Source organism: Toxorhynchites rutilus, chromosome 2, assembly GCF_029784135.1.
Source record: "Toxorhynchites rutilus septentrionalis strain SRP chromosome 2, ASM2978413v1, whole genome shotgun sequence".
Classification (NCBI taxonomy): domain Eukaryota; kingdom Metazoa; phylum Arthropoda; class Insecta; order Diptera; family Culicidae; genus Toxorhynchites; species Toxorhynchites rutilus.
Genome location: NC_073745.1, coordinates 85265086 through 85337174, shown reverse-complemented (window position 1 = coordinate 85337174; position 72089 = coordinate 85265086). Strand labels below are relative to the sequence as shown.

At 39.2% G+C, this 72089-nt stretch overlaps 2 protein-coding genes across 2 annotated transcripts; both read right to left on the bottom strand.

The window, feature by feature from the left end:
* Nucleotides 1-65962: 65962 nt before the first annotated feature.
* Nucleotides 65963-66589, bottom strand: LOC129765895 (uncharacterized). Its single transcript, XM_055766333.1, has one exon. The coding sequence runs from the start codon at nucleotides 66587-66589 to the stop codon at nucleotides 65963-65965; it is 627 nt and encodes a 208-aa protein (XP_055622308.1).
* A 652-nt stretch (nucleotides 66590-67241) lies between these two features.
* Nucleotides 67242-68333, bottom strand: LOC129765894 (uncharacterized). Its single transcript, XM_055766332.1, has one exon. It carries the CDS (start codon nucleotides 68331-68333, stop codon nucleotides 67242-67244), a length of 1092 nt encoding a protein of 363 aa, XP_055622307.1.
* Nucleotides 68334-72089: the final 3756 nt, after the last annotated feature.

Sequence of the window (72089 nt, the reverse complement as noted above, 5' to 3'; positions counted from 1 at the left end):
TCTTCGCCGCTTGGGGAGAGCATGTGTGGGAGTGGATTTCAATCTCGCTTTTCTTTTCGGACTTATGCAATAACTCGTGCTGAGGCTGCCGGTCTGCTACTTCTGTACTACTGCTGGGACCCTAGAGCGCGCGCGCAGGTTTCTCGAAGGCAAAGGGATGAATTATTGTTGCTGCTGTTCGTCGTTTGCGGGCGCGGAGATTGCGCTAACAATGCGCTACTTAAATGGATGCAGAACGAGATGCAAATGAGCTCACAAGATGGACTGGATTGCGGTTAGTGGCGAGCGCAGTTACTAAGTCTGTTTTTGGTGAAATAAATGTTTGCGTGGAAAATTATTTCGAGCAAACTCTATTCCGTTTGTCGGAAGCTTTACGAGCCATTCGCAGTTATTACGCATTGTTGTGTTGTACGAGTGGAAACATTGCATAATTCGTATTTTGGAACCATTTAGCTACGATGGGATTACGCGAGGAAACGCATCGGATAGGATCGGAAAAGCCTACGGTCATGTATTCTTTTCCACAATTGTATAATCTCGGTTTACTTCGCACGCACGTTATGTATCAAGAAGACATTTCTCTCTATATGACATTGTTTTCAACCAGCAATCTGGGTCACACATGTGAGCCAACATCTGTATCAATATCCGTTACAAAACCTCCGGACCGTCAATTCGCGAGTCACCGATTACCAATCATCACCCTATTGTCAACTTTTGTCAGCATAAGGCTTACAATCGAAAGCATAAAATGTATACTTGACGCACCCCCAGAGTAAGAAAGAGAAAGACTCAAAATGAGCCGCACGGCCAGACCAGGTAAAAGTAGTTACCTTCCAATCAACTTTACACACTGCCGGCTATTACATCCTAATTTTGGAAAATAAAAGTGAAGAAAAACAGAAAAATTGGGTACACGGAGACGGGTCGTCTGCGCGAGCGCGGAAAGATTACGCGATCCACTTTCGCTTTCGTCGAGACTTGGCCTTTCTTTTCTTTCCCTCTTTCCACTATCGCATCGCAACACTCCATCTGTGGGGAAGGCTGGGGAAACTGAAGAGGCTTTCGGGGGCTATTTCCATGTGCCGTGACTTTCGTTCCAATTTTCTTTCTTTCCATTCAGAGAGCCATCCCCGCGCGCACCCGGGCCTCCATCTGTTACATCATAATGAAATGGTTTTGCCAAACGGAGCGTAAATCTCGTTGTTATGTTTTGGTGCTCCCCGCGAGAGCGAGAGGAAAACGAAAGTTTGAACATCTGCTCGGGGTCCATGGGAAGATCGGCCCGCGGACTGGCCTTTCTAGGTGAGACGGTGAGCTTGTCGGGAGGCGGGGAAAATCAGGTCAGACGAAATAAAACGAGAAGTAATAATAAAATGAATAAGTTAGTCGGTGGCGCAGTTGGTAATAAGAGTTGTTGCCCAAGTTTGGGTGATTTATTTTCGAAGGCTTTTCTTTTTTCGGAACGCTCGTCGGCCGCCTTCTCGTGGACTGCTCATAAAAGAGGAAATAAATAGGTGAGCTATAATCGGCGTATAACTGAGTGCGGTATTAATCATATTGTTGCGATGGTTTGGACGGCGGAAAACGATGCGATAATTTAGATTATGCAATTGTAGCTTTTGGTAGGTATATTCGGATGGATTGTACAATTTCCGATACGACGGAATGCTGTTTTAGAGTTATCTGTTCCTCTGCGATTTAACGTTTCTATTGAGAGTTGAAGCTTGTGCTGAGGTCTATGGGACACAGTGATGCTTTCCATAGTAAATCAAAGGTAGAAATTATCCTTGAATTGAACGAACCAACAAAACTTAATGACATTTCGTCGATCACCCGAATGAACATTGTATTTGACAAATTTCGCTATAATAAAAAGAAGGCAATGTCGAGGACATAAGAGACAAAGGATTACATCAAGGGTTGTAAAATTTTAACATAATGTTTTATTTTCATTTGTTCGAAATTTTCAAATGATAATGTGGTTTGTGCGTGATGTATGAATTAGTTGACTCGAAAAATTAGCTCTTGATGAAAATTTTGATGGTTATGGACCTTTGGTGTTGTCATTGGCGTTGGTGATGCTGAATCATAACTTTGATGCTGCCAATTGTGTTGCTGGACGATGGCTTTTGCGCTCTTTTCCTTTTGGCTTACTCTTATTCTAGGTTTGTTTTATTGGGGTTTTGTACTCAAACGTTAATACGCCGGAGATTTTTGTGATGGTGTTGTCTTCAATTAAGTAGCTCGAAACTTCTTCTGTTCATTCCCATCTAGCCTTGAAAAAACCGAATTGGGAAAATTTTACCAAAATTCTCGGTCTTGAGAAAGGCCATATTGAAATCCCTCAGCGGCGATTCGTTGAATGAATGGTGTTCTGATGATGATGATGATGATGATGATGATTTGACTTTAGCCATGAGAAAGACCTTTTAGAAGATCAGTCAATGAATAGTCATGGAATTGAACACACGTTCGTTTCTCTAATAAGCGGACGTGCAACTGTTGAGACTAAGGAGACCTCCTTATGTTTTGGCGTATGCACATATTACGCTACCAAAATTATGTATGTGGTAGGGAATGCATAGCGTGGAGATCAGCCTATTCCCTATCACATATTCCATAAATAGGAACATTACAGTACCTTAAAATGTGGCTAATTGAACAAGATGAATAAACATCGTGGAAAAGATGCGAAATCCAAAAAATCGTCATTTTTTACCAAATCTTCTATAGTAAAGTAAGAATACAACTTTCTCCATTATAACAAGTGTGTTACTTCAACCGATTGGTGCAATCATCTCAGCGATCTGTCAAGAGATGGTCGAGTTACAAGCGCTCCGAAAAACAAGAAGTAAATACAAAGTAAATATGAAATGTAAGCAAAAGATCAGCTTTCGGGGTAAGCGGTCATAACAAATCTCTTTTTTCCAGCAAAAAACTAGTCGACATTTGCCAGGTGTTCTCGGGCGAAGCTGCCTCTATCCCGTCAAGCAACCCGTCATCGATGACGTTGACGCGGCTATATCTAGGCACCCATGGATAAAAAGCTATCTGGAGGTATCTACTGTCGGATACAGTCCTCATGTGAGTCTCCGAACATAGTGGCATAGCCGGCAATGAAGTGGCTGACCGTTTTGTCAGAATCAGTCACCTTGGACAACATTTAACGCGTAAAATACTGCTAGGCGACATCAAATTATGGTTCGCCAAACCTTCAAAACTTTTTGGGTGGAAAATTGGTCCGTTGACGCGACACTATTCCTCCGGAGAATCAAAGGATCCATAACCAGATTCGAAGACGTCAAAGCGATGAGATAGCAATGAATCCTATCCAGGTTAAGAACCGGCCACTGCAACATGTCTCACAACTTCAATAGGGGACCCTTTCATCCCCATTGTGACTTGTGCGAGGTTCGCAATTCAGTCGAACACATCGTCTGTATTTGCCCGAAGTACGAGAACTTCCGGAACTTACACGGGATCAGCGGGAGCATTCGTGATGTGCTTGGCGATAACCCTTCACGAACTGATGCACTGCTCCGTTTTTTAAAAGATGCCGATCTGTATATTGAAATCTAAACAAAAAACTTTCGATCAACTCGAAGATCCTTGTTCCTTCTCCCTCGCGAAAAGAGGAAGAAGAACAGTCGGCATCTTCGAACGGCGCGGATTACTCATCAGTGGCCTGGGGCCATGGTAAGCGGACATCCTCGTCAAACGGCCAGGGAGAAAGAAAAACAAAAGTTCCAAGGTACCGAAACTCTCATGATGAAATCTGTTTTTTGTTTATTGTATTATTGTTAATTGTTGTCCGTATGTACATGTAATATGAATTAATATTTATTATAATCGCATATCGCGGCATGGTTTCGGCCGTTTTAGCTGAGATGAACAAGTCCAGGAGGCTGAAAGTCACAAAAATAAAGAATTGAAAAAAACAGCTTCATCATTAACATGTACTGTTGATTGCTTGTTGTCTAGAGTGTCACTGAGCTAACTTCTTCTTCTTCAATGGCACTAACGTTCCTAGAGGAACTTCGCCGTCTCAACGTAGTATTACTTGCGTCATTTTTATTAGTACTTAGTTGAGATTTCTATGCCAAATAACACGCCTTGAATGCATTCTGAGTGGCAAACTCTAGAATACGCGTGATCACAGTGCAAGTCGGAGGAAATTTCTTTGACGAAAAATTCCCCCGACCAGAACGGGAATCGAACCCGAACACCCGGCATGTTAGTTATGACGCTAACCACTCGGCCAAGGGAGCACAAGCTAACTGAGCTAACTTACTTAACGCTTTTCGCCAACGCTACAAAAAACATCATTCTCAAGGAAATAATCCACAAATTATACTCTGAAGCATCTTTTGTAGTACACAGCGCACAGAACACAGCGCTTACCGCTGAAAAACTCTTGGTTTCTTCACTCTTGGCTTGAAATGCGCTGTACTTTTTTAACCCCACTTTCAACCAGTAAACAATGCACGGATTCGCTAAAATCGAATAATCGATCGAAAAAAGTTATCAATAAGCTCGATACACTCCCAAATTAACGCGAGTTCTCCCCTAGCAAAAAAAAAAACTATGAAAATCAAATTGCATTCTATTACTTTCGATATTAGGGTAACACGGGGTGAGCTGGACATACGGGGTGATTTGGACCCCCCCCCCCCTTTAGCTCAAAAATGTTGGATGTTTTATAATGTAATTTTCTTTTATAATTGAACCGTATGTAACTAACGTAAAAAAACTTCGGTTAAATTCGACAGGTGGAAGGAAACGGTAGCATGAACACAACAAGCATTTTGATTGTCAAAAAACGTGAGTTTTCCGATCTTGGTTTTCAGGTTTTTTCCCGCTGATTAAACAAACTGTTCGTGTATTGTGCAGTAAAATTCTGTTCGTCTACAGAAGATAAACAATTTGATGCATCGAAACTGTAAGTTTCATAACAATAAATGAAATTAATTGCATTTTAATTTTTGCATGTTGTGTGGGGTGACATTGACACGTTTTTGTGGGGTGAATTTGTCCTACAGGTTTGAGGCTTTTCTTTGATCTAATTGATTCCAGATGTCACGGATGTCCAGAAAAGAGAATGGCCAGACAACGTTGGAAGACGGAGGAGCTTGAAAGAGCAACTCAGGCCATCAAGAACGGATTTTCTTTGACCAACAACGAATGTGTTAGAAAATGCTCGAGCAACAGTGAAAAGATTCATGCAGAATTGGAGATGGTGTCAATCCAATTTTTCTGGTCTGGAATCTAGCCAAGACACCTGGTATCGATCCCAGAACACTGTTACTGATTGTAACATTATCCCAAAATACTTTACATAAACATACGTATGTTTTTTCGATGAAACAGACACTGGTCTAAATCACCCCACAGACGGTCCAAATCACCCCGCATCAAATTTTAATGTCCAAAAATCATCTCTTTTATTTTATGATATATTTGGTAATTTGAAGCTTAATATAATGATTACACATTATTGATTGAGAGAAAACAAATGTAGCTCAGTATACAATGTGACATTTTTTATTTAGACCGTATTGGTTTAGAAATATTAGGCGGTTTGCTTAGGTGGTCCAAATTCCCCCCTTTTCCCCTATACTCAAATGCATCGAAAATGTGATGATGATGTATGAGTACAATTTGTATGCATCTCTTTATCGCATGAACCAAAACAAAATCATATTTCTTTAATTTTACTATTTCAAAACCCGTTTTGAACAGCATTTTATTTTATTCAAACGGCCGCCATTTTGTTAAAAACATGTTTTTGACTTGTCCGAGGCCATGCAATAACGGCTTTTCAAGACTTTTTTTCAAACTTATTGATAATAATTTAGGCGCCCTGAAAAGAGCCGTTTAGTTTGATTGTTGAGTATTATTTATTCGATTCCACCAGTAGTACAATCGAACGATGAGTGCACTGAGATGGTGATTATCATATCGCGATAAAAGGAACTGGGGTGGAATGAAATATGCTGAGAGTATCTCTCTATGACGAGATGGCTTCTGCATTCTGTATGGGTAAAATAATGAAAAGTATGTGTGGAGAATGAATGAAAAGTTTTTCCATTGCTATTTCCGCATGCAAAGTTGAATGCGTCAATGTGAATTTCATTTGAACTAATGATATAAGATAAGAGATAATAGACAACTCAAATCGGAAATCCGTTCTCGGATGATGTGCGAACAAACCATCATTTGTGGCGTTTGATTTTAATACAGGGCGGACACGATCAGAAACAGTCTCCAATTTTTTTTCATCGTAAATAATATAATTCAAAAAGATTATTTTTTGTAATTGTTTTATACACCTACACATATTTTTTTCATTTTTTGAATATAAAAGAAGAATTGTAAGTAGAAGTAAAAGAAAAACATTTCTCATATAAGAATCACTAGGCCTTTTATTGTAAAATTAGTTGGTAGTAATAGTGTATAAAAAGAATGTATGTAAAGTATTAGGGCATCTATGTTCAGCCTGGCGACTTTGTAAATAAATAAATAAATATATATAAAACTAGCTGACCCGGCAAACTTCGTCCCGCCCAAAATTTGTTTTTGTTATCAATACCTTCAAACATTCACGTTTTCTTACTAAGCGCAAGTTCATGAGTCCAATCGCAGAACAGTTCATTGATTGATATTCTAATCGACCCCGTTGAATTTACCTTTTACTAAAAAATTGCTAGTACTTCTACCAAAACTCATCATAATAATATCAGATTATTTTCAGACACAATTCTCGGATTCTTGTAGTCAGTTGCTTCGTGTCCTTGGCCCTCCAATTGTTTTTATACACTAGGGCACTGAGTGAGCCAAAGAAATCCTCTATTGGACGGCACTGGGGCAAGTTTGTTGGGTTACGATCTTTCGGCACGAACGGTATCTTTCTCTCCTCAAGATACGCCAGCGTCTTCTTGTGTAATGGGAAGACGCCTTGTCCGGCCAGAAGACGTACTTCCCATCCGCGTGATGCTCGTTCAGGAACGGCAGCAGGATTTTATCGAGGCACTCTTCTCGATAGATTTGTTGGTTGATTGCCAGACCGCTCGGCTTAAACCAAGGCTTTGAAATGCCCCGGTCGGAAATGGCGATGTAAAACATAACCTTTTTTTCAAACTTGTGCTTGAACTTGTATTTCACTTCAGGCGGTGTGGATGACTTGTCGCTGGAGTAGTAATTATCATTTCCTGGAATATGCGTTTTGGACAGCGGAAAATAGCTTTCGTCGTCCAGAACGAAAGACGTCCCGCGGTATTTTTTGGTCATCCACCGACACTGTGATTTAACCGTCTCAATCTGCTCCTCCGTGTACTCCGGCGACATCGTCTTCTTCCTGCAGACGATTCCTTCCATCTTGAGGGTCCGATGGAAAAATACGTGGGAGCAGCCATATTTCCGACCGGCGTCACGCAGGCTAGTTGCGTTATTGTTGTCAAACAGCTTCTTTAACGATGTCTTCCTCTGCTTCGTCATTATCGTCACCGTACGACCACTTCCGACCTTCCGCTCTACGTTCAGGGAACCCAGGATACGATATACCGTACTGACAGGTACATTTTCTTCCTTAAAATGTGCCACTGTGAACTTTTTTCCTTGCTGGAAATGCGTTCGCGGAGCACATGTTGTTTCGACGCCATCTTTGCTTTGAATAAATTCAAACTAGCAAAACCAAACACGCCTACTGTTTCTAGGGAGCCCAAAGAGCAATTTTCTTGGAGAAAGGAAATTTTTCACTCTTTGTTTGAGTTACTGAAAGGTATTGAAAAAATCTCGTTTTTGATTTAACACCCGTTAGTTCTCGAGTAATACAAAAATTTGTGTTTCATCTGTATGGCAGCCCCCCTAAGAGCTGGGGGGAGGAGTATCTTACCACCATAGAAACATTTATTGCACTCTAAAACCTCTCGATACCTAAATTGGTTCCATTTGCTTGATTAAATCTCGAGTAATGTAGAAATTTGTGTTTCATTTGTATGTCAACCCCCCTTAGAGAGGGGGTAGAGTGTCTAAGCACCATAGAAACATTTATTGCACCCTAAAACCTCTAGATGCCTAATTTGATTGCATTTGTTTGATTAATTCTCGAGTAATGTAGAAATTTGTGTTTCATTCGTCTGGCAGCCCCCCTCCTTGGAGAGGGGGGAGGGGTCTCAAACTATCAAACTATAACGAAAACCTTGCCTGGTCCCAAAAACCCCTACATGCCAATTTTCATGTCGATCGGTTCAGTAGTTTCCGAGTCCATAAGAATCAGACAGACAGACAGACAGACAGAAATCCATTTATATATATATATATATATATATATATATATATATATATATATATATATATATATATATATATATATATATATATATATATATATATATATATATATATATATATATATATATATATATATATATATATATATATATATATATATATATATATATATATATATATATATATATATATGTATAAATAGTGCACCCGTGGCCGAGTGGTTAGCGTCATAACTAACATGCCGGGTGTTCGGGTTCGATTCCCGTTCTGGTCGGGAGAATTTTTCGTCAAAGAAATTTCCTCCGACTTGCACTGTGATCACGCGTATTTCTAGAGCTTGCCACTCAGAATGCATTCAAGGCGTGTTATTTGGCATAGAAATCTTAACTAAGTACTAATAAAAATGACGCAAGTAATACTACGTTGAGACGGCGAAGTTCCTCTAGGAACGTTAGTGCCATTGAAGAAGAAGAAGAAGATATGTATAATTATATAGATTCGAGTCTAAATTTGTATACAATCGAATCATGTATAATCGAGTCCAACCTATATAGCCAACTGCAAGATGAATATCAATATCATTAATATTAGGCTGTCAAAAAAGTCCTGCGGTATTTTTTTTGAATTTTCATTTGTTCATAAAATTAGTTACAATCATCTGTTTTAAGTCAAATATTTTTTTGTTCAAATATTTGCCGTTTTGTTCGCTTCCTTATTGGCAAAAAACTCGGATAGCCAATTTTCACAGGCCTCTTTTGTGGCTAACTTCTGACTACCTAGCTCGTTCGCCATGGACAAAAACAGGTAGTAGTCACTTGGTGCAAGGTCCGGACTATACGGTGGATGCAAAAGAACCTCCCATCCGAGCTCCCGGAGCTTCTGGCGCGTCACCAAAGAAGTGTGTGGCCTGGCGTTGTCCTGATGGAAGACAATGCGGCCTCTGTTTATCAAAGATGGCCTCTTCTTCATGAGTACTACCTTCAAGCGGTCCAGTTGTTGGCAGTACAGGTCCGAATTGAGCGTTTGGCCATAGGGAAGCAGCTCATAATAGATTATTCCTTAACAATCCCATCAAACACACAGCAGAACCTTCCTGGCCGTTAATGAGGGCTTGGCCACCGTCTGAGCCGCTTTAGCGGGCTTCGACTATTACCGTTTGTGCTTCACGTTGTCGTAAGTGACCCACTTTTCATCGCCAGTCACCATCCGCTTCAGAAACGGGTCGATTTTGTTGCGATTCAGCAACGATTCACATGCGTCGATACGGTCAAAGATGTTTTTATGCGTCAACGTGTGTGGCACCCATACATCGAGCTTCTTTGTGAATCCAAGCTTCTTCAAATGGTTAATAACGGTTTGATGACTTATCCCCAGCTCTTGGCCGATGCTACGGCTGCTACTATGCCGGTCTTTCTCGGCTAATTCAGCGATTTTGTCGCAATTTTCGACGACAGGCCTTCCGGAGCGTGGCGCATCTTCGACGACCTCTACACCAGAACGAAAACGTTGAAACCATCGTTGTGCGGTGGAAATGGAAACTGTATCGAGTCCATAAACTGCACAAATTTTATTGGCAGCTTGAGATGCATTTTTGCCTTTGTCATAGTAGTCTGCCTAATATAAAATTATACAGAAGAGAGGTTAAGCCAGAACCTGGAGAGAAGCCCATGTAGCACTTCAGTTTTCAATTCGATCAAAATATACCAGAGAATATTAACAATATATGTGCTTGACTTCATGTTAAAGGAACGTTGATATATCCAACGATAATTTTCGGAAAAATCTATACAAGTATGAATGTTTCGCTCTGGCTGCGACATTGAGGGGTGTCCTGGTTATGGCTTGTCGAACTAGATCACCTTTTTTTTTTATCCAAAATATATATTTTATTAAGGCTCATATGGCGTCAGCCTAACGGGGCCGGGAGTTCAATATTTTGACAATGTTTGCTTAGACTATGTTAGTAATATGTAACCGATTACTCGCGGTTGACTCGAGGTTAGTATTACAAGTGTTCTCATAATTGGTATGTCGCAGTCTTCGATGCTCTGTACGTGTGCCCGACACGGGATACTTCGTATTGGGATGCAGCTGACCATTAATCAGCAACGCCCCCCTAGTCTGTACCTCATATCTAGCGTGGTGCGTCTTTCTCGACTCGAGGAATCCAGGATAGAATGGTCACTAGCCGGCGCAATCATCAGCTCGTGTAGAGTTCTCATGAGCGGTACAACCTTTGGCTCTTGTTGAATAATCAGTGGACTGCACAACCTTCGGCCCGTGCATCTGTAAAGAGTGTGTGTATGTATTGCCGCGACTAAGTAAAAGTTTATCGATCGGATAAGAGGGATATGAAACGGGGACAAAACGAAGGAAACATCATTAAACGTTGACATCGGCGTTTCTGAGGAACAGGTATAGATGAAGCAGAAGATCAGGATCTCGGCTACCTAAGATATCCCGGACGGGGATATCCGATTGTCTGCCTTGTGCTCTCAGTGCTCTAGAGAGCTGAGAGCGAGCAGCATGGAACCGGATACACGACCAGACAACATGCTCGATGTCGTGGTAGCCATCGCCACAATCACAAAGATTGTTTGCTGCGAGCCCAATGCGATAGAGATGCGCGTTTAGGTTATAGTGATTGGACATAAGCCGAGATATCACGCGAATGAAATCACGACCTACATTCAATCCCTTGAACCATGTACTCGTCGAGACCTTAGGGATAATCGTGTGTAACCAACGACCGAACTCATCTCCACTCCACATGCGCTGCCAACTTACGAGCGTGTACTGACGAGGAATGTGGAAAAATTCATTATAAGCAATTTGCCTTTCTAAAAGTGTGCCTTCTAAAGCGCCCAACTTAGCTAGCGAGTCCGCTTTCTCATTCCCCGGAATCGAACAATGAGAGGGAACCCATGCTAATGTAATCTTGAATAATTTTTCGACCAAAACACTCAATAGTTGTCTTATTCTTGTTAGGAAATAAGATGAGCGTTTATCAACTTTCATTGAGCGGATTGCCTCTATTGAGCTGAGACTGTCTGAAAAAATAAAATAGTGGTCGATGGGCAATGTTTCAATGATCCCTAATGCGTAATATATCGCACCCAGTTCAGCGACATACACGGAACAAGGATCTTTGAGTTTGAAAGAGGCACTGGAATTTTCATTGAAGGTGCCGAAGCCAGTGGACCCGTTTATGAATGAACCGTCAGTAAAGAACATTTTATCAGATCTAACTTTCCCATATTCTGCCGAAAATATCGGCGGAATAGAATCGGAGCGTAGGTGATCTGGGATTCCATGGATTTTTTGTCGCATGGACAGATCAAAAATGACAGAGGAATTGCAGAAGTAAGGGAAGCAAACTTGGTTGGAGATGCCTGGTGAAGGGTACACGTCGTGGGTAAGGTACTCATGGTATAAAGACATAAAACTTGACTGAGGAGTCAGTTGGAGTAGATTTTCGAAGTTATCAATCACCAATGGATTCATGATCTTGCAACGGATGAGAAATCTGTAGGATAATTCTGTGAACCGAGGAGTAAGCGAGGGTACTCCTGCCAAAACTTCGAGACTCATCGTATGTGTCGAATGCAAACACCCCATGGCTATACGCAAGCAACGATATTGTACTCTCTCCAGCTTGAGGATATGAATCCTGGCAGCTGATCGGAAGCAAAAACTGCCATATTCTAACACTGATAATATCGTTGTTTTGTACAACTGAATGAGGTCTCCTGGATGGGCACCCCACCATGTTCCGGTAATTGTTTGGAGAAAATTGATTCTTTGCTGGCATTTCTGTTTCAAATACGCAATGTGTCTCCCCCAGGTACACTTATAATCAAAATATATCCACCGATCACCTTTTTATCGACAGTCATATTTCGCCGCAGAAAACTTATATGTTTGTGGAAAGGAAACCATGATATTGAATCGGTGGTGAATGGCATTTGCAGACAACTCGTATAGTATTTATTTTCCTCATTTTTTGATCTTTTACATTGCATGCAAATTTTCGAAAACAGTTTTTTTGGGTAGACCTAGCTAGTTTTTAAGTTCTGATAACGTGGGTTGTCATTGACATCAAAGCAGTACCATTCTATCGATTGTACCACTATTTACATTGTATATGAGATAGAAGTGATCACTATAACCTGCCACATTAATTCCAAATCAAAGTAGTGCTAAAGCACATATTGCAAAACAAAACTTATTTTGCGTTTGGGGAGAAGTATCCATTTGTAAACGGTTCCTAGAATCCCTCCTAACTTTCATAAATTAAAAATTGACCTTCAAGCAACTTGAAATCGACTGACCTGCAAGCTTCACCCCCTAAGCAGCTCGGAAATGATTCCTAAGCAAAAATAATCGATCACTCTTTCTTATCGTCACAAAAGTTCATCCCATCAGTTGGCCCAATCTAAGGCTGGCCACGCACAAAGCTATTGACCAAATACGGCGACTGCCCTGCGGCTTAAGTTGTCATTGCCGTCGCACCGCAAAGGCAGCTTTTATTTTTGCCAACTTCGACGCGACTGTTTTCCTCATTCGACTCATAAACAAAGCATACAAACGCGGCGGGCCCGGAGTGACATTGGTCTTGACCCTAGCGACTGGCTAAATATGTGTGAATGTATATCTATATGAATACGCTTCTCAACTCTCCCAGGTGGTACGAATATCCGCGTGAATTCGCGCGGTTATTGAGCTTTTCGGCGCAGTCACCGACCATCGCATCGAACGCATATGAGCAGACAAACAAAACAACAACGCGAAACGCAAACGTTTCAAACTTTCATGAAAATTTGAAGGATTTTGACGCCTTTGAAGGCAGGAACCGCAAAGCGGCTTTCGGCACGGCTGCTTAGTCGACAGTTTATGGCGATTAATTAAAATAAAAAGTTCCCATTCGCGGTTTTACTAGTGCGCTAATTATTTGTTTGTGCACTGATTCAGAAAACTGCAATTAGTGCGACCGGCCTATAATAGGTTTGCTCTTGGTTGAAGGTTATATGTCCCAGTTCCCTGCAATGGAGCAGTAAACAACAAGGCACACAAGCACAGGTGACAAGATAATAAAACATAAAAATTGTTAAGCTGATTGTTGATGGCTTGCAACAACTACGACGACAGCAATAGCGATGAACTTGAATGATTACTTCTGGATTTAGAAAGGAATGTTATTGACAATACCGTACCGATCCGATTACCGGGTCGGCTCGGTGGGTACAGTTTCCTTCGATCTAACCAATCACCGCTGGAAGATGCCATCATGAACATGACACCCCACGGCTGACAGATGATTTCTTTATGCGCCGAGAATCGGTGCCATTCCGAAGAAGCCTCTTTATTGGCATGTGCCGACGCTGTCAAGCGTCTAGTTTTTCAGTTACAAGAGAGTTACAATCTCAACCGTTGGCCTATGTAAGCTGATTTTTTACGACCTAAGCAATTAATTAAATAATTAATTAGGCTTGATTCTGCCACATGAGGCTTTTCCCCTTGAGTGGTGTTTCTTTGTCGAATAATTTCAGCTCCACGAGTGCACATGTAGATATGGATTTCCTGAACGCAGTGTGATACGATATGTTAGTTAATTATGAAGCAACAGTTAACCTGCAAACGAATGTTTGTTTGAAGGTATGAACGAAATGTCCTTACCTTGACTTTCCTAGAGATAATGAACAAGGAATTTCCGAATGACATCATGCGGTGCGTTTCATGAAATTCCGTAGAATGGAAAGAATGGAATGGAACCGACTCAAAATGACGTAGTAGAACAATTTCATATTTTCTGAGCAAGAATCTTTCCGATTCTTAGGCGCGAATGATCAATAGCACTCTGGCTAATATCGCAGATCGTTTTTAGGTATTGATACACAAATAATATTTCTACTCGCCGATCAGAATACAATCCATACTTGTTGTTTCAACACACTCATCTCATTTTTCCACGAAAATAGGAGTATTCTTTTATATCAGACACCGAGAGCGAAGTTTCAATTTGTTAATTTAGTTCTACTAAGAATCAACCATCTGAATCGTTAAGAGGGCAGGTAAGACAGCTTTTAACATCTGTTTTCATGCATTAATAATACCAATTTTCACCCAACGCTACAAGTACTTCAAGTGGCTGACAGAAACCTGGGCACATTGAAGTGAAAACTGAAGAGGCAGATACATATCGCAGCAAGATCTCAAGAACCAAAGTACACAAGCACACATATTTTGGAGCAGCCAGCTCGGTTTTTGACCTCCGCGACAACGGCTGAATATTCTCTGAATATTCGATCTCTAAACAAAGCCGAAATAAATTACAGCACCATAGAGAAAGAACTATTGGCTATGGTGTGGGCTGTCAAACATTTCAGACCATACTTATATGGAAGGAAGTTTTCAGTCTACAGTGACCATAGACCGTTAGTCTATTTATTTTCATTATCAGACCCCTCCAGTAGGCTGACACAAAATTCAGATTAGCTTTGGAAGAATATAACTTTGACGTAATTTACAGGAAAGGAAGCGAAAATGTGATAGCGGACGCGTTGTCACGCATTTCGATTCAAGACCTGAAAACCATATATGAGAAAACAGTTCTGGTAGTAACCAGAGCGTCAAAACTTAAACAAGAAATAGCTAATGACGCTAGGCCTGATTAACCGACGTCTAAGCAAGATGAATACCTAAAATTGACAATAAAAGAAAACATAAAAAATATGCAAATCTCCAATGAAGAAATTGAAATTCCGTCTAAAAGGACACAACTTGACCTACGGGCAATGCTGTCAAAATAGCGGAATATTCAAATAAAAATAATAAAAAAAAATATCACCATTAAGAATGATAGAAAATCGAATGACGTCAATAAATTTATTAAAAAGTACGAAGAAATACAAGAATATGGTCGACCAACAACAACAATGAAAACAAAATCGTACAAAACATTACCAATTTTAATCAAACTAGGAGAGCATATAAAAGAAATAAAAGACAAACAATTATTAATCTTAAACGACTACCACATATTACCAACTGCTGGACATGCAGGAATTAGAAGAACATTTGCGACCATTCGCAAGAAATATTTTTGGAAAAATATGAAATCTGATGTAGAAAATTTCATCAAAAAATGCAAGCAATGTCAAGTATTTAAGATTGGAAGATGTGCAAAACCGCCTATGCAAGTCACTACGACTGCTAGTTATGCGTTTGAAAAAGTTTATGTGGATTTAGTAGGTCCTAGTGGTTACGAATATATCCTAACCACTCAATGCGAACTAACAAAATACATAACTGCAACGCTAATTGCGAATAAATCGACCGAAATAGTAGCCAAAGCATTCGTGGAACATGTTATTTTAAAATATGGTGTCCCAAAACGAATTGCCTCAGACAGAGGAAAGGAATTCATGTCAAGTTTATTTGAATCCGTAGCAAAACAATTAAATATTCAAAAGTTAAATTCAACAGCATATCATCATGTAACAATAGGTTCTTTAGAAAATACCCACAAAAGTTTGGGAAATTTTCTACGAATATATTGTAACGAAAAATTATTCTCTTGGGTACACTGGATACCTTTTTACACTTTTGCGTACAATAATACAGTACACACCAATACCAAATATACACCTTTTTATTTAGTATTCGGCAAAAATAGCAACATGCCATCAAATTTGACAAACGATGAAGCAACACCTGTCTATGATATTGACGACTATAGTAAGCAACTCACAATGAAATTACAGATTTGTCATAAAGAAATAAGACAAAATCTTTTAACAGACAAGACGAAACGAATTACAAAGAGTAATCTAAAGACCACCAGAAAACTTTACGATAAGGATGATTTAATCCTAATAAAGAATGAAATTGGTAAAAAATTAGACAACCATACACGGTCATCGAGGACCTTGACCCAAATATAAAAATAAAAATAAACGGAAAAGAAGATATAGTTCACAAAAATAGAATTAAAACCTATAACAAGTGAGAATAGAAGTAAATGTAAAATAAAACTTATATATATCTATCTATATATATATATAAATGGAGTGATGTCTGTCTGTCTGTCTAATTCTTATAGACTCGGAAACTACTGAACCGATCGACATGAAAATTGGTATGTAGGGGTTTTTGGGGCCGGGGAAGGTTTTCGTGATATTTTGAGACCCCTCCCCCCTCTCTAAGGGGGGCTGCCATACAAATGAAACACAAATTTCTGCATTACTCGGAAATTAACCAAGCAAACGAAACCAAAGTTGGCATGTGAAAGTTTTAGGGTGCAATAAATGTTTCTATGATGGTTAGACAGTCCTTCCCCCACTCAAAGGGGGGGCTGCCATACAAATGAAACACAAATTTCTGCATTACTCGAGAATTAATCAAGCAAATGAAACCAAATTTGGCATGTGGAGGTTTTAGGATGCAATAAATGTTTCTATGGTGTTAAGATACTCCTTCCCCCTCTCTTAGAGGGGGCTGCCGTACAAATGAAACACAAATTTTTGCATTACCCGAGAATTAATCAAGCAAATTAAACCAAATTAGGCATATGGAAAGTTTAGGGTGCAATGAATGTTTCTATGGTGGTTAGATACCCCTCCCCCCTCTCTTAGGGGTGGCTGCCATACAAATAAAACACAAATTTCTGCATTACTCGAGAATTAATCAAGTAAATGGGCGGGACGAAGTTTGCCGGGTTAGCTAGTATATATATATATATATATATATATATATATATATATATATATATATATATATATATATATATATATATATATATATTGAATAGGACAATAGGACGAGTGGTGGATAAATATGAATTACACTGAAAATTTTGTAGACTGTAACTTTGTAGAATGTAACAAAAAACATATATTTCATCAAATTATACAACCAATTATAATCATTTTAATCTAATATCAAATTATTATAAATATAAAAAAAATTAATATATACTACCATTTTGTAAACTAAAAAACATACACTGCGAGCATAGAATAAGCACATGAATGTAAAATATGAGTTTGAATAAAAGAGTCTAATCGCGACCGTGCTGGAAGCAAGACGTGCGTTCTCAACTTAGAACAACGGTATCACATCATAACCCCCCCAAGTCCCCCTGGGACTTGTCAATAGCTTCGATGTTTCCAAATTTGATGGAACCGAACTCATATTGCGGAAGCAGCCCTGCAGTCCTACGTGCATAATACCTTGCGTTTCACAACTATAGAACCACCCATTTTTTCTGAGTTTCCAGAGATATGTAAGAAGTCGGTTGAATTGAAGTATATAGTGTAGAATACAATAAGTATCTTCATTCATAAGACTGGCCATTTCAACTTTATTGTTATGTTCAAGCGCGAAACATCCAAAAAACTAAAATTCCAGTGTTTCATAACTATAGAACCAGATGGGAAAACTCTCGCTCCTTTACAAAATTAACGTCAATTTAACATGAATTACGATAAGTTTCTGATTCGTTGGTCATCTTTAGTTCTCAATCAGTTCAAATAACCCATTTGGGTTGGTTTCGACCAAGCTACACCATGTTGTGATGTGTATCTCGTTCTACGTAGAGAATTCTGCCCGTTTAAGCTCTTCAAACCACTCATACTGCTTGTATGCTGCATCTTCTATTCGTACGATCACTCCTCATGAGTGAACAAATAGGTAGTTCACTTTACCCTCTTGGGCGCTATTTTATTTATACGATTCATTATTATTCTTTCGATTTTCTCACTCCTGCTTGTTTTGATATTAATCAATCTAATTCTTCATCTTATTACTAATCTAGAGGATCTTCATCAGATGAAACGCTCACGCAACAAATTTAATAACTTCTACAAAAGCGAACCGATTTTTGGCAGACTTGCAATAGAGCAAGGTGACAGACTTGTGAACCGATTTTTATTTTTAATTTTTTTTTTTTTTGGGACATTTTCGATGAGACCACCCTTTTTTTCGATAACGCGTTTTAAACGGTGAACAAAATTCTTCATACACAACTATAACATTAAGACTTCGATGCTGTTGAAAATCCGAGTAATTTTTTTCTTTTAGTTCCTCCAAATTCTGTGGCTTACTAACATAGCAACGGTCCTTCACGTACCCCCAGGGGAAGTAATCGACGACGAGAAATGTTGAAATTCTTACCATAAGAGGACAAAGTTTCATTGAGGCTTCGATTGCAAGAGTAATACGACTTTATTAAAAATGCACGTTCTTGTAAATTGGACATCTTGACACTAAAAACCATCCGATCAGACTGAACGAGTAGTCGAATATTATCGTTCCGAAGTGTGGAATGCAGTGTTACCATCGACGGAGCGAAAATTTTTTTTATAAGGGGCTATTCGATTTTTTTTTGCGTGAGCGTTTAATCAGAAAAGCCCTGTAGAATTTTACGATGCACCGAAACTTGCACATTGAGAATGGATTATTACTCCCAAGCGTCATTCAGTGTGTTCTTTGCACAATTTCGATGATTCAGGCCAATCACGGAAAGCAACTACGAAGTGTACTGTCTAACCAAGCTCAAGAGTATAACTTATCTACGAGGTCTGTTCAAAAAGTATCGCGGCTTTCGACTTTCGAACATGAACCAAACCATGTGTAAGAAAAGCAGTTGTCGAAAATTAACTGAACATTCTAAATAGCCGTACTTGTCAGCATAAGTGAGAGAAATGAGTACCAACGAAATGCCACAAAAAAAACTAGAATCGAATATACGTAACCCGCGTAAATTCGAAAGTCGCGATATTTTTTGAACAGACCACGTATTTACAACTTCATTAATAATCTATCTTTTTTCTCTATTTCCAGATTGCAGCATCCGAATGAAATTTTCGTCACAGGATGACCTTTAAACATTGTAGAAATACGCTAATTTAATAAATTTCAAACATACATTTATCTAAAAATTCCATTACTTTCTGTCTAGAATCTTTTTGAATCATTTCAATACACTATCCTTTAAATATAATTTACTTGATCATTTTACCTACAATCAATCACTTTAATAAGAATCAAATCGAGCTATGAGCTTTTACCCTAATGGTCAATCGCCTCCTAAGTGTCTGACACCACACTGAATAGAATATTCATCACCACTTCAATGCTCTCCACATAGAAGAGATGCCCCATCATACACGTGTTGCTGTACCTGAAAGCCAATATTTGGTTCATATGCTCTCACGGAGTGTTTGCGTCCATCATGCGTTCATCCGGATACTTCATACGCAGGCTGACGAGACGGTGTTCCGCCTTGCTTCCATCACTCGATGAACTCTCCGCAGAGAGTTTGTTCCACCACAATCCTCTTCACACTTCAGTACCTTTCGCACGAAGGTGTAGAGCAGAGGTGGCCAGACTTTTGGGCATTGCGGGCGACTAATTGTCCAAATGTTAGGCTGCGGTCTACCAACGTTGACTGAATCAAAAAGTCATTAGAAAATGTATTTAGTACTAGAAGATAGAATAAAGTTTCAACCCTCCTGTACTCACGCGTAAAATCATAACTCGTAGAATTCGTGCGTGTCTTTTTTGTAATTTTGCTACTGTGTATTTTTAGGCGTTATTGGTATTTATTTGAAGTACAAAAGATATAAAATATTTCCAGTTTCAATAATTATTTAACTCAGCCTCCTCAAAACAAAATTATTGATTCTCGGACTGTGAGACCGTATGCTCGAGTATAGGAGGGTTAATTAAAGGAAAATCATAATCAATAATCAATGAATATTCAATGATAAATTATTTTATAAAATAAAAATAATTATTGGTTACTGAATAATTGACAAGTTATACTTTATTTTCTGTAAAGTCTAATCAATTAATGTCGTGTTTTTTTCAAGAAAATTGTCATTTATGACATACAATCTGCATTTGCAACATGCATTTATTTTTCATAATAATACACCCAAGATGATTATTATATTCCTCAATTACCAAGAGGTTTAAGAAATACAGATGAAACTGATATCCTGTAACTATCCGGCCAATATTCGCTATCTGGCCGGATACCGGATATTAGAAAAAAAAACAATGATTTTTCATTAACACAATCTTTTTTTTAAATATATTTTTTTTAAATTGGGTTAATATTAACTCATAAAATTAATTCATCAACGCTCTTACATTTATCATAATGTTTTTACAATGATCGATTACGCTTTGCTTTGTACGTTCAGAGAACAGTCTTTCACTGTAAACACTACTGCAAGGGACTGAAAGATAAACTGTAGCGAGCCTTGCGAATTAACCGTACCGTAAACCGAGGACAAATTGATCACTATTTTCAGAAAAATGTGTATATTTTCAAATTACTTTGTTAGATTTATACCCAATTATTTTTAAAATTAGTACAGGTGCTAAAACCCCAAAATGATATGGAAAGTTTTGTTAAAAAAAATCCTTAAGCGTTAATTTGAAATTTTTTAGCGGATAATTTCAAAATGTAGCATCGAGGTGAAGTTGATCAAATTATGCGTCTATGCGTCGTTCGATATGTCTCATGATGGGATTTGGTTCTGGTAATTCGTAGTACTTTGTCGTAAAATAGGTTTTTCACACTTGTTTGAAAACTTGATACTCTATTAGGAAGTATTCATTCTATACGGAAAATTCAATCATAGTTCCTCATTTTTATGTAAAAATGCGTTTATTACTTCCTGAAATATAAATCTTTATTTGCTTCATGCTCACATGCAGTTTCTTCAAGTTTCGTATTTGCAAATAAAAATGCGGCCTCGAAGCTTGCCGGATATCCGGTATCCGGTCAAACGACTATCCGTTTCATCACTAATAAGAACTATCTATCAGAATTATTGGCCCTCATTATGTGAATTGAATCGAACGGTCAATTCGATCCCTATAACTATCACACCAAGCAAATTTTCGTATTTTATAAATCGATAGAATCTAATCGAATCGAGTTCTCCAAAAGCATATTCGAAATGTTGTCGAAATTTTTTCCAAAGGAAAAAATTAGGAATGTAACAAGCAAAATTATGCCGACAGCTTTCACCCGATTGTATCTATAACACCAAAATAGAGCTTACGAGCAAAATTCTGTTCAACTAGACTCTGTAATAGGGCCCAATATGTAATTTAAGAAATTATTAGTTTCTCATGTTGTTCTATTCATGACTATATTTCTTAAAAGAAATTCGCAAAATTAATTTACATTACTCATCTAATTTCTCGAATAAAAATAACAATACTTCATTAAACCTTATGCCGGATGTGTCCAGCATTTTCAATCGGTCATTTAGCAAATGATATGCCTGGAGAATAAATTATAGAAATTGTTCCTAGTGACTATTTTTCGTTTGATTACAAGTTATGGTCGAACAACTGAAGATATATCTATTCTTACAATTAATTCTGGAGGTGACACTATCATAGACCAGCTAGCGGGCACCTAAGAATATCTACGCGGGCGACCGGTAGACCGCGGTCTACCGTTTGGTCATCCCTGGTGTAGAGTGATCATACGTGGGACGTGTCGGAACAACAGTTGAAATGCCACCCTTTTCACAATCCAGCATCTCCCATACGGAGGGTATGGCCTACCTAAAGTGTGACACCACCTTCTTCAAACTTCATTACATTTCTGACACAGGGGATATAACCCATACAAGGCCCCTTAAGTGCCTCTTATCCGAACGGTATGGCACATATAATGACTACCCAACCTCTCCATGCTTCAGTGCTTCTTACACTAGGGTTATACTCCTGCTTAATCAAATATCTACTGAAATTGATACAAGCAGTGGAACTTCGTGTTATCGATTAATCATTCCAGTTCAGTCCATTATAGTGTAAAATATGGAATCGCCAACGCCATCCCGTCACGGACTGGGACATTTTGTTCAATCGGGAAATTTTTACTCACCAGAATCGGTACCAGTGCCCTTCGAGGACCACCCTCCGATGGGGGGTGTTCAGAGTAGGGGGTGTCAACATTTTTGACGTAGTATTACGTCTATCGGGAACATATTGGGGTACAAATTAAAAATCGAAAATCAAGCACTTCGTGAAAATTGTCCAATTTCAAACGCTTATTGCTCAGTCATTTTATGATGGATTGATTAAATTTTTGCGTCAATCGATTTCGGCACTCCATAACATTTTTTTCTATTGAATAAAAGAATATATGTCATGAAACTAACCATCGAACAATTGAAAAATCTTAACCCTTATCCAAACGGAAATAAAGCAGAGTTCATCTTAAATCTGGACGCATTAAAACGGGTCTATCTCGGAGCTATGTGAACAAAACAAAAATGTTATGGACTCAAAATGTAGTTCTTTTATTGCACTTTAAAGGAAAAATAAAAAAAAATCATTCCGATGTGGTTTTGATTAAATCTCTACCACTCATCATAGTTTAGACACCCTGTTCGCTGACCTCAGTGTCCATATTGTTCCACCATCTCTTCATCTCTGTTACATCCCGAGTCGTCCTACCATTCTTCTACATCTTCTGCTTGACAATTGCCAAATATTTTTCGATAGGGCGAAATTGAGGGTAGTTGGGTGGGTTGATGTCCTTTTCGACAAAATCCACCCCGTTGTCTCGATACCACTGTAGTACCTCTTTGCTGTAGTGGCAGCTTGCCAAATCTGGCCAACACTTTACTGGTCCTTTGTGAGATCTAATGTACGGAAGAATACGTTTTCTCAGGAACTCCTCCTTGTACATTTTTGAGTCCATGGTCTTGTTTGTCACAAAAACCGGGGTTTTTCGTCCGCAGCTGCAAATACCTTGCCAGATCAAACACTTTCTTGCAAATTTATCGGCAAAAACGAATGTGAACTTGCCGGGGACATCACCCCGACCAGTGGCTTTATAAATTTGGCCTGGAAGCTACCCAAAATCCATCTTCACGTACGTTTCGTCATCCATGAGGATGCATCCGTCGTACTTCGTTAGAACCTTGTTGTATAACTTCCGGGTACGTCCTTTGGCTACTACATTCTGCTTCAATATTCGGTTTGGTTGCTTACTGGCCCGATAAGATCGTATTCCTTCGCGCAGACGAATCCTTCTGACGGTGCACCGGTCGGCATTGAATTTCTTGGCGATGTCATAGTCCGACTGCCCTGGGCTTGCCTTGATCGTTCTCAACACCTTCAAATGCAGTTTCCGATCCTTAGTTCCACTATGACGCTTGGTATGAACCTGCCGATCGATAGTATGCATCTCACGGAAACGTTTGAGAACGCTGCACACGGTCGATTTGACCGATTTCTTCAACGATTTCGCGATTTTTGAACCTGACCACGTCGGGTTTTTGACGTGAGTGTTCAAAATTAATTTTCGTTTCGCGAATTCCATCACGTGTAACTTTTTTGAAACAAAACGAATCGTAATGAAATTTTTCAGCACTGATAGAGGAAACATTCCAAAACAAAGTGCAGTCAAAACATTCTAGATCCGACCACTAGGAGCGCTGTGGTATAATATACAGTGCGACCAGATTTAAGATGAACTATGCTTTACCCTCTTCTGATTGGACGAAATTGACGACACATGCGGCGGTTCCCTAACAGTTGATGTCTCTGTTGATGCCAAGCTGCCTGGGGGAAATCAGCATTGCAAATACATGAAAGTATTTGGAGTGTGTTCCCGCTCGAGAACGGGTCGCTCGGTTTAAGCTGTCTGTTTTGTTGTGTTCATTTTCACCCAAGTTCATGCAGTGAGAAAAAAATTGAAAAATGAAAAAATATTCGAAAAAGTGATATCCTATATGCTCTACATATAGTATTAGGTGTTGTTAGTTCAATTAAAATTCGCATTGGGTTGAATAAACACTCAGAAAATAAGAATTATAAAACTAAATTACCTTTTCCATTTCAAATATGTTCTCTCTATATTGAAGTAACATGTTTTAACTGATGAGAAAAATTGATAATTATGTTCGGGATTGGTAATTATCTTATATTACATTGGTGAGTTTTTTTTTATTTCATCCATACATAACACAGGAGTCATCTCGTCTAGGGTCACTGTTACCGTTACGGTTTCGAGAAACATCAAAATTCCAGATAATTCTAGAGAACACATATTTTATTGTCGAGAGTTTTCCTTTTCTTTCGAGTGATTCTTTAGTTTGCGAAATATATATATATAAGATATATATTTTAATACACTAGCTGACCAGGTAAACGTTGTTCTGCCAAATAAATTATTTCTAGTGAATATTTTGGGTGTAGAATAAAACATACTAATGTATTGTAAGTGTGTTTGAATATTTTAACGATCTTTAAAATAAATCGAATGTGACCGATAAAAAAACCAATTAAATGATTTGAACGAAAGGTTATATGATGTTTCTTGGTGTATTTCATTAACGTAACTGACATGTTTGATCTCTTAAAAGCTAAACGTCAACTGAAAAAAGTAATCTCCTTGTTAGAAAATACGTGCATGTGATTTTCAACATGGCTTAGTTTATAACAGCTTGGTCTCGTTCATAAATTGGAAAACAGCGATACGCCAGCTAACTTCAATGGAGCTGATTAATCGGCCTGTTTGGAATCGCGTTATTTTATCGTTGTCATCGAGGAGTATTCACATCGGTAATCTAAGTTTGAAACACAGCCATATTGCTTCCTTTATTCATGGATGTTTTTATTACTCTTCACCGATTTGTAGAACTCAATATTCATATATGCATATGAGTGATCGGATTTTACAATTCGATCGAAATCGACATTTACACTCTTAAATTCGTTCGCCTTGTCGCGAAACAATGGTCAAAATAAGTCATCCGTATTTGTGGTTCAATTTACTCTCTATCTGATCGGCATAATTCCGGAAATAATTCTAAATTGTTGAAATTTGAATGAAAATTATTATTCGATTTTGTTTGGATGCTAAATTTGTTTTGAATGTGTTTGAATACTAAATTTTGCGTGTTTATTCCACCCGAAAAACCATTACTATTACTTCATAGAAATGGAACATGGAGACCAATGTTGTTTACGTCGAATTGCGTGGCAAGGTTGTCACATTTGCTCAACTCGATTGGACTTGAGCTTGAACAGAATGCAAAATTGCGCTTTTTCCATTCAACAGAATACAACAATATGTGGGGACGAATACGATCGAACTTCATTTTGTGTTTGAACACACGCGCAATGTCATGACAATGCATACTAAAGCTGTGTCGGCGTTGCTCATGATAGTGTCTCGCAAGTGAATGTGTTATTCCTCGCACCGTTTTTGTTGATTGTGTAGTAAGAATTGCAGTCGTTCAATCTCTACCTTCGCGTATATGTCGACCATAAATTGTTGGCACAGCTTACGATATCTTGAATTGGCGTTTCTTGACCATGTCAAATCACCATATGATAAACATAAAAATCCGTCGAGCGCGCCCTCTGTTTGTTTCGTCGCATGTTCAGAAATATTAAATCAAAATGAGAAATGATGTTCATAATGAATTAAGTATCTGTGACGGGGTCTCGTTGGTCTAATGTTTATGCAAGAGATTTTTCGTTAAAGAAACCCTTCTGACTTGCACTGTAGTCACGCGTATTCTTGAGCTTCTTCTTCTTCTTCTTCAATGGCACTAACGTTCCTAGAGGAACTTCGCCGTCTCAACGTAGTATTACTTGCGTCATTTTTATTAGTACTTAGTTGAGATTTCTATGCCAAATAACACGCCTTGAATGCATTCTGAGTGGCAAGCTCTAGAATACGCGTGATCACAGTGCAAGTCGGAGGAAATTTCTTTGACGAAAAATTCCCCCGACCAGAACGGGAATCGAACCCGAACACTCGGCATGTTAGTTATGACGCTAACCACTCGGCCAAGGGAGCACATTCTTGAGCTTGCCACTCCAGAATACATTCAAGGCGTATTGTTCGTCATAGAAATCTCAACTATTTACTAATAAAAATAACGCAAGTAGTACTACGTTGAGAAGGCAAACCTTGGGAACGTTAGTGCCATTGAAGAAGAACATAGCGAGGGTCCTATGAACGGTGTGTGTCAACGATGAATTCCAGATTATTGTTTTTTCTTCGCATTAAATTTCTCGTGTCACCGTGCTATCATGATGATTCCAGCAGCGCTTGTGCTTTGGATCTACACACGTGCTCTCCAGCTGATGTTTTATCAGGGTTGATGACAATAGCGTGATTGTCATTTTGTAATCCGAGCAAATGTGATTTGAAGAATTTCGATAACTTATTGTGCTCATTCAAAAAGGCTTCCAGCTCGTCGGAGATGCTCCCTGCTTTAGATGAATTGATGTTACTTGTGTATTTGTAGATGGATGTTCAATGAAGCGGGCGTTACGCCATCAATCATTGAACAACTTAAATGAATTCGTTCTATTGAAAAAAACGAACAACAGTTAAATTATTAGAATTAATTATTTTCATAACATATCTCGATATCAGAGAGTACGAAAATGTCCACGATTGTCCACGATAAGGGGGGTGAGGGTTTAGATAATGTCCACGTGGATGCACTGAATGAATAGTATAGAAATATATGCTCACATCTTTTATCAAAAATATATGAAATCTGCTCTACATTTTGCAATATTTTTTAACGTTTTCAATTCCAATTTCGTATTTATCAATAAAAGCGTTGATCTGAATGAGAGGTTCATTACAAATATCCAAAAACACCTTTTATTTGCACCTGGTGAAGCTTGCTAAAACGCTGTAATGGGTCCTACACTATTTAACCCAAAAACATTTAAGGGTCGCATCTCCATTGGCGTCTCGCGTCATAAACGCAACGAAATCACACCGTTTATGTAGCAAATTGTAACGGATGATGAAAAATTAAATCTTAAAAGCTCAAAATTATTGTAAATAATTTTGAGCGATAAAAATCTTGGAGTCTTGAAGTCGGTTGTCACACAAAAAAGTCATACTCTATGTATGGTGGCATTGGAAATAAATTTAATATTATTAGCTTTTACCAAGCAACCAGTCGATAAATCCTAACAAATACTCCTCGTAACTGAACGGATCAGCAATCCAGAACAATCGTCTGAAATTAGCCACTGTTTTGTTTATTTATTGACATCGACTTGAAAATCAGCCTCAGCCTCACTTCGCCAATTTGCTCCGAACAGTCGATATTGCCAGACAACAGTTCGGCTTGCTAATAGCGTTTCCAATTTAACTAGTCTTCGAAAATATTCATATTCGGGTGGATAAGGTTCATCGTTTCTTTGGCAGTAGTCTCAGATCATAGCGGATGAAATAACGGTGCATCTTCTCTATTCGAGTATTATGAGTTGTGTGATATACAGACCACACGAATGTGGCATATAATCCAATACAATTCATACCAATAAGCAGTACAGGGACCTGCCGAATGAATCCCAATGTTGCAAATATTTTTACGACAAAAGTGTTGATATGCTCAGTAGATTTCAGTTTGCTGTCCATGAGATAATATCCCGGATAAAATCGGCACGCTCGATGGCTTTGCAGTTGATTATGTAAACATGAGTGACACACGACTGACGCCGTTTTGTATACCTCAGGAAACGTGCTCTCACGAAGAGATCGGGTGTTAATAAGCCGGATCAGAATCTTCAAGGCATCCACAGTCCTTAAAAATGACGGAGCACCTTTCGAAATGACATCTTTTATTAAGGCCGTAACAACATCGTTTTCAGTGACTGAATATTACAACATATCAATGGCGAGGGGACGGATGAGTCATCATTGTGCACGTTGCTGAAGAAATCTGCAAATGACTTAACAGAAATTGCTAGTGTGTCTGTGTTTGTACCGGCATCCGTCATTTCGTTAGGTTTCCGGTAGTCTTTTTTCAGATTTCTAAAGTTGGACCAGAAGGATGTCGGCTCATATTTCAAATTCAATCGATACGTTGGTGTAGCTTTGATTAGTAAGCTTTTCCGAGCTTTACGGATAACGTTTCGCAGTTCTACCGCCCACCATTAATGTTTTTTTTTGTGAGTGGCTGAGTACCTGTGCCTTCGGGTGCGTTATCCTAGAAAATTTCATAAAACTTTGTCGTTGAAAAGCGTAACTTTGTTCATAGGTGCGTTGTCAAACATGACGTTCCAATCCATAGCAACTACTTCAACTTGTTCGAGATGAAGCCAAAGGGAAAAATCCTCACGGAGACAGAAGAAAGACAAATCGAGAAAGATTTCACCAAGAAAATGTTGATATCAGAGAAATTTCTCGTCGGATTGGACGATTCCATCAAGTAGTGCTCAATTATTTCGTGAATCCTCAAGGATACGGTAAGAAGGAGAGAGTTACACGTAAATCGAAGCTCTCTGACCAGAATGAGTGGGAAATAGCTAGAACAGGTTCGAATACCTCAAAATCGAATGTGCAAATAAAGCAATATTTCAACTACTTAACTGCTCGGGTGACAATTCGTCAAATTTTGGTAAAAAATCCTCACATAAAGAGGGCTTAAAAGGTTAAAACTCCTCATCTTAAGGGCTTAAAGGCGGTAAATCACGCCAGTACCCGTTGAAACCATCAGGACCATCCAAATTGAACTTTTTTTCGTCAGTGAAGATAACCTATACATTGAAGAACTTTCCGTTATGATATATAACAAAATGTATTTTTTGAAAACATTCTTCGTCATGACATAGCTTGTCCCACTGTCGGTTCATGTGAGCTTTGGCAAAACTCAGACGTCTTCCGAATAGTCAGTCAATCAGTCAGTATTTTTCAACCAGGAATTTTGATGGAGACTAGTGCATGGTTTGGACGGGATTCTGTGCAACCGAAAGGTTCAAAATAGCATCCACATCACTCAAGGATTACATATATGTTCTGAAATTCTCTCTCCTACCGTTTTGCGTGGATATCGTTACAAAAAAAATTACATTCCAGCAAAACAATGCTACTATTCATACCAGCAAGGAAACTTAGCAATAGATAAGGGGCCAAAAACTTATTTTTTTCGACTCGCTCTCCAGACTTGAATCCTGTTGAAAATCTTAGGGGGGATCCATGTACGGAGAATCTACACTGAGTGTAGTAATAAATAAATATTCAATCAGGTGCAATATACTACAACCCCCCCTTAGAATAAATGAAATAGCAAGCATTTATTATGTTTCATTTATTTATTTATTATTATTATGTACTTTCAAGGTGGAGTTATTCCGATCATTGGCAGTTTAATGTGGTACATAGTCAGCGTACTTTGCTGGAGGTAGTCTAATACGCTTGGTTACACCTGACGACGATTGAACCGGTTCCGGGTCTTTAATAGGTTCAGTTGAAGGGAAATTTGCCTCCATAGATTTTGTGATTTTGTGTCCCAGAAAGTCTAACTATAACACGAAACTGACACTTCTCCCAGTTTAGTTCAATGCCTCGGTCTTTCAAACGAGACAGAACCTGTAAAGCAAGACGAAAGAGCAACAACACACGTTAGGGAACCAGCTGACTAAAAATCAAACAACGTGTTTTTCTATCAAGAAATCATGAATTTTATTTCAAACAATTAACCCATTACCTTTTCCAGCCGCTCATCATGTTCCTTGAGATCGCTTCCTTCGACGAGCACATCGTCGAGGTACCAAAAAAACCCCGTTGCAGCCACTCAGTGTCTCATCCATTGCCGTCTGAAACAGTTCTGGGGTCGTGATCAGCCCAAATGGCAGGCGCTTGAAGCGGTATAGTCCCCGTCGCGTCATGAAGGTAGTCGCGTCTCTGGAATCCTCATCTAGCTCTATCTGCAAAAATGCCTCCTTGATGTCGAGTTTGCTCCACAGTCGACCACGCCCTAGCTTTGCCAAGTAATCATCAACTGATGGCATTGGATGGTGTTCTCTCAATACCGCCTCATTGACTTTTCGTAGATCAAGGCACAGTCGCGGTTCACCGGTCGATTTTCCGACCATCACCAGCGACGAAACCCAGGTTGTAAGTACCGATTTCTCCTCGATGATGTCGCGTTTCAGTAGTTCGTCATGTTTTCTATCGACTGCTTCTTCCAGCGGTATGGGGATCCGACGCATTGGCTGATACACGGGAACTACCTGAGGGTCCATCCGAATCTTTGCATTCACACCGTTCATCTTCGAAAAGGGAATCACTTCGACGCTGTTTATATTCAGCCCAACCTTAAGCACGCCCAGTTGCTTGGCCGTCTTGTCGCCCAGCAGACATCATTGCCCTCCTTCAACGACGAAAAATTCCGCTCGAATGCGGTGATCGCCAACCGAAATAAATGCTACAAATGATCCGAGAATCACCAGCGGTACTGCGCTACCATAGGCACGCAAGATGCGCGAGCTACCTTTCGTTGAAGAGCATACCTCTACCTATTTACCTTTTAGTTTCTGCCACATCTCTCCGCTGATAAGATTGGCATCCGCGCCAGAGTCAACCAGCATCTCAACGGAAACGCCACCAATCACACACGTAATAACATTCGATTCGTTCCCTGAAAAGAAGGCGTAATACACCTTAGCATCGCTCTTATCCGGATCCTCCATTAGTACTTCAGTCGGCTTTGGAGTTTCTTCCACCGATCGGACGAATTTTCCCATATCTCTGCCCGAGTCTCTGCCTACCGATCGCTTTGACTTCCGGCACAACCGTTCGAAATGTCCGTAGCTTTTGCAATTACAACATTGTTTCCCACGAGCATGACAAACGGGGGAGGCGGCAATATGCCCAAGATTTGGCCACTGGTTTTGCCATGACTGATGTAGACTTGCCTTTAACATGGCCCTGTTGTTCGATCTTGAAAACTTTCTCGGGTTTTTGGCCAACTGCTATCTCTTCTATCTGCTGGTCTACGACTTCCTGCGCAATTCCCAGGGCTTCGATCTCCGGAAAGGATAAATCCTTCAGGAGGACTCTTCGGCGGACTTCGTTGGAAATACATCCTTCAACCACCGCGTCTGACAGGTAGATGTCACTCAGGATGACACTCATTTCGGCACCGTACTTTTCGAATCCGCACTGTGAAACCTGCTGTTTCAGTCGGATCACAAAATCGGCGAACCGTCTTTTGCTTCATCAGCCTAAGCTTCCGTCTCTCGGATGTGCTCTGATGACAAGGCTCGAAAAACTCATCCAGCTTCTCGATGGCACAATCATACCATCTGGGCTCCAACGTTACCAACGGAACATGATCGTGGTCCTTGAGGTTCTTAAACACGACTTGCAATGCCGGACCACCCAGGTGCAAGAGTTTCGCTCTCTTAGCAAACTGATCAATAACATCATACGCTGCGAAATAACATTCGAGTCCCTCCTTCCATGCTTTCCATTCCTTCGCGAGCTTTCCGGCTTCGATTCGATCGCATCGAAATGATGGAACTGTTCGGGAATCTTGCATCTGAAACAAGGTTCGAGAAAACAATTTTAAGTTTGCTATAGACAATTCTGAATATTTTTTTTTCCAGTGTCCAACTATTTCGATCAATCCATGCGCCAATTCATTCTTGATTCTTTTTCCAATCCAGTTCAATCCATGCGCATTCTTCCAGGGAAGCCCATATGACTCCCGCCACTATTATTCTGGAGAAATCCCTAAGATTTCCGCCTCTACCGAAAATCCTCCTGATTTTCACACACTCCCTTGATCCGGAAAATCCTCCTGATTTTCGCACACTCCCTTGATCTGGAAAATCCCGCTGATTTTCGCACACTTCATCGATCTCTAGATTTCTGCCTCCCCAGGGAAACTCTGATAGCTTCCGCCACAAATTTTTTTTGGTAGAAATCTCTTTAACGGAATTATCTACTTCTCACTTTTCCTCATCTACGGAAAGAAAATTTTGACAAATTCTCTGCCATTGGAGGTGACGCTAACCATAACCTCACTTTTTTCCATCGTTTTTCATTCGTTTGCCCCAACTTTTCGGCGTATTTATATGCCAAACCTTTTCACTAAACTTTCCGCATCATAATCCGCGATTCTTACCATTTTTCCTCGTTGATTAATTTCAGATTGTGAGTTTAAAATCCTCGTCGCCAGATTGTTTAGTAACGTAAACGATTGCCTCTGCTCTTGACCGAGTCTATCAAACGAATCCCGTTACTATCTTTCTTCCTCTACGACTCTCCCGCTCTCACGACCACATATATCGTTCTCTATGTGTAGATGTACTAGAACCAGATACTCGGTGCAGGGTTAATTATACACAAGGTAACTTCATATCGACAAGGTGTCATATTCCGTCAGGTGCAATATACTACACTGAGGGAACACTGTACACCACGATTGAAGAGCTCAAGGTCGCAATTTCGGAAAAATGGAAAAATATGGAGAATTCCGTTCAACAGAATTTGGTAAATAGTTTTCCAACACGAATTCCCAAGGTTATTAGTGGAAATGGCAAGGTTACCAATTATTGACATGTAAATCAGTCGATCGTTCTGAATTTTTCATTGATAATACTTATGAATTTTGAAGTGGTCTTATAGAAACTGGACAGCTGAAATTATCATGCACAATAAATCACCATAAACAACTCTTTTGAACCGAATTGACGTTAAATATACTTTATTCTAAGCATTCAACAATGTATGAATGTATCTTGTTGAAATTCGAACTGTTTGTGTTGCAATGATATAGAATCAGGGTGGACTTATAGAAGTTGGACAGAGCGTATCGTAATCTCACTACTCACTACAAATAACTATTTTCATGCGGCATTCGTTAGTTTCTGTTCGCAAACCTCGAACGTTTTGGTAGTTAAACGTTAGATTTTTCACTAACGATTTTGCATTGCAGGAATACGAGCAGATGACATTGCACGTACTGTTTACAGGGATATGTTAGACGTCGTGTTCTACCGGGATAATGTCTCCTTGACGACTCGGCCATTTTTTCCTGGAATTTGGCTAGAATATGCTACTCCACTCGTCGTACTCGTCAAATATTGCATCTTCCGATCATCTTCGACTTTTGAATAGCATAAAAAAGCACCTCGATCAGGTGCGACCAGAGCATCTTGACGAGAAACCAAGAAAGTTCTGGAAGGACACAGATGATTGTAGAACAAAGCGTATAAGAATATCTAGAAAAAATGTTTTGTTTTTTCTCTCAAATCGGCCCAAATTTTCATTGCAATCCAATATTTTCCAAGATTCATGGAGTTGTACAGGACTCATTAGTAGATGAAACCAATAATCACGAGATGATGGGCCCTATTCCAGAAAACGATACGAGCAGACGAGCGCTCGTCTCGTTTGTTTCCATATTACAGAAGACGAGCTCGACTAAAAACAGACGAGTAGCTCGTCTGGTTCGACGACCGTTTTGCCGCGCTCTTCAATGAATCAGTCGAATCGTCTAGTTTGTTTGATGTGTTTGTTCAGCTTGTTGATTGAAAGCATCGGTATTCTTCTGCTCCGCCTTCATCTTCAAAAATAATAACAAAACGTCTGAGTGATGAAACCATATACTCGAGGAAAAATATCAATGAAACCAAAAGATATATGAAACTTATTCCTTTTTGTTATGTTTTTGTAATGTGTTGGCACTGAGAAAAGAGTATCGATTGATCAATATTAAAATTGTTTGTTGTTTTTCTCAAAACAAAAACATGTCTTCTCATCTGACATCACTGATCATACCGAGAAGACTGAAGTCTCTCCAGTCTACCAAGTAAAACATTTCAAACAATTTCAATGAAACTCGTGTACTGGAATAGGATATTTTGCTCGTTTCGACAGTGACTGAAGCCGAGACGAGACGAGACGAATTGCTCGTCTCGTTTTCTGGAATAGGGCCCGATATTGCATTTTCATTGTTTTGACTAGGTTATTGTATTCGCTAGGCACCATCCCTACCAAGTTATGTGCTTTGTGAAAACTTTTCTTGGATAATTTCTAATAACTGTTTTTAGCGAAGCCCTTCAATTCAATGAAAGCTCACACAACTCAGTCATCTCACATGAAAATTACGATTCGCACGAAACCAGATTCACAAGTGATGTTTTGATATAGATTCTAGAGAGAAAACATCAATACTACATAATAGCACAACTTATTCGGAAGAAACTAAAGAGCGATAAAAATGACCTTCCTGGCAGAGATGCCAACCTCCCTGATTTTTCAGGATTTCCCAGACTTTTTGGCACGCTCCCTGATATCCTGACGAACACTCAGTTTTCACTGATTTTTATAAAATGATTCTAATCTTCCCTGATTTTTTATTTTTTGCTAAATCAGAAAAAAAATTAATTCATAATAAATATACTGGGATCCCTGGCAAAGTTTTGTTGGTTGTGTATGAGAACTGTCCTAATAGTCTACGTTAAAAAGCTTTCCGGTCCGCGCTCATATAATGCTTACTTTTTCTTTCGTTTATGATCTATCTGTTAGCAATTTCGAAGGTGTGTATGAGGTAAAAATGCCTTAAAAAGGACAAGCTTAAGTTGCAAGCGGAAGTTTGCTCAAATATTTAAAAAAACGGTTCGTAAAAAATATAAATCATATGTTGAAGATTATGTTAGTAATCATTGATGATTTTTTTTTCCAAAAAATCTCAAATTTCACACCAGTTTTCAGCAATTCGATTAGGATGAGCATACTGAACCCCTGTCGAAGAAGTAAAAAAGAGCTGGCCAGAAATACTCCAGAGAATGGGAAAGGCAATTGTGTTGGTTGACTCCGAGTGCAGATTGTTATGTCGGATTTTGTCGTGTCTGTAAGAAAGACGTAAAAGTTTCCGCTGGTATCAAGGACTTGCTGAAGCACGCCGATACACAAAAGCATCAGCAGAATGAAAGGACGCTTAAAGTACCCATGAAGAGCATCGAACAGCTTACGACTTCAAGTCTTAACGATAAGGTTCGGAATGCTGAATTGCAGCTGTGTGCTTGGGGAGCGTCGCGTAGTAAGTTCGCTTCCGAAGTTGAGGAATTCGCAGCTATCATGCGTTACCTTTTTTTTTTAATTAAACAGTAATTATGTGTTTTGTTTCTTGAAGAATACATATTAAATTGTTTTTAAAGCAAGAAGTTAAAGAAGTTGCAAGAATGATCCGTGGGACACGACAAATGAATTAGCAGGTTCACTACAGATGTTTAAAGTTACCGTTCATGTGCATCAGTTGAAACATGGTTACGTAAATCGTTACGACTTGTGCGTTTCATCGACGCATCGATTTTTTCAAAGCAAATCCTGGTGGGTGATGAAAACGAGTCATTTAAAACAACCCGGCTGAACCGATCTTCATCTGAAAAAAAAAATGATCTGGGTCAGGTGGTATTGAAGAGGAATTCTGTATTGTGTGCTTCTACCAAGCAACCAGTCGATACATTCCTACAAGTACTGCTCGCAACTGGATAAATTGAAATTAGCTTCCATAATTAGTTAATGTTTAGAATTGTTAGGCTACCTGAAAGATTGCAGAACTTCCTGAATTGATTGCAGAACTATACTGTGTTATAACTCAAAAAAAAAAAACTTTTGTTTTCTTAAAAATCGGTACCGTAAAAGCGGCTAACTTTGATAGTGCGGGTAACATTGATAGCGCATGATGACCAGTTATTTGCACCTATCACATTATTCTCGTTATATTTACTATAGCACATATGTTACCATTTCGTAAATGAGGTGATATTCTATGTATACAGCTATGATTTTGTGCTGTTTGCGTCGTTCATTTATCAAGAAAGTAAATAAACATTTTTTACTGATTTTTGAGCTTATAAGCCATTAAAACTAACCCAGGGAGCTATAATCCAATATAGATTTTTTAATGTTGGTATACAGCTCTCAAAATTTTTTCAAATATTCATTCATATAAATGTCAATATGTGCGTTAAATTTGCATTTTTCTAAGAAACATCCAATATTTCAAAAATCGGATCATGGTTTGTTCATTCAGGTTGCTCCACTGATAAGATCCAGACTACCTTCGACAGAATGAGCAAACTACCATACCCACGCATTGTTTGTAAACAAACCAACGAGTTCCTCCTGCGGTGCATATTCGTGATTTTTTAACAAAGTTATTATTCGTTTTCTGATAACTGTAGTGCCGTCTAAACCGTCTAAAATGTCGCGATAGAATGAGAAAAGAACCTATACAGACTACACACCCGAAAAGTTACAGGCAGCTGTAGCTGAAGTGCAGAAAAAAGGAGCATCTATATACGCGGCTTCATGGAGCTTCGGCATACCGTACGGTACGTTGTACCATAAGGTGCACGGACTACATGGCAAGAAACCAGATTCCCCTAACGTTCTAATCGATGCACAAGAAAAGTATCTTGCTGATACCGTTCGTGTGGCCGGAATCTGGGGATTCCCTCTGACTGCGGATTGCATTAAGAAGCTCGTCAAGCAATTCCTCGATCACAACAAGATGAACACCAAACTGAAGAACAATTCTCCCGGAAAAGATTGGGTTAACTCATTCCTAAAACGGCACAACTTAGTATCGCGCTTGTCCCAGAACATCAAACGAAGTCGTGCCAAAGTTGATCCACGAACGATCAATGAATACTTTGACAATCTGGCGACAACCATGGATGATGTACCGTCAGAAAACATGATAAATTACGACGAAACCAACTTTAGCGATGATCCGGGATCGACAAAAGTCGTAGTGCAAAGAGGACAAAAACACGTCGACAGGGTTATGGACCATTCCAAATCTTCATTTTCTGTGATGTTTGCGGGAGCAGGCAATGGAAAAGTGCTGCCACCATACGTTGTTTATGCAGCTCTCCACCTGTATCCAACGTGGACCGAGGGAGGACCAAAAGGTTGTAGATACAACCGCACGAAATCTGGTAATATGTGTAGAATTGGTAGAAATTGCTTTTTTCTAATTTTAATTCATTTCTAGGCTGGTTCGACTCTGTTGTGTTCGAGGACTGGTTCTTCACGGTAGCACTACCATACTTCAAGGGACTTCGCAATGACAAAAAACGTATCATCATCGGCGACAATGTTGCTTCACACCTTCCGGGTTCTACAAAGTTGCATTGCCAACAACATCAGCTTCGTTCTGCTGCCGCCTAACTCTACACACCTATGCCAGCCCCTTGATGTACTCTATTTTGGACCGTTGAAAAAGGCATGGAGAGACACATTGAGCGACTGGAAGAAAAAGAACAAAGGATGTGTTCCTAAACACATCTTTCCTCGACTTTTGAAGAAGGCTTTGGAGAAAATTCAGGCAAACAGCGCAAAGAATATGAAAGCTGGGTTTAAAGCATCTGAAATTCATCCATTGAACAAAATGCAGTCCTCAAGAATCTTCCTAGCAGCGGAGATGAGTCTAATACTGGAGAAACTGCAGCTAACTCATCCTTCTCAGAACAGCTAGTGATTATGCTGAAAGAAGAGCGGTTCGGAAAAGCTGAGGAGCGAACCATTCCTCGCAAGCGTCGATTGATTGATGTTCAGCCAGGTTCCAGGTTGGTGGCCAAAAAACTGAAAGTTGAAACTGCGCCCGAAGTCGAAGATGATGCCCATGCTAATGAAGTGCGCCACCCGAATGCAAAAGGCAAAGCAAAGACCAAATCTACCAGCAAAGTGCCGAAGCTTGCAACTCGTAACCGTCGTCCGTTGAAAGATCTAACGAACAGGAAGGAATAAGGAACAGTCTCTCTGCAACCTTGAATGGATAGAAAATCAAATAAATGTTTCATAGCCGAATCAGGCTGCCAAAGATATCAAGAAGCGTCGTGACAAATTAACAGGATCACGCAAAACCTGAATATGTTTGATTTAATTACTATACCTACCATAAATTCTTCAAGAAATACTCTTTTAAACTAAACGTTGAATTTGCTTTTTGTAAACTTCTTTTTGTTTTTAATTTGTTGAATAAAAATTAGAGCAATGCTCGTTTCTTTATATTTGGTGTTTTCCTTGAACCATTTCCACCTCATCCTGAATTGCCCACGTGGAATGTAGACGTCTCCTTAGGAAAAGCCTGCCTACTTCTATACAAATTTTCGGTTTATGAGGGAGAAGGAAATTGGCAAATGTCTGTCAAAGAGTGGAGAAAACCTAAAATCACAAAATAAAACAAGTCCACGTGGATTACGGATGACCCCTTGGACTGTCAGAAATATTTGGGACTGTTCATACTTAAAGGACCACATTCCACGTGGCCAGTCAAGTGGAAAAGAGGAGTTTGCAAATGTCCACAATTCATAAAAAGTATTTTATGATATAACTAGAAGACTGTCGAAAAAAGGGAGAGGAATTCAAAGTCTTCTAACCACGTGGAATGTGGATGACCACCCACGAAAAATATGTCCACATGGTTTATGAACAGCCCTTTTATGAAACTTTACCTCAATATAATCTATCGTAATAAAAATAGTGATTTTTTCTAATATTTTTCTTTATTATTTCAGCATTATCAAAGTTATCCGAAAACAGAAAACTGACCATTGATTACAAAACAAAATCAATAGCAAACTTGAAACAATACGGATGGGTTTTGTTGTTGTACATGCATTCTATAATATTCAGTACTTGTTTTAAAAATTCAAAAAAGTGGGTATAATCCGTTCAAGAGATTTACATTTAGATAATGATTAAAAAAGCTATCAAAGATAGCCGCCTTTACGGTACGAACTTTCGGGACAACCCAATATGAGCTATCCTGATTTTCCCTGATTTTTTTTTCATTCTCCCTGATTATTCAAAAAAATAGTTGGCAACCCTGCTTCCTGGATAAAAATAGAAAGTGAAAACAAACCACTATTATTAATAAAATTAATGTTTTCATCAATAAAAATATAAGACAGAAAATAGAATGAAGTTTAAAATTAAATTTTGGCGCAATTTAATTTTTTTTCTCGACTGTTTCCAAAATTAGCGGAATGTCCACGTGGACAACAGGGGGAGGGGTATAGGAAATGTTCACGCTTGTCCACGAAGGGGGAGGGGGGTGTCTTGAATGGTGCTTTTTCTGTCAACGTGGTACAGCCCCTAAACTCATTTCGATCAATAATGATCAATATTGAAATAATGAAATACTCCAGAACTTTGTGCAGTCTGTTTGATGAGAATAAATACAAGCCTCACAATTCCTTATGGCTTTCTTCGACTGAATTCAATTTTTATTGATGTCTGAAACGACCAAACCGCAGTTTGTAACCTATTTCAATAAATAGGAAGATATTCAGAAAAGGAAGATATAAAGAACAAAAGTGGAGACTCGATCTTTGCTCTTTGCGTTTTGCGGAGAACTATGCTCTTCATGTCATAACCATTATTGAAAGCTATCCGTGTTGGAGTTATATATGAATAGTGTGCTATTTTTGTATTCCGGAAGATCTACAGTAAAATAATTCTCACCCCAAACAGAGCTTGGAACCATGAGTGATTCTACGCGCAATTGGCGTTAAATATGAAACAAAACACGTTCTATTCCATTGTTTAATCTTCGCCGAAAAGCTTTACATTACCATGGAACATTGCATTTCCGCAATGTGCTGACTGACAACTTCCCGAACCTGCGCGGCGAGCTCTTCTTTCCAACAACAACGAAAAAGAAAGAAATATCTGCGCCTTCCAGCAGCCAGCAGTGAGATCCCCCCAGAGAGCGACGTGAAGGACGTGAACTTTTCATTCTATCTCCTGCGAAAGGAAACTCGTTTCGTTTCCACTTCGCAAGATCTTCAGCGTTCTTGATTTTTTTTGGAGCCAACTGTTGACTCGGATGGCTATTGGACGAAAGGGAAAAGCCTTTCAACGTTGCGTGCCGTTGCGGCGACTGTATGTCGAGGTAAGACCCTAAGGTCGGTGATACGCGCGTGAGTCTTTCGGCGTGCAGAAGGAAAGCCACTTCTCGCATCTCGACGCGTATTCGACGTGCGAAATGGGAAAGTAAGGTTATGTAGTTTTTATGCTGGTTTCTGCTAGTCCAAGGCGAAACGCATCATTAATATAAGTGCTACTACCGCTTGGCCTCTCGAGACTTGGTCGAAAAGAACCTTCCCTGAAGGAAGGAAGCTGCTGTGGTGATGCTATTCGCGACTGTCGACTGCTGCCGCGACTGACATGGAAGTCACATGACTAAACTAATTGCCGAGAAGACAATCGAATGGATGTTCTGATGATGTTTCAATCTCGATTTGCGTCATTTTGAACCAACAAATTGGGCAGCACCCGTTCTATTTCGTCGCTGTTGATTCGCCAGCTCCCCAGCAACGACTCGGACCTTGAAGAATTCTCCCACGATGCTTTGAAACGTGACTGTTATTCAACACAAAAATCTACCCGTCTAACGCTTCTTTTTCCGCCCCCTTTGGCAAACGACGGGGAGGAAGCTGATCCGCTCGCAGCGAAGGGTGATTTCGGTGGAATCGCTTGCGGTGAGTCTATTTTTATTTTGCCCGAATACTATCTACTGCCAACTTTAGCGTCCGTCAGTTTCAAGTAATTGTACGTACGTACGAACGGACAAAAAGAGCCGATGACGTGATGGCGACACTAAATGCAGTTTGTTGGGGCTCCAGAGTTGTTCATTTTTGGGGGGAAACAGAGGTATAATTTGCCTCTCACTCGGGTCTCGAATTGATGGACGGATGCTTTTCCTGCCGGGGTTGTCATCAGGCAGCAAAACTCCGCTGCTGCTGCCAGGCAGGCGATTACGAAAGCTTACCGGTTACCGACGATGTGTCTAACCGTGATGACGATTGTGGCTGTGAAGAGAATGGAAAGGGAACCGAACGGATGTACATTCGGGTTCTGATTTACGTCGCAGGCAGTCGGAAAATACACTAAACTTATATGTTGTGACAAAATTATATGGTTGTCATGCCGAGAAAAAAAAGGTTTCAAATTGTATACTATTTTTTTTGTATGCTTTTTACTGAAAGAGAATAAGTCGCACTTTCAACTAAGATTCGATAATACGAGGGTCGTCCAAAAATTAAGTTTCAGTGCCTCAGAAATCGTGGAAAAATAAAGTTAGGACAAAAAACAAGGTGATTTTCGTAACTTACGTTTTATTTTCTATTTTTCTACTTAATCGCCGTAACGTTCCAGGAATTTTTCATATCGTGGCATGAGTTTTTCTATACTTCAAGTTTTTGAAATACGATGTAACTGCATCACGAATTTCTTCAGTGTTATCGAATCGATGACCGCCGAACGCCTTCTGTTCTGGCACATTTAATGTAATAAATCGGGATGACAAAACATGTGCTTAAAATAAATGTTGGGTGTAGCGGCGAATTTACCCTTTGCGGTCGTATTAAATGTGGGCATCGGTGTCGTGCTGGTCGTGATTATTTTTCCTTGAAAAAAGTAGTGATACATGCAATGTAATAAAAAAAAATTTTTGTGAACTATATATATATATATATATATATATATATATATATATATATATATATATATATATATATATATATATATATATATATATATATATATATATATATATTAACTTAACAATGTGTTTTAATGTGATGTTTTAATATAAAAAATATATTTTATAATACGTCTTCATGTGCAATCTTTCGAAACAGTCTCCAAGAGTAAATCATATGAAGTATAATCTATACATAATTTTATTTTTATTAATAATAAATATAATAATTATATAATTATTACATAAGACACTTATCCAAACAATTATTCTGCTCTTCAAAAACAACTACTTCAACATAATTTGGACCAGTTGTTACTCAAATAATGATTGCTGCGTATCCGAAATGATCAGAACAGATCACTTTAGGTAAACAAAGATTTTGTCGCTTGGGACACTCATGCGATTGTTCAAATAACATGTGATATTTATGCAAACAGTAGTTCTGATCAGGGTTGCCACATATACAGAATATTCTGTATTTTACAGATTTTTCGTCAAATTTGAAATACAGAGTCCGTATATACAGAATTACAGAATTACAGAAATTCAATTGTAAATATTAAATATTAATATTACATTACATGCAGATACCTTGACTTATAAAAATGTTGAATGCAACGCAACGAGATGGTTTTCGTTAGAGGCAGTTGTTAAGCGAAATCTTGAGCGATTTGAAGAGCTAAAACAATTCTTTCTGTTCCATGTTATGTATGACCATAATCAATCTGCCAATCGTAGAAGGGTAAATAATCTTGGTTTGTCCAATTTGGGGTGTTTTTACGCAACTAAAGGGTGTGTCACATCAAATTGCATCACGGAAAATACGCTGTAGAAATTCGCCCAGTAGACCGATCCTTTTGAAAATTTTAGACAGTAAAATAAAAACTATTAAACAACTTTTGGCATTTTCTTTTTATTCATACTTCGAGCCCAAGCCCGTATGCTCGCACCTTCCTCTTTACCCCGTCCATAAGGTTCTGTACAACGTCAGGTTGTAGTTTTTTTTGAACAGAAATCCATTTTTTCTTGAAGTCCGCCTCCGATTTGACAACTTTTGGGTTATTCCGGAGGCCCGTTTACCGTGCCGGTCATCACGAAGGGGGCGCTCCGCTTTCCGCAAGAGCAGATCGCTTGCCACACCATGTACTTTTTGGCAAACTTGGATAGTTTCTGTTGCGAATCTCCTCCGGAACGCTGAATTTGTCCTCTGCGGAGAAGAACAACAGGCCGGGCAGCTGACGAAAGTCCGCTTTGACGTAGGTTTCGTCGTCCATTACCAGGCAATGCGGCTTCGTCAGCATTTCGGTGTACAGCTTCCGGGGTCGCGTCTTCCCCACCATGTTTTGCCTTTCGTCGCGGTTAGGAGCCTTCTGAACCTTGTATGTACGCAGGCCCTCCCGCTGCTTGGTCCGCTGGACGAATGAACTTGACAAATTCAGCTTATTGGCGACATCCCGGACCGAACTTCTCGGATCACGTCTAAACTGCTTAACTACGCGCTTGTGATCTTTTTCACTGACGGAGCATTCATTTTTGCCGTTCTTCACCTTCCGGTCGATGGTTAGGTTCTCGAAGTATCGTTTTAGTACTCTGCTGACCGTGGATTGGACGATTCCCAGCATCTTACCGATGTCCCGATGTGACAACTCCGGATTCTCGAAATGAGTGCACAGGATTAATTCACGACGCTCTTTTTCGTTCGACGACATTTTTCCAAATTTACGAAAAATTGACAGTGAAGCATGGCCAACGTGATCTATACACTCTTATCTGATTATAAGCGAAAGCTGAAGATATAATTCCTAAACATTAAATTTCTACAGCGTTTTTTCCGTGATGCAATTTGATGTGACACACCCTTTAGTAAATGCAAATCGATTTTTCTTCATGAAAATCACACATAATCGATACGAGTTTGGGTTTGTTGAAAAGCCCCAAGTCTCTAGTTGCTAATACTACCATAAGGTGTTGAAATTATTCAAATTTTTATGTTTTTTAACGATTTTCCTTAAAGAAGAATTATGATCATGGTTTGACCAAAAATAATGATCATGGTTTGTCCGGTTTTAGAAATCTCCATTTTTGAATGAAAACATTCGAATTCACAATTAGATGTTGCATTTATCATTGCTTGAGTTTACTGTCATCATATTGTTTCATTAATAATTTAGGCTTTCTTCAGAATATTGCCTTTTCTTCGGCATTTTAGAAGTGTTCACCTCAACACAATCAACACAGAAAAACCATACTTCTGCTATGCGCGAAGCACACCATAAACAAACATAAACAAACTGCAGCGCGCCAAGCGGTTGCCATAGAAATCATGTGGACAAAACAACATTATTGAATTGGACAATAAATCCGATACAAATGGTGAGCAAGCATGATGTTTACAATATGTATAAGTGTTGTAATCCAGAAAAGGTCTGAATACGTGCCAAATAATCATCTGGTGATCGATTAAAAGTTAGCTCGAATGAGGGGCGCATTGACACAAATAGAAGGTGTATTTTATAATCCTTTAAAACATGTGATTTCGTAAAAATATACTATCAAACTACTATAAAGCATGTAAAAGGCAATTTCATTTATATGTTTCGAAACATTCGAAGGCCTTATTTGACACAGGAGCGCTGAATTAGATCATTCAAAAAAGTGGGCAAACCATGATCATATTTTCGACTGGACAAACCAAGATCATTTACCCTATATGCAAATCGATTTTTCTTCATGAAAATCAGAAAAATCGTTGGAAATTCCCTAGTTTGCTAATACTACCATAAGATGTTGAAATTATTCAAATTTTCATGTTTTTTAAACTATTTTCCTCAAAGAGAAATTATGATCATGGTTTGACCATCTCTGATCATGGTTTGTCCAAAAAATGATCATGGTTTGTCCGGTTTTAGAAATCACTTGAAATGAAAACATTCGAATTCTCAAATAGATGTTGCATTTATCATTGCTGGGGTTTACTGTCATCATATTGATCCATTCATAATTGAAGTTTTCTTCAGAATATTGCCTCTTGGGCATTTTAAAAGTGTTATCCTCTACACACTCAACACAGAAAAACTTTATTCCTGCTATAGTAATGCATCGAAATCCGCACGCTTTAGCGCTTACGATAATAACTTCAACTACCAAAAATTATTGACATATCATAGCATGAAAATTTAGCGTTCCTATAGAATTAGAAGGCCTCCATCTAAGTTATGAATCACAAAATTCCACAAAATCATGTTTTATTTGTTCAAAATTTGAAATTTCTTTCATCGTGTCGTGTTTTTAAATCCATACACTTTTTTAGTCATGTTTGAAATCCGGACATTTTTGCCTTCAAATCCGGACACGTGTTTTATTTGCATTTTTTTGAGAGAAATTAGAACTTATTAAAGGGTGCGTCATAAGCAGCAGGACTAAATGAAAACACGTTTGGTACAAAAGTTTTTTATTAATTTAATTATTTATTGTATTTTCACAAGATGGCGCCAATTATATTTTTTATATTTAATCCAAAAAGGCGGCTGCTACAAAATGGCGGATTTCATATTTCCTCTAAACCCCATCAATATGAGTATCAAACGAAAGGGCTTGACCTGTAGAATACAATTATTGATGAAAAACGTAAATCCAAGATGGCGGCCGCTACAAAATGGTGTATAACATATTTTCTCAGAACCCTATCAATATGGGTATCAAATGAAAGGGCTTGACTAGTAGAACACAGCTATTTGCATTTTTCATATAAAACTGTGTTCTACTAGTCAAGCCCTTTCATATATTGATAGGGTTCTGAGAAAATATGTAATACACCATTTTGTAGCGGCCGCCATCTTGGATTTACGTTTTTCATCAATAATTGTATTCTACCAGTCAAGCCCTTTCGTTTGATACTCATATTGATGGGATTTAGAGGAAATATGAAATCCGCCATTTTGTAGCAGCCGCCTTTTTGGATTTTTAAGATCATGAAATACGCAATCATTATATGCAGAGATAAAGGTGTGTTCCAAATATCAGACCAATCGGTCAACAGGAAGGGGGTTAAATTTCTATTAATGTGGGACAGCGTAATAGACAAAGTTACAATGTTACACACGTACATCTTCTTCTTCTTCAATGGCACTAACGTTCCTAGAGGAACTTCGCCGTCTCAACGTAGTATTACTTGCGTCATTTTTATTAGTACTTAGTTGAGATTTCTATGCCAAATAACACGCCTTGAATGCATTCTGAGTGGCAAGCTCTAGAATACGCGTGATCACAGTGCAAGTCGGAGGAAATTTCTTTGACGAAGAATTCCCCCGACCAGAACGGGAATCGAACCCGAACACCCGGCATGTTAGTTATGACGCTAACCACTCGGCCAAGGGAGCACAACGTACACACACACACAAGCACACGTACATACAAACGGGTAATATAATCGACCCCGCCCTGTATACCGAAGAGTTTTGCAGTTTCCCGGATCAAAAATCTTTGCTCCACACATAGTGTTATAATCCAGAAAATGTCTGAATACGTGCCAAATAATCATCTGGTGTTCGATTAAAGGTTAGCTCGAATGGCGCATTGACACCAATAGAAGGTGTATTTCCTTAAAAACATGTCATTCCGCAAATATATACTATGAAACTACTGTAAATCATGAAAAAGACAACATAATTTATGTGTTTTGGAACATTCAAATACCTGATTTGAAAAAGGTGTGCTGAATAAGAGCATAAGAGTGGAAAAACCTTGATCATATTTTCGACTGGACAAACCAAAATCATTTACCTTATATAGACTCATTTAAATGATCCTATGACTAAACAAAAAGAATGTTCCCAATTTTGCCACATTTATAATGAGACATGAATGTTATTGGTTGATTGGATGCACCAATTTCCTCAATTCTTTCAATTAGGTATTAGACAAGGCTTGAATAACGAATGCGGGCTACTCAGGATGAATCTTATGGAGCAAAAATTGAGTGACTCAGATATAATATGGTCCCAGCTGTTGGATGACAAAAGGCGTGATGAGAAATTTTTGTATCCATTGCTAAAGTCGTTTTAAGGACACTTTTCGATAACATTCATCAACGTGTGTCCAGCGAATATTTTCGCTTCACAACATCAACAAAAAAAAGTCCGGAAATCGTTTGAAGCACCTTTATTTTTATTCTTTCTCTTAATTTTTCGTTACAGATTTTTTTTATACAGAATTGTTTGCGCAAAATACAGATATACAGTTTTTTTCAGAACATTTTACAGAATCCAAAATGGCAACCCTGGTTCTGATACTTACAAACAATCTTTTCCTTCACACCAAAGTGTTACAATGGGTAAATTCTGCTGTTATGATTTTTGTCCCACATTTCTATGCATTCAACGCACTGTGCGTTGTCTCGTGTGGGTGACTACTTTGTTATCTATTACTCAAAGTACACCGTATTGATTCGTGAACAGGTTCACTAGACGTCAAGCTTCGTTCAGGAAATGCATAAACTGATAAACTGTTGCCATTCAGCTATAACAATATAGCATACAGATTGCTCAGCGAATGCTGACTATCATTCGGGCTCTTTCCTAACCGACCGTCGTGCAACTAAGGAGAATAAAATCATTAGTGATTTACGCGAATACAGTCTCGCGTGTGTTTCATTACTTCCTCCCAGTTTTTCACATGTCAAAATCGAAACTGGGTGCCTGAAGTTAATCTAATCAAGCAAATACGCTGTTCGAGAAGTACGTACACTTTTGCGATGCAATAACTTCAGAAAGCGATGTAAAATACAATGATCGTTCGACAATTCTTCGGTTCACATATTTTGTAAGTCTACAATAAGTGAATGAAATGACTAAGGCATAATGCCATAGACGAATTTCATGCCTACTCGACTGGCCATTGGCAGCACCTTCTCAGATAGTAGTGAAACGTTGTGGGTATAAAGACATGGGTCATTTAAGCAACTTTGCGTACTTGAAATATTCGAAAAATAATTAGACTACTTTTTGAAAAAAGACAAATTTGTTTTCTTAATTTTTTACAAAAAAATTATAAGTTAAAAACTATGATACCTACAAAATTCATGTCGAAAGATGAAATGTAGGAAATTATTTGAATTAAATTACGCTGGCAAAAAAATTATTCTAAAAATTAAAATTCATTTTTCTCAAAAACGTATTTTTTTTCAATTCCCAAATATATATATATATATATATATATATATATAACTTACGTTTTTAAATTAAAGGAGAGCGTTTTTAAAAAAGAACTACACTTGTTCACTGTAAGATTAAGACTAACTTTATTATCGCTTCCAGTTTACATGACTTATGATTTATGCCTACTCAATGAGCCGAAGGGAATTTGATACCTACATTCTCGAGTTGCGTACCGTTGCCTGTTATGCTGATTCGTGTTGTGGTGTCTACGTTGAATATGTTATTTCAGTGAAGATGGGACGTTTGGCCAAAAGTGATGATGCCGCTGTTTAGGTTGTTCGAGCTGGTGCATGGCTGGTGTTGCCGTTTGGAATTGACGGTAACTGCTCCCTCATGAAGTTCGAACCGTCCCGGTTCGATTTTAGCGGATGTTGGTTTCTCTGAATTTTCCTTCTTCTCTGGTAATGTTCTGCGGGGTTCTGGGAATGGATGCTGGCCAATTTTAAATACGTTACTAGTGCGTTTGTTGATTTTCGTTATGGCTATTACTATTCCAGAAATTATAATTATCGAAAATATTCCGATATTTGTTGAGATATGGATTGCAAATGATTCTTCTATTGAATCCATTCGTTCACGGTTGCGGATGTTTAATTCTTGTAGTTTTTCTATAGTTATATTCTCCTCGAGAGCGCCTTTTTCTATTTGTAGACCATCTAGCGATATTGCCAGTGGTGTTTGTTTGTTGTGTCTTTCTCGATTGTCAAACTTTGTGCCATTGATGATTACTGCACAGTTTGAGAAGTATATTAGAAAACTACCTGATAGTGTTCTGTTTGTCAGTTTGCAATCCGTTTGTATGAATACTTTTTGAACGTCCTTCAGCACGATATGGAAATCCACGAAGCTGCACTTTCCGGAAAATCCTCGTAGGATTTTGGAATAACATGCGTCGTTGGAAACGTCTATCAGATTGTTCTGATCGCACATGGTATTTTGTCCCACAGGTTGGCATCGCCCGTTGAGAAGATAAGTTGATTGGCTTCCTACTATTGCTGTCCTTGATGGTAGTTTTAGAGATGTTCCGTTGATTGGTAATGGTTCCAGCAGCAACTCGTTAAATATTTCCGTTTTAACAAATGGCACTGAGATAACAAAATATAATTTGCTGTTCTTAAAGACTATTTTTATACTTATAAATTCATAAGCCTGTTCTGAATTAAGCAATGTAATGTTCTGTTTTTCTAACTGATGCACTATGACTTTTAATTCCTCCGGTTCTAAGAAGTTCCTCGAAATCACATTTACGCGAGCTAATTGAATGGTTTCGAATACGGTGTCTAGGTGGTTTCGTATTTGGTCTAGGTGAAATGAAACTCTGATTACTTTGCTGAGGGCCGTGAAATTTTGGTTTACATTGTTGGGATCTAATATAGCTTGTCTATTTGAAATAATTTGTTTTACCAACTTACTTTGTTGGTCATTAATGGATTGGATTATTTTATTTATTCTATTTTGTAGTTTTTCATTGATTGTTGCTTGTAAATTGTTTTCATTAATTAACTGTCGATTTCCTGCCTTGAGATGTTCAATCTCCGTGTTAATTCTGTCTAAATCTTCTTGGTCTAGGTTTCCTGTAATTAATTTTATTGTAGACCCTAAAAAATTTAAGGCTCCTCTTCTGTGTCTCTCCTTAGGGGAAAGGATTCTGTATAAGTTTGTAATTTCATGCATTTTACTACGCAACATTCTTGTGATTTCTCTGATGTTAGGAAAGGTTTCTAATCCGGTGATTATGGTGTTGAGTTGGTTAAGTATAGGTTGGTATAGGTCGAGGTCTACTTCGTGATAAACGTGAATATGTCCGTTTTTGATGAATGTTGATTCCATTCGTATGGTCAATAGTCCGGGGTTTGTTGAAATGTCTTGAATTTGAATGATTTGTCCAAAATAAAGTTGCATTTGCAGAACAAGAAGGATCAACAGACAAAGTGCCATCTGAAAGAAAAAATATTATTAGTTATTATTTATTCTTTTTATATTATTTTTGTGTAATCTACGATTCGAGTCGTCAATAAAGCTTTTCAATCTGTCTTCGACAACTTGAACCGTTGAATATCGTTTTCTCGTTTTATTCCGAATTCCCTGCACTTTATGTAACACTTGCTGATCTGGGACCAATTTTGGTTCGTCTTCCAGATGCCGGTTGTGTTGTTTATGTGTGTTCCTTTGTGTTTTGGTCAGTGTTAATACGACTTCGTCATATAATTTATCTCTTTTTGCCAATATTTCTTCGGCGTCCAGAGGTCTTTCATCTTGGTCCTTGATACCTAAAAAGATTTCTCGGGGTTTCATGTTAGTTGCAGAATGTATGGTTTCATTATATAAAGTGCAAGAAATTCTGTATAATTCTTTGTTGGATAGTGATTCATACTTATGCCTACTACAACGATAAATCTCGGCGAGTGTACTGTGGAATCTTTCCACTATTCCGTTGGTCTCGCTATGATTTGTCGGTGTAAAATATATTTGTATGCCTAGGTCATCGAGGAGTCCTCGAACCTCAATAGATCTCATGGATGGCTCGTTATCGCATACAATAAGTTGAGGTTTCCCATGAGTGCTAAAGAACTTCAGAAGGGCTCTTCTTATATCTTGTATTGTTCTGGACTTGATACTTACTAAAACTCCGAACCTAGAGAATTTATCTACAATGGATAAGAACATATCCGGTTGAGATATGAATATGTCCACATGGATAATCTCTAGTGGCCGTTTTGGGATGGGGGTCTGTCCTAGTTTGATTTTGTAAGGTGCTCTATCATATTTGGCTTTATTGCATTGATCGCATAATCTTATGTGCGTTCTGATTTTTCTTTTCATGCTAGGGAAATAGTATGTTCGAGAGATTTGCTGAAAATTTTCCTGAATACCTCTGTGGGCGAAATCGTGTTGTCCTCGTATGATTTCGTTCTGGCGTTCTTCGGTAGTGACGTCTTCTAAGGTGATTTGGGATATTCTCATTCTAAAAGTTTTATTTCGGCTAAAATAGTTTTTGTAGACTATTTGAAGAGAAGGTGTGATGGTCTCTGGACAATTGATGCAATTTAATTTTTTTGGATTTGTGTAATCACGTAGTATTCTTAGAAGGGTCGGAACTCCGAAATGTAATTTTGTTATCGTTTTTCTGAACACGCGTGGAAAAATCTCTTCGACTTCTTCACTGTCTGTCTGTCCAATTTTTAAAACTATTTGATTTGAAAATGCATTCAGTGGTTTTAGTGTCATAGGTATGAATTCCGAGTCATCCGTGTCTGCCGAATGAACGGTTGCGTCGTCGGTATCGTTTTCGTCTTCGTTATTATCTGTGTCTTCGTTGAGATTGATCTCTAGGGGAATCCGAGATAGGGAGTCGGCAACAGTGTTTTGTTTGCCTGGTCGGTATTTAATGTCATAGTCGTATTCTTCAAGATCTAATCTCCAGCGGATCAATTTACTGTTGGGGGTTTTCAAATTTAAACCGTAAGTCAAGGGCTGGTGGTCAGTGTATAGTGTGAATTTGCGGCCAAATAAATATGGTCGAAAGTATTTACAGCCCCACCAAATGGCTAGTAATTCCTTTTCGATCGTTGAGAGATTTTCTTCGGATTTGGTTAGAGTTCTCGAGGCGAACGCTACTGGTTTGTCTCGACCTATTATGCCTTGGGATAATACGGCTCCAATCGCGTGGTTAGAGGCGTCTGTGGTTAAGATGAAGTCTCGTGTAAAGTCGGGGTATTGCAGTATGTCGCTACTTGTTAATATATTTTTACATTTGTGAAAAGCTTCAATAAATTCCTCTGAATGATGGACTTCCTCACCTTTCCTCAAACAGTTTGTTAGGGGCTTTGCGATTTTCGCAAAGTCTCTAATGAACTTTCTATAATATCCTAACACGCCGAGGAACCCACGGAGTTGTTTCTCATTCTTAGGTAAAGGCCACTCTTTTATTGTTTGTATTTTATTGGGATTAGGCTTAACGCCCTCTGGAGTCACAATATGACCCAGGAAAGCAACTTCTTTTTTCAAGAATTCGCTTTTGTCCAACTGAAGTTTCATGTTAAATCTTTTAAGTCTATCGAAATTTTTACAAAGGCTTTCAATGTGTTCTTGAAGACTGGTGGAGAAAATTATAATGTCATCCATATACACAAGGCATATGGTGCCAATATAATCTCTAAGGACATTATCCATCACGCGTTGAAACGTGGATGGAGCATTCCGAAGACCAAATGGCATCCTAAGGAATTCATAGTGCCCATGCTCCACGCTGAAGGCGGTTTTTGGTATGTCCCGATCTTGAATTTCAATTTGGTGAAACCCACTAGCTAAGTCCAATGTAGAGAAATAGTGACAACGTCCCAGTTTGTCCAATATTTCATTTATATTGGGTATAGAGTACTTGTCTTCGATAGTCTTTTGGTTCAATTTTCTATAGTCTATCACTAGACGCCATTTTCGCTTCCCTGATGCGTCCTCTTTCTTGGGGACAATCCACACCGGGGAAGACCAAGGGCTGCTCGAGTGACGAATAATACCCTGATCGAGCATTTTGCTTATTTGCTGTTGCACTTCAGCTTTATGGCAATAAGGGTATCTATAGGATTTCGAGTGTACCGGTATTTCATCTTTGGTGTTAATTTCGTGTTTAATAGCACTTGTGAAGGTCAAGTTTAGTCCTTCTTGATGAAATATATCGCTGTATTTCTTTATTATTTTGAACAGATTTTGGCGTTCTTCTGAGTTTAGGTGGTCTGAGCGGATTTGTTTCAGCAGTTCTTGAGGGTTATTATTCATTGAATCAGGAGGTGAGACTTCGTCAAAATTGTTTAATTCGGAAAAAATAGGTCTGTTTGAATTAACTTTCACCGGACAATGGCTAGTATTTCTAATCATGACAGTAGCTTTATTATCGGTTGATCGATAGAGTCCTGGAAGGATATTCACGTCGTTTGTTAAGGAGTAAAGTTCTGGAATATAGAAGTCACCGTTCTGTATGTCTATTGGAAGTTTTATAGGAACCTCTTCATTTGCATTCAAGTTGATGTCGTAGGAATTAGGATATTTCCTACTCATCTGGATGGTATAGTCTGGAAATTTAAGTGTGTTAGAAGAAGTGATTATGTCGGCTTCAAGTTCAGTCAATGTTTGATAGCCAATAAGTCCGTCAAAGTAGGGATGAAATTTGAACAAAAAGAATGTGATGGGAGGTTTTCCATCGAAGGGAGAAAATTCAACGGATTCGCTAATGGAATGGGTGCCGTTGATATTTCTGACGAAAGAATGATTTAGTTTGGAAATTTTTAGATTTGCAATTTTCGCAGGATTGATGTAATTTTTGTTAGCGCCACTGTCTATCAAAAATTTCATCTCTCCTATTTTCGTGTTTAATTTTACATATGGGATAAAATTTGTTATCTCCCGTTTGAACTGTCTGAATCCGGTTGAAAATTTAAATCATCTACATTTCCTTCTGTGTTCTCAGATGTCTCATTGGTTTCGATGTTTCCTCCGAAAATGTTTGGATCATTTTCTGAATAGATGTTGTTATGGGGGTCATAGTCTGGGTAATTTCCCTCAACCTTCGCTAAGGCATAATTGTCATTTTCAGCATGTCCATAATCGGGCAAATATGTTTCTTCACAATGTTCGAAATGATAGTTGGGACTTGGGTGAAAAGGATTTAAATTCTGGCGTGGTTTAAAATGGTTATTATTGTTTCTATTCATGTAATTTACGTTCCTACTTCGGATCGAGTGATCCACCTCCATAGGGACTGGTTTGGGAAAATTATTTTGATGGTTTTGTCCAAACTGATTGCGGGGAAAATTAGGATTTGGTTGCTGGGTGAAATTATTTCTGAAAATTGGGGGTCTCTGAATTGGGTTTGGAGAGAAATTAGGTTGCCAATTGATTGGTTTGGGGTTCGGTGGAAAACGGGGTACGTTCACAGGACCATTGTATGGTGCTGAAAATTTAAAAGGATTCACTGGCCGGGTAGGTATGTTTGGAGGAATAGGAGCTCTTGGATGATTAAATGGTTTCGGTGGTAGCATTGGTTTATATGATTTTACATAATTATAGTTTTGCTCCTCCATACAAAGTCGGAGAGCGTCTTTCATTGTAGTGGGGCATTGGGCTCTAATGATTGGTCCTAGCGGCTCTCTTAAGCCAGCGAGGAAAACTTTTAGCCCTATGTCCTGGAAAAATTCTTTCTTTGCTTGTTTCACGGCTGCATTTTGTTCTGTTATGCTCAGATTATTTGTGAGCAGTGAAACGATGTGCGATACCTTGGAGTAAAATTCTTCCACGTTTCCGATTTGGTTCAATTTGAAGAGGTCTCTGGTGAGGGAGACCTCGTCACGCCTGTCGCTGTAATGTGTGATTAGGGTTTGTTTTATCTCGGCCCACGTTAGGTTGGTGCCGTATAGTTCGAGTACGTTGTCAGCGTCCCCAATTACTTTTGTGCGGATCGCTTGAATCCACACTCTATAGACGTTAGTATTCTGTGCCTCATTCAGCAGAGGGATTATATTATCAATCCCCTTTAAAAATGAGTTTAATTTTAACGGGTTTCCGTCGAAACACGGAAGATCCCGAATAATTTGGGGCGTCTGTAACGATTTTAGTATCGATTCCGTTCTTTGCTCCGGCACTTGAATCACCTGCACTGGGTTCGCTTGCCTGTTGGCAGCCAGTTGGGCGGCAAGTGATTGAGCATTTCGCTCACCTTGCGCTGCTTGGATTTGTAATTGAGCGATCTGCTCATCCTTCTCGGCCAGACGGCTGGCCAGTTGTTCCAAACTCGCTTGGAGAAGTTCGAGCTGGTTCTCTGCCATGTCTCGGCCTCGATTGAAATTCCTAAATCGCTTAATTTTGGAAATTAAAATTTCCTTGTTTAAAAAAGTATTTTACTTGGTACCGGTTATAAAAATTCACCTTTTTATTCGTTATTAAATCACTAAATATTAAATCACTACACCTAGTCTCTAGGAAATTAAAATATCTTTTTATAAAGTTTTTCACTTGGTACCGGTTATAAAAAAAATCACCTTTTTATTCGTTATTAAATCACTAAATATTAAATCACTATACCTAGTCTCTTTTTGCTTACCTTAATTTTTGCGATATTCCTTCGCTGGTTCTGATCGCTTGGTTTTGTTAGTTGTCCTTGGGGTGCCACTACAATCGATAAGCCGTCGATTCGGTCACACACGCGAACTTCTAACTAAAACCGCAATCCTACCGACTGCGCCACTTACGTTTTTAAATTAAAGGAGAGCGTTTTTAAAAAAGAACTACACTTGTTCACTGTAAGATTAAGACTAACTTTATTATCGCTTCCAGTTTACATGACTTATGATTTATGCCTACTCAATGAGCCGAAGGGAATTTGATACCTACATTCTCGAGTTGCGTACCGTTGCCTGTTATGCTGATTCGTGTTGTGGTGTCTACGTTGAATATGTTATTTCAGTGAAGATGGGACGTTTGGCCAAAAGTGATGATGCCGCTGTTTAGGTTGTTCGAGCTGGTGCATGGCTGGTGTTGCCGTTTGGAATTGACGGTAACTTATATATATATATATATATATATATATATATATATATATATATATATATATATATATATATATATATATATATATATATATATATATATATATATATATATATATATATATATATATATATACATATATATATATATATATATATATATATATATATATATGAATATCACTTACAATTTACAACAAGTCATCCATACATCGGAAGATGAGCACTTTTACAGGAAAAAAATATTTCGAACAACAACTTTTTCATGTTTTCTTTGTAACTTATCCTTATTTAGCTTAAAATCAAGATAGCGATATACTGTATTCAACAAAGTTTTAGATCTTGTTAAAATATAAACATTTGTCGAAGACATCAACTTTCTATCTTTTATAGTTTTTGGAGTATAAGTCATTTTTGTATGAAGACTCCTGAAATAAATAATGTTTTGCTCGTAACATTTTTGTGTGTAAATTCTCACGCTTGACATGTTCTTGACATGTTTCTAAATAGAGAAAAGTTAGCAGAGCATGTAAATTGCGATAATTTATACATAAAAATGTTACGAATTAAACATTAATACTATGTTGAAAAAGTTGCGAACAACTCTTTCCATGTAAATGTGCCTATCGTCCGATGTGAAAAACTTATTGAAGGTTTTTAATTTCCAAAATATTTTTTTTTCAATGAATTTTTTTACCAAAAAAATCTTTGATAATTTTTAATGAAAACCTAAGTAATTCCCTACCTTTCATTCTCTGACCTTTTTTTTGTAGATCTTATAGTTTTTAAGTTAAGATTTTCCGAAAAAAAAGGTTGAAAAAACTAAAAATTTCAAATAAACCTTACAAAAATCTATCAGACCTACAAACGAAAAATACGAAAAATCACCGGAAATCGGGGTTTTCAAAAAAATTTTTTGATGCCAAAATGTCTTATAATTGCATGAAACTTCGAGATTTGCTGTTATCCCGTAAAAAATAATCAAAAAAATTTTTTTTCGCACACGGTCGTTTTTTGGTTGGAAAAGTTGATTTTTGACAAAAATTATTTTTTTTAAGATAACAGTATATCTTGACGTTTCTTGCTGTTTTAAAACATTTGACATTAAAAAATCGAAAACACCATTTTCATTTCTTCATTAAGCTGACCATTTCCATTTTAGAATCGTTCGAAAAACCAATTTTCTCTTTTTTCTAAAAATGACTTCTTTAACACTTCCGGGTGACACTTTCCTCGTTCGAATTGAATACGATTTTTAAAGGGAGTTTGATAGAATAGGCACCTAAGTGTAATTATAGGATATGTAGAAAAATAATAAAATTGTATCCATATCATTAGTATGTTTATACTATACTTTTTATTAATTTGTAGGGCGGATGGTTTGTAGCTTTTTGCGAAACACATATAATATGACTTTGGCATGTGTTATTGTTGTCAATTCATATTCAAATTAAAAAAATATATTGCTAGATCATGTAAAAGTTGTCTACAAACTAAGTTTGAACTTCATTTGATAATTTATCGGCAAGTTGGGCTCCGCAAGAAACTCAGAAAAGTCGCTTCGGGCGACGAAATTATAACTTTTAAACTACTGAACCGTTTCAGCTAATTGACATATCAAGTTTTTTTTTTTTTTTTTTTATCTGTATTATAGTGATTTTCAACTCATTTGGCTGGTTCGTCACTTTTACTTCCATTTTTGGAAGAATGTCGGGAGTGAGAATTGAACTCGTGACCTTTAGCGTGAGAGGCATGGATGTTACCACTACGCCAGATCGCCTCCACACATATCAAGTTAAAACGAACGTCTTTTTTGAGAAAATATTTTACATACCTGCATTTTTTTGTTTACAAGGGCGCCATAATTTTTTTTATTTTTTTTTTCGTAAAAGCTAAGGTTTTCCGCACAATATATTCAAAAATCAGAGAGTTTTTTTTTCGTTTTTGAGTTGAGTTTTTTTTTCGTTTTCAACTTTTTCAAAGTTGAGATGTTTTGGTGGCGGTAGCTCGATAGACAAAAAAAGGAACATAGGAAATTTCATTTTTTGCAAGTGAAATATTTTTTCGAAAAGACTAGCTCATCGGCTTCAATTTGATATGTCGATCACCATTTTTAATACATACGTTAATCCTTAAACAAACGTCGGTAAGATTACCAACAATGCAAATTGACATCTCACAATGAAAACTACCGGATATTACCTTTGCCGATCCGCAATTCACATTCCTGGTACAATTGATTTGGTTATCGTCTCGCAGACATATTGGGAATCGCACACCGGTCGAATAGAACATGTTAGAAAAAGTCACCCGTGATTAACAGAAACTCCATTTGAATGGACAGTGTCAGGTTCGGCACCCAATAGATTGAATGTATTCCTAAAATTTGTAATATTTCGACTGCGACGGAACATCTTTAATCTACATTTCAAAGATTCCGGCAGATTGAAAATATTTCATCGAATGAAACATTTCCAGAAAAAGAGATCATCGGTTTAGAATTTTATAACGTAAGGCACAATTTGCAGTTGACCGGGTAGATATATTGAACGGATTCCCAGGAAAAATCGAAGATAGTTACTCGAATTTCTGGACATATTGCATCAAGCCGCTTCCTTAGGCTGGAACAATTCTCAATCAAAATCTTGCTATCAAAAACACGTATCACAGTTCCATAAATGAGGACCCCCAGCTGGAACACATGAACTAAATTTATTACATAGTAGATGATTCTCAACCCCATTGCATAGTTTTCAAAGAGTCGAGCACTTATGCGAAGCCACAGTCTGAAAACGAAGTCGTATTGTCTAAGAGGCATGAGGTGTGGCGTTTGCATAGAGGAAAAAACGACACGTCGAAATTGACAGGAAGAACGAAGAAGGAGCCTCAAATTATCATCTTATTCTCCAAATGCCATGACTGGAATAGTTATTTGGAAGAGTGTCAATGTTATTTTAGAATGCTAGACAATAAGTAATGCTTGAGAATAAAACCACCCATATATTTCTATGTTGCATATTCTTTCCTGGATCTTTTAGGAAAAAGTTATATGATATACATGAATTTAGCATGAAAAAAAGCAATACAACATGAAGTATCGATCAAACCATATGTTGTTAATATAGATTACAAAACATGTCAGAAAAAAATAACCTGTAGAACCAGGTTTCCCCAAACATCAATAACAACAGTATCGAATACGATTGCCTCACACGATTTCATTCCGTTCCGACTAATCTAAACTGATCTGCCCCCGAGGAACGAACAGAACATTCTTACGAAAATATGCTAAGCCGATGTAGAAATTCTTAAACCTCGTTCCTCCGGCACGCCTCCTCGTCTCATCGTCCATCATCAGCATCGGGCATATGCAAAAACGCCCTCACCGGCTGCGGCTGGCATTCGATTTGTGCAAATGACCATGTGTAGGAGAAAACCGCAATCCCAGCCAAGCTCCGGCGCGCCATATTGGATTTTTCACATGCCGCAAATCCTAAGTTTCACAGCTTATGCTCAGCTGGTCTCGGCCTGCGGCTTTGCGGTGACTACATTTGCTAAGTAGAAGTAGAAAAAAAAGTACATTCTCGCCCTCATCTCATTCGGGGATCCAAGTGCTAGTTGGGTGACAGAGAATCCATGGGGGAGGGACGCGAAGGGACGAGATCGTGTACACATACAGATTTTTCTTACTTCGCTTGATTCGACTCTCGTTTATAACGAAAAACAATCTTTTTTCTTAATTTTATAGCGAACCGCCGGGGAGTGATTGCGAAGTGAATGTTTTATGTTTCACGGGGTATTTTACCCAGCCTTTTTTTCCTTTTTATTTTACTTCATAGATCAAACGACTCTTTCGTGGAGTTGACGCGCGATTTCTTGCGGTCTGGAAAGGAGTGAGAGGTCTCTCCATCGTCGGCGGCAACAGCAGCAGTAGTAGTAATAGTTGTAGTAGATACGCCACAAAAGTCTTGAGTTGAGCAACGGTTCTTGCGCCCGAGTCTAGGAGCCATATAGCAGCAAAATGGCGGAGCCACTATACGCTTCCATACCATCGTGTATGGTTGACTGGGATTATGACTGACACTTTCAAATCCCGCATGAATTCGGTACCCGTGCAAACACACTAACTGCCCGATTGACATCGTCGTCGTTGGAGGTTATTCATTGCCCTTTCTCGGATGCCGTGTAGTCGAGAGCCGAAGATCGTTTTGATCAAACAACGATCTCTGTTTGATTCTATGGTGCCTCAAGAGACGGTCGGCTCCGGTTGTTGGCGCAAAAGGTCATCTCATAGTTTATCTCTTTCTCTGCCTCTCCTCTGCTCACCCGTTGGGTGCCCATCGACTATGGCAGACTAACTGACTGACTGACTGACTGTCTCAGCATAAAGCGTATGATTTGCCTTCTCAGCTATTCTTGAACTCTCTCATGACTACGGCACAGAATCGCCAAACAAACATCGAAGGCTGCACACACCACGGCTTCTTCGCTCGTTCTTTCACGCCAAAGCGAATCTTCTCCGTGAGCCCCGAGGGAACAAGCCTCTTCATTTGTCATTCTGTCGTTTGAAGGAAATTCGAGATTACACAATTGATGCGGACGAGGGTGAAGGGACCGAGAGGAAAATCTCTAAACAGATGATCACATTGCATGCAGGGGAATTGCGATACAAACGAAATCGAAAGTCATCCTTTCACTTTCCCAGATCGATTGGAGGCCCTTCGTGGGAGAATATTTGCGCTATTGGATGGATCGAGATGTTCTGCGACCAATTTCAGACATGATTTTTGGCTGTATTTGGTCAGCTTGATCGATTGATTGGAGGTTGCGAAAAAACGCGTAAACATGTCTGAAGCGGTTCGCAACGAATTATGCGTAGCCGAAAGTGATCACTCTGAAGCTGTTGTTAGTCGACAAGTTTTATGCTTCTGCCTTCAAATTGATGCCGAGCGATCCCGATAATGAACAACATTGTCATTTAGATTAATTGTTGTCATTCAGAGCTTGACACATCAAATCTAGACGAAAATAACAGTTGTACTAAATTGAAAATTTTATAACATTTTTTAAAAACAGGTAGTCACATAAGGCATTTTTTTTCTAGATGACACTAGATTTCGACGTTTCACGCCATTTTAAAACATTTGGCATCGAAAAAAATCTTCATAAACCGCGATTTCCTTTACTCCCCCCTTGGGTTACTTTTTGATGTTCAAAAAACTCAAACTTTGACCGCTTTTCGCCACTCTCCCTTAAGTCCAATTGAGCTGATATTTTGCATAGGATGTTTTTTTTTTTGAGATGGTGAACGTGTAATTCGTCAAATCGGGAATCCACCATTTCAATCCTATGCTGCGAATCACGTCTTACCTGGGCTAATGCTTGAATACGGAAGGGCCCGATCACGGAGCTTGGTGTCGTACGAGCGTAACATTTTGTTTATTGGTCCAAAAAATGAGTTTCAGCTCAATCGGACATGATTTAGGGGTGTCTCAAAGCGCTCAAAGTTTTGATTTTCCGATCCTCGAAAATTTTCCAAGGGGGAATAAACGAAAAAAGGGAAAATAGATTTTTTTTCGATGCCAAATGATTTAAAAATACATGAAACGTTGAGATCTGGTGTCATCTCGAAAAAATTTTTTTGACCGAAAATCGGCGGAAATCGAATTGCCTGAAAGGCAATGAAGGTATGGAAAAAAAATAATTATCGAATTTAAAGAACCGACCACGTAAATTTAGTTTATTGGCCCAAAAAAATCACCTGTGCAAAATTTCAGCTCAATCGGATATGATTTAGGTGTGCCTCAAAACACTCAAAGTTTTGATTTTTTGGCCACTCAGGCTAAGTCCCAAAAAGTCGATTTTCGAGATCGAATTTTTTTTCGAGATGACACCAGATCTCGACGTTTTATGCATTTTTAAGTCATTTGGCATCGAAGAAAAAATTTCGATTTTCCAAATTTCCTTTACTGGAAGATTTTCGAGGATCGGAAAAAAGACGGGTGGGTAATGTCGGGGACATAACCGGAGTGACGTAGGACTATACAAAGGGGACAGCTTTTGTTAAATATTTATTTTAAATATATTGTTTTATTTTCTTCTCCTACGTGAATACCTACCTATCTACCTGAAAACTGGATTAGTTTACTGTTTACTCATTATGAATATGTTGATGGTTCTGAAAAAAACCTTTGGTGTTGTGTTTTTGTTATCACTCGATATCCCCATCTTGTTCGGCTAAACCTTTCTGTTTAGCGATTGCATTTGTCACTCGCCACAGCTTTCACAGTTGGAAAATTTCTTCCCATCCAGCTTGTGACATATTGTTTAACCTGTAATTGAACATTTGCGATGACAGTCGACTTTCAATGTGGGGTCATAATTTGGACCCCGAACTCTACGTTTACAAAAATGTCCAACTAAATATGTCGCATTACAGGTCCGTCCAATTAGTTAAATGTCGAGATAAGTGTAAATTACTGTACTTTCAATCTAGAAGCAATTTAAGAATTGATGAAAATCAATAAGCTCAGAACAACTGCCAAATTCACATACTCATCATATCCTGGCAAACAAATTATGAAAAAATCAATTTGTGTTTTATTATTATTTTGGATATTGTTTTAGAAAGCATTGAAATGTATTTCCTAAACTCTTTTTTTGGAAGGTTTAATGGCCCTGAAAAGCGCCTTGTTTTATGGAATGGTTTCAATTTAGAAAACTTAATACTCGTGGTTTTGAAAAAAACCATTTCGAACGCCCTCGATGCCGCCTTGTTCTGGATTTGCCACCAAAGCAGATTGTTAAAAGAACAAACTTTTTTCTTCTGTTACCTGATGCCGTTTTGCGATTGCGTTTGCCACTCGCCACTCGCTGCAACTGCCTGTTGTCTTGAAGTCCACCGAATGTGTTCTGATCCGAATGCAGTTTTTCGTCGCGAGCAGCTTTGTCAGCTAGCTCAATCACTTCGGCGGCCGAAACTAAACACGGTTCGAGCGGGATTTTGCCTTTCCCTTCACTTTTCCTCCTTTGCCATGTCCAGACATGGCTGCTTGGGTTGGTTTGTTGATGTGTTGTGATGCGAACTGATGTGGTGTACGGTTTGAAAGAGAATGATCGTTACGGCAGCGAAGCGGGGATTTTTAAGCTGACTGGCTGGCTCGAGAATTACGCATGTGTGACACTGCGACCAATGTTTCGTTCATTTTTTTTATTTTTCCTTTCCAATCGTGCTTCATCTATTTCGCTGCTGCTCTGGTTGACCGTTTTGGTCGGTACGATTTGAGGAGCACAAAATGGACCAATCAAAAATGGGCACATAGTGCATTTGGGCAATGCTTGATATTTCACAATCATTCAATTATTTATCTCAAGAAAAATGAAATGTTATTCGTCATGATAGATGCGTGGATATATTTCCTATCAATTGATGCAAAAAACTTTGCGATCTATTGAGAAATGCTCGAGTTATAAGCGTTCCAAATCTTGCATTTTTTCCTACTTGTTCAGTGCCTAGATTTCCATTTCACCCCCTATATCTTCCGGTTAGACGTAGTCCTACGTCAAAAACAAAACTTTGAGCGCTTTGAGGCTTAGAGGTGCCATGTCCGATTGAGCTGAAATTTTGCACAGGTCATTTTGGGCCAATAAACAAAATTTACGTGGTCGGTTCTTTAAATTCGTTAATTTTTTTTCCATACCTTCATTGCCTCTCAGGCTATGGAAAAAAATCGTCGATTTTCGGCCAAACATTTTTTTTCGAGATGACACCAAATTTCCTTAGAAGGAAATTTAAAAAAAAAGGAAAAGGAAAAGGAAATTTGGAAAATCGAAATTTTTTCTTCAATGTCAAATGACTTAAAAATGCATGAAACGTCGAGATCTGGTGTCATCTCGAAAAAAAAATTTTTGTCCGAAAATCGACGATTTTTTTTTCCATAGCCTGAGAGGCAATGAAGGTATGGAAAAAAATTGGAAGATTTTCGAAGATCGGAAAAAAACAATACTTTGAGCGATTTGAGGCACCCCTAAATCATGTCCGATTGAGCTGAAACTTTGCACATGTAATTTTTTTGGGGCAATAAACAAAATTTACATGGTCGGTTTTTGAAATTTAACATGACCATTTTCGCTGCCACCCTAACCAGCATACATTCGAGCATCCACACAGTGAACATTTTATTTGGGGTTACTTTTTGAAATTTTAGGGTCGATTTTTTCCCATACATTAACTGGCACCCTAGTGCACGTTGAGCAAATTTTATCTGTCGAAAAGAGTCAAATATTTGGCTTCGGTTAAACTGTGTATGAGCACCCTTATACTCTCACCGGCAGTGTTTGCCAAATGATCCATTCACTGAAAAAAAGCTTTCGTTCTGTTTAGGAATTGGATGGGTTTTCCGTGTACTGGTTTTTCGGAGGGCTCAGCGAACATGTATTCCACCAATTGGTTGTCGAAGTGAATATTAACACATATTTTATTCTAACACATATTATTCTAGTCACATGAATTACATAAAGTTACAGAAAAAGACTACAATCAAACGTACAAACTATGTGGACATGCTGATGGATTCCGACCGACTAGTTATTTTTCCGACTGTTATTATTGCCTTTCATCGATGAATTCCCTATTGTTTTTTTGTGAATTACCGAGATTCGTAAAGGGTGATGGGATAAACTCACAGCATCTCATATCGACATCCGGGGCGTGATATGCCAAAACATCCCGACCCCCCCCTGAAATTAGGAATTTCAGTTGAATCTTGTGATGCACTTTCGACCGATTCAGTAGTTGGTGTAACTGGGAGTAAACAAATTTTGGTAACTGGTCTCTTCAAACAGCCACTCGAAGTACGCCGAGTTACAACGCGGATTACACCATCATTTCCGGAGTGCACTTGGTGTATACGGGCCATCTTCCATTTCATCGACGGCTGATTCTCGTCGACAATGATGACAAGTATCCCTGGTTCTATGTTTATTGGCGGGTGCCAGTTCCTTAATCGAGCTTGAAGTTGAGCCAAATACTCCAGATGCCATCGACGCCAAAAATTCTGAAGTTGCTGCTGAATTTGTTGCCAATGAGCGAGCCGGTTACTTGGAATGCACGTGTACTGCTGGTCGGGTAACGCTTGCAGTGATGATCCCACAAGGAAGTGAGCTGGTGTAAGCGGTTGGAGATCTGTGGGGTCGTCCTTAAGCCATGTGAGAGGCCTCGAATTCAAGCAACCTTCTACTTGGGCTAACAATGTTGTAAAATCTTCATAAGATACAGAAGAGCGCTCCAAAATTCTAAGAAGGTGTTTTTTGGCGGAACGCACAGCAGCTTCCCACAATCCATTAAAGTGTGGAGCGCCTGGCGGAATATAGTGCCAATTGATTCCATCTTGTGCACATTGAATTTGTATTTCTTCATGGTGTTTACGGCATTGTAATTTCTTGTAAGTTCTCGTAATTCGTTGCGTGCGCCGACAAAATTAGTACCATTGTCGGAATATATATGGGAACAATTCCCTCTGCGAGCAGTGAAACGTCGGAGAGCTTGGATAAACTTAGCGGTGGATAAGTCCGAAACCAATTCTAAATGAACCGCCTTGGTACTGAAGCAGATAAACACTGCCACATAAGCCTTGATCGGAGATTTCCGATAGCCTTGTCGTATAAACACTGGGCCAAAATAATCTACCCAGTTGTGGTGAACGGCCGTGAAGCAGTAACGCGTTTAACAGGTAGCTGCCCCATGAATTGTTGTAGTAACTGAGGTTTGGCTCGATAACAACTGAGACAGTGGTGCACGGTAGTCCGGCATAAATTTCATCCTCCCAATGGCTAGAATCGTTGACGAATTTCGTTTAACATAAGTTGCGGTCCGGCATGGAATAATCGTTTGTGATAGCTGACAGCTAGGAGTTTTGAAAATTGATGATTTCCTGGAATCACCATTGGATGTTTTACGTCGTCATACAGTTCGGCGTTCTCTGGTCTTCCTCCGATGCGAATGATTCCTTCACTGGAAAGTCTTGGATTAAACCATCTTAATTTGGAGTCACGATGTACATATTCCCCTTTCGACAATGCCTTTATTTCTTTACAGAAAGTTTCCTGCTGAACCAATTGGACAAGACGCATTTCTGCTGCCAGTAATTCATTGGAACCCGCTTAGCATCTGGAGTTTTCAAATTCTGTAGATAACGTTGGAGTAGTGCTGTTACACGAATAAGAGCGGAATATTCGCTAAACCTTCCGAAATACCAACTGTTGAAAGGCGAGATTTGGGAAGCAACGGTCGCAACAACAGTCTTCCGCCTTTCATTTTCATATTGATTGATTTCGAAAGAGATATCCATTGGATTTGGCCATAAATCCTTCGCCTGGTGTAACCAATCGGGTCCATTCCACCAAGCAAAATCCTCAATAAGTTGTTTAGCCGTTAAGCCTCTTGACAGCCCCTTTGTTACCACGGGTCCAACCAAGCCTAAGGGATCGAAATTTCTTGCGATGCATGAAAGAACTTTTCGTTTGGTCATCTCTGTGGTGGGTATTGACGAACATTCAATAGTTCGTATTCCTCTATTGGTTCATCTGTTGAAAATCTTCATATGATCTTTTGCAATGGTAGGTCTGCAGGGTCTATCAACACTTGTCGGAACATCTTTTCCACATCAGCGATTAGTACTATAGGATACAGCCGGCTTCTCATTATGATTGATCGAAGGTCATCTTGTAGAACTGGACCGTTCAGTAGGGCATCGTTTAGTGACATTCCAGTTGATGTCTCACTAGACGCATCAAAAACGACTCTAACTCGCGTGGTGGTGCTCGAATTTTTAATTACCGGATGATGTGGAAGGTAGTAGCTGACAATGGAACTACTCGTATGATCGTTTACCACCTTCTTCATGTGCCCTTGTGCTAAATATTCAGCCATGAAGGCGTGATACTCATTTTTAAGCGTGCGATCGCGGCCCAGACGTCTTTCTAGCATTTTTAAACGTTGCATAGCCGTTGACTTCGACTCGCCTAATCGTGCCAGAGCTTCGTCTGATTTTGGAAGTCCTACCATATAACGCCCATCTTCGTTTCGCTTAACGCTTCTCACAAAATGCTCCTTACATTCTGCTTCCTCTATAGAATTATTGGAGAATGATCGTCCATCTTCGCGCTCCCAGAATTTATTCATTAGATTCTCTAACGACTCTGATACTGCCGCAGTCTGACACATTATCAATGAACTTCTACCATTTGCTCCGCATCTACCAGTGACCAACCACCCAAATACTGAGTAAACGAGGGTGGGCAGGCCAGTGCCCAATGTAATACGTTGTTTAGTGGGGAAAAACTCAAAAAGGAACTCACCACCAAGTATCAAATCGATAGTATTTGTTCACTACGGAACGGGTGATTTCCGATCGCGGCTCCTTGCACGCGATGGTACGGTGAAGAAATTCCGGCGGTGGGTCAGCGACACAGGCTGAATCAAATCCTGGATGATGCTGGGAATTTCCTCGGATGGGGACAGTTGCACAACTGCAACGATAACCAGTGGACTGTAGAAAACTTTACCTTTTACTCTTTAGTCTTAAAAAAGACTTTTGTGGCGAGAAAGGTCTGGCAAGCTACACAATAGAAACACGTGTGTGACAATTCAACTATTTTATATTTCATTGTTCACTTTACAGAGTTTGGATGTGGAATGAAATTGTTCTCGATTGCGCTCCTCTATTTATACCAATTTGTGTTGGGGGGATTTATTTCGTCGATGATCGGATGTGATGTCTGTGTGGGGAGATGGAACGGCCGTCTGTTGGTTGGTTCGTTTCATCTATATTGCGTTGTACGCAACATACCGGCCACCAATGGAATATGCATTCCATTCAAGGAGTCTCAGGATGCTCGGCTGTTGCTGGTGATCTCGGTTCTATTCCGGATGGTCCCGTGGATGACACATCGATCGGGAGGATGCAGACCTTAACCACAGGGCGATCGTAGATTGCGCCGGATGGCACTCTGACAGTTACAACACGTACCAGGCCGTCGGTACCAGGATGTACGGCGGTGATGCGAGCTACACTCCACTTCAGCGGCGGCAGGTTGTCCTCCTTGATCAGCACCAGCATTCCAACCAGGATGTTGGGACGCTTGAAGAAATGTTTTGTGCGTTGTTGAAGCTGGTGCAGATAATCCTTGGACCACAACTTCCAAAAGTCTTGAGTCTTGCGCTGCATGGCTTGCCACATCGACAGACGATTGGCGGGAATTTCGGCAAGGTCGGGTTCCGGGATTGATTGGAGCGCCGATCCAACCAAAAAATGTCCCGGGGTGAGTGCTTCCAGATCATTAGGGTTTTCGGAGAGTGCTGTCAACGGACGAAAATTCAGGCAACTTTCGATCTGACAGAGCACCGTCTGCATGGCTTCAGCTGTGATGACCTCGAGGGCGACGACTCTACGCAGGTGATGTTTCAGCGACCTCACTGCCGCTTCCCATAAGCCGCCGAATGTTGGAGATCGTGCTGGTATGAAGTGGAAGTCAATGGTTGTTTCTGCGCAGAATACTGTTAACTGTTGTTGCTGTTTGAATTGCTTCAATAGCGTTCGCAGTTCCCTCTCGGCTCCTGTAAAATTGGTACCATTATCGCAATAAATATTTACAGGCAACCCACGTCGTGCGACGAAACGCTTCAAGGCAGCGATGAAGCTTTCTGATGTGAGATCACTTGCTAATTCCAAATGAACCGCCTTTGTTGCCATGCACACGAATACGGCTACATAGCCTTTGATTGGCGACGCTGATTTGCTTCTCACGGAGACCTTCAGTTGCAGAGGACCGCAGAAGTCCACTCCGGTGTTTAAAAATGCTCTGGCCGGAGTAATGCGGACGGCAGTCAATTGACCCATCAACTGACTTTCGGAGCGAGGATGGACTTTGAAGCATCGGATGCAGTTGCGAACGTGTTTCTGTACCATGTTACGGAGGTTGAGTGGCCAGAAGCGCTCACGGATGTGTCGATCATAAGTCGAGGTCCAGCATGGATGAGTTTCCTATGAACTGATTCGATGAGAAGTGTAGTAAATGATGAGATGCTGGTAGTATTACAGGATGTTTTCGTTCAAAGCAATACGTAGAGTGGCTCAGCCGGCCACCAACCCGAAGTATTCCATCTTGGATGAAGGGATTTAACGATCGTATTGGAGATTTATTTAAATTCATTAGTTGAGTTTTACGGACGAGTGTAATCTCGTGCTTGAAGGTTTCACTTTGTACTACTGTAATGAAGCCGAGTAACGCATTACGTAGTTCTTCGGCAGTTAGGTATGAAGGACTATCGACTGGAATTCCACGTCTTTTCAATCGGCATCTCTGTATAAAACGTCGACAATAAGCGGCAATTCGGAAAAGTTTTAAAAACGACAAAAACCGTTCGATGAGAGAAGTTTTCTCTGGAGTATTAATTGGACGTGCAACCGCCGCGAGCTTTGCAGTTGGTTTTTCTTCGAGGACTTCGGAGGCTACATGTGTTGGATCGAACTGGGCGGAGTTATTATCCCAAATTGATGAATCGGACGACAACCAAGGCGGGCCTTTCCACCACAATGCAGAGCTGGCTAGTTCACTGGGAGTTGCACCTCGCGAAATTAGGTCAGCGGGGTTCTCGATCCCAGCTACATGCTTCCATACGCTTCCTTCCGGTAACCTTTGTACTTCGGCGATTCGATTGGCTACGAAGGTCTGGTACTTCGATGGAGAATTAGCGATCCAATGAAGAGTTATCATGGAATCAGACCAGAATTGTGGTTTAGTAATAATACTTAAGCTCTCAGCTACCTTACGATATAGATTGCTGAGTAATACAGCAGAACAAAGCTCCAGTCGTGGTACAGATATTGATTTTATGGGAGCTACACGTGATTTTGCAGTGAGTAGACGAACTATTACTGTACCATCTTCTCCGATGCTCCGGATGTATATACAGGCACCGTAAGCATCCTTTGAGGCGTCGCAAAACCCATGTATTTGAAGTTGATTACCTGCTCCATGTGCCTTTATTAAACGGGGAATCACTATGAAGGAGAGAGTTGCCAAATTGCTCCTGTAACCAATCCAGAATTCGGCCAAATCTGTAGATAATATATCGTCCCAAGAAACATTTGCTTGCCATAAACGTTGTACAAATATTTTGGCAGTAATAATTACTGGCCCGAGAAGACCCAACGGGTCGAACAATTTTGCCATTTCTGACACAACAACTCGCTTAGTAATTGTGCGATCATTGAACACTTCCGGAACCTTGAAGTGAAGGGTATCTGATTCGGGATGCCACAGTAGTCCCAATGTGCTAATGGAATTACTGGTACCATTGTCTATTTCTAGAATCGTTCTGTTGTCCTTAAAATAATCGGGAATATGGGACATCAGTTCAGATGAGTTCGATGCCCATTTCCTAAGTTGAAATCCGGCTGAGCAGAGAATTCGTTGAACTTCGTGGCGTAGCTGAATGGCTTCTGGAACTGTATCGACGCCACTGAGAAAATCATCTACGTAAAAATCTGTTGCTATTCTGGATGCATAATCATTTTCATGTTTCGAGTAGTCAAATGAAAGTTGCTGTAAGCAACGAGTTGCAAGATACGGAGCGCTTGCTGTGCCGTATGTTACGGTGCTAAGTTCGTAGGAACGAGGATCAAGATCTGTTTCTTGTTGCCAAACTATGCGTTGGAAGTGTCTATCGTCGGGGTGAATCAATATCTGACGATACATCATGGTAACATCAGCAACTAATGCAACTTGATGGGTGCGAAAACGTACGACAATGGAGAATAACGTTTCTTGGATGGTTGGTCCTACCATCAGACAATCGTTCAAAGATATTACTGTGGAGGACTTGCATGACCCATCGAAAACGACCCTACATTTTGTCGTTGTACTAGCCGGTTTAATCACTGGGTGGTGCGGTAAATAATAAGAACGGTTGTCTTCTTCGATTGTGTCCACAGGACGCATGTGGTCAAGAGTTAAATATTCTTGCATGAAATTGAAATATAGTTCCTTGAGTTGAGTACTTTTTGATAATCTTCTTGTTAGCAAATTGAATCTACGAAGAGCGGTGGATTTTGAGTCGCCAAGTTGACTCAACTTATTCTCCTTTATTGGGAGACGTACAACGAACCGTCCAGATTGAGTTCGTTCAGTGATTGCAGAAAATAACTTCTCGCAAGCCATTTCTTCCTGAGATAGGCTTCGAGTTTCTTCGCAGCTTTCAAGCTCCCAAAATTTTGTGAGTTGATGTTCGAGTTCGGAGACTGTGCAATGCAAGGCAACACTAGAGGATTCAGTCCCGCGATCTTTGATGGATACTGGTCCACTGACTACCCAACCTAACACTGTATGCTTTAATATAGGAAGTCAACCTTCACGGTCGCCAAGAGAAAGTTGACCGTTGCATAATAGGCTATAAAATAGCTGTGCGCCGATAATCATATCGATTTTTTGAGGAGTTGCAAACCCAGGATCCGCTAATTGTCGTGAGGAGATCATAGTTGGTTGAGGGATGCGTTCAATCTCAAAAGTTGAACGATATTTCCTGTTACAAAATTCGCCTCGGAACATGAATCCAATAAAGCCCTGGCCATGGTTACTCTGCCCGATGGACCACAATCTTTCACAACAGCAGTAGAGAGAAGAACGGTGGAACAAGATTTTTCACGTGTACGAGTAGCGATTTCAGGTGTACGAGTAGCGGCCAAAACATTCGATGAACTAAGTCTGGCTGCTGTGGACTGGAAGTGCGACGGGCTTTCAGTTTCAGTTTGGGATGGTGTTGAAAATTCTGTCGGTCGTGTGTAAGTAAAAGTGTCAGGTCGTTGTGGTTTGGTCACTGTCTGTCTAGGAATAGTGGTCGGTCTCGTCAGCGTCTGTAATTGTCGGTCGTCATTGGGGTGCAGTAAAGAATGATGTTTTTCATTGCACTTGCGACATGCCTTGGAGGGACAGTCACGGCTTAAGTGATTGGTTGCTGAACAGTTCCAACAAAGTTTATTTTGCCGAACGAATTCATGCTTCTGATCAATAGACATACGTTTGAATGTTTCACATTCGTAAATTCTGTGAGACTTTGAACATATAATACATTTATGTGGGTTGAATGAAGTTGCAGTATGAGCAGCAGACACACGAAGCTTTTCTTTGGGGATTGGATTCACTTGAACGCCATTGTTCACCGATAACAATACTCGAGCATGATCCTGTAGGAATAATATTAAATTTTCATTCGTAGGCACATCATCTTTATTATTTCCCGCAGATTTTTCCCATTCTCGTAACGTAATTTTGTCTAATCGACTGCACATCATATGAACCAGTATAGAACTCCATGCCGCAGTTGGTTCCCCCAATGAATTAATAATTTTAACATTACGCTCAAATTTATCGACGAGAGTTAGTATTGCATGTGAATTTTTCTTGTGAACAGGCTCAATACCAAAAAGAGCAGTAAGATGATTATGTATTAGGAAACACTTATTATCATATCTATTGACTAATATAGTCCATGCAATCTCATAATTATCCGCAGTGATTTTTATTGTATCCAACAATCTTTTGACCGGTCCGACAAGTGACGCCATTAGATAATGGAATTTATCTATGGGTGCTAAACCTTTGTTTACATGGATCAGACTCCGATATGTGTCTCGAAAAGAGATCCAATTCTTAACATCTCCATC

Coding starts and splice junctions, on each gene's coding strand:
- LOC129765895 (XM_055766333.1), bottom strand. CDS start 66,589: ATGTGTCAGACTGCGGCAGTATCAGAGTCGTTAGAGAATCTAATGAAT.
- LOC129765894 (XM_055766332.1), bottom strand. CDS start 68,333: ATGGTACAGAAACACGTTCGCAACTGCATCCGATGCTTCAAAGTCCAT.